The sequence below is a fragment of the Acomys minous genome (assembly GCF_964271855.1).
Source record: "Acomys minous genome assembly, chromosome: 7".
Taxonomy (NCBI): Eukaryota; Metazoa; Chordata; class Mammalia; order Rodentia; family Muridae; genus Acomys; species Acomys minous.
In genome coordinates this window covers 70831022-70891969 of record NC_140488.1, presented here as the reverse complement: position 1 = coordinate 70891969, position 60948 = coordinate 70831022, and the positions used below count along the sequence as shown (strand labels likewise).

The following is a 60948-nucleotide window of genomic DNA, read 5'->3' as shown; positions in this document are numbered from 1 at the left end:
TCTTGGCAGATGTCTCATGACTCTGGCATCTCCAGCATCTTGAGGATCTCCAACACAATCCAGTCTTCAATTTTACAACTTTGCTCAAAGACTTCTCAGGGCTCTTGCCCTGTCAGGGCCTTCATGTAGGGTTTGCTCTGCCACATACTGCCTGGCCTTAGCAGCCCTCCTTTGCCATGCAGAAAGATTCCACAATCTTTTTTTAAAAGATGTTTTTGTTTATGTATACAATGTTCTGTCTGCATGTACATTTGTATCCCAGAAGAAGGCAGCAGAATTCATGGGACTATAGTTATAGACAGTTGTGAATTGCCATGGGGTTGCTGGAAATTGAACTAAGGACATCTGAAAGAGCAGCCAGTGCTCTTAAATGGCTGAGCCATCTCTCCAGCCCAGATTCCACAATCTTTACTCCAGTATCCTTCAAGACTCTAAAGCCATGTGGACAGGGCTTAGCTGCCTGCTTGAAGTGAACCCTGTCCCTCTTTGAATCATATTTGCACAAACTTTTCTTTGTTGTTTTTTAGGAGCAGAAATTTTCTCAGATCTTTCCTTTTTGCAAATTTCAAGATTATCTGGGCAGGGTCTTGCCATGAGGGCACTTCTACTTTTATTCCTTTTTGAATCAGGCCTCTTCTTATTCAGCAGAATTTTTGGCTCCAACATTACATTTCCTGGTACCCATTTTGTTTCAAATTTTGTATTTTTGGCTTTTTGTTGTTGTTGTTGTTGTTGCAGACCTGCATATGAGTGGTTACTAATAACCATATAACAGAAGTCTCCTCTCCCAAAGAAGTTAGTACAAAACTTTTCAGTTTAGCTTCAGGCAGATTCTTAGGACCAGGGAAGAAAGAAGCCACATTCTTTGCCAAAATATCCCAAGAGCGGTCTCTAGTCCACTTGCTAATGTTGTTTCCTCTGAAACTATTGAGCTAGATTCCACAATTCACATTGTTCTCAGCACTACTGTCTTCCATGATCCTACTAGGATGGACCATTAATCCTAGCTTAGAGTGCTCAACCATTTTCTGAGTACAAAGCCAAAGTCTTTCCCATTCCTAAAATCAAACAAACAGACAAACAGAAAGAAAGAAAGAAAGAAAGAAAGAAAGAAAGAAAGAGAGAAAGAAAGAAAAGAAAAGAAAACAAACCCCAGTATCTCTTAGTCTTACCATCTCAGTTCACTCTGCTCAGGATAAAGACCACAAATAAAAGACCACCCACCAATAACCTTTATTGGAATTTAGTATTGGAAAACGAGGCAGAGGTAGGAAGACCTCAAAGATGTTCTTCATCTAAGGGTGGGGCCTTGTAAGGTTTCTCCCACTCATTTTTGCATATCAACTGCTGTTGCCATCGTACAGGTCTTATGTATGGAACCGTAATGTTGAGATTTCATGCCTAAAGCTTGCCTATCATATGTAGAAGATACTGCCTCCTGGTCTTCTGGCACTTACAGTCCTTCTGCCACTCCATTATTTTTCCTGAGCTTCAGGTGTAGGGGTTGCATTATACATGTATTAATTGTGGTGGAGCACCCCAAAGTTACTTGTTGTCTTCATTTTGACCCATTGTGGATCTCAGTAACAGTCACCATCTTCTGCAAAAAGTTGTTTTCAAAATGGTTTAATTTTATTTTGTATACATTTTAAATAAAAAATATAATTATATTACTTTTCCCTCTTCTCTTTGCTCCCTACAAACTCTCTCAAGTCCTCTCTCTTCAACTACTTCCATGTCCTCCCCACTGTCAAAATGATAACCTCTTTTTCTTTTATTATTCTTGTAACATACACATGTGTATATGTATGCAAATAAACACAAGTACAGTCCTCTGATTATTTTGTTGTTGTTTGTGTGCATATTGTTTCAGGGCTGACAACTTTGTATCAGGTAACAAATTAGGGGCTCATGCCAAGGAGAGGCTAATTCTCCTTCTCTCAGCAGTCATTAATTGCCTGTAGTTCTTTGTCTAGAGATGGGACTCCATGAATTTTCCACACTTCCTTATTAATATGTCTAGATATGGCCATTGTTTTCATCTTGTTTATACAGCCATTTCTAGGGAAAGGATTTCACTGCTGACTTCCTGGTCGTCTGGTTCTTACAATCCTTCCTGCTCTTCAGAAATGTTCCCTGAGCCATAGACGGAGGAGTGGTGATGTAGATATATCCACTGGGCCAGGGACCTCCATGATCTGTGGGTCTCTGCATTGTGTCCAATTGTGGTTTTCTGTGATGGTCTCCATTTGTTGTGAAAAATGGGCTTTTTTGAGGTAGTTTGCGATTAAGCCCACCTATTAAGAATGACTGTTCAGAGAGCCATCCATGGCTACCAGAGTCTATAAGGCTCTGTGTTTACCATGCAGGTTCTACGCTTGACTAGCCTTCTCATACTCGAGGGTCTAGTTGAACTTTCCCAAGATATGTTTAAATCTTAGACCTGGCATTAATCTATAGAGTGTATAGCCAATCAAGCACCATGTGTCTCCCAGAGTTTTTCTGTTCATGTTTCTCTAGGATTGTTTAGGCTTCTCATTAATAGACTTCAAAAATTCTTTCATGTTTTGGCTCATCAGAATGCCACACAATAATGTGTAACATATAGAGACAGCATCAAGCTAGGAGACATATCTAGCCCCTTTTGTGTGTGTGTGTGTGTGTGTGTGTGTGTGTGTGTGTGTGTGTGTATGTGCACACATTGGTGTTTTGCCTGTCTGCATGTCTGTGTGAGGGTGTCAGATCCCCTGGAACTGGAGCAACAGACAGTAGTGAGCTGTAATGTGGGTTCTGGGAATTGAACCCACATCCTCTCAAAGAGCAGCCAGCGGCTCTTAACCACTGAGCCATCTCTCCAGCCCTATACTTAGCAGCTTTCAGGAACTATGGCTACATTTGTGGGGTCTGGTCTAAAACACAAGGACTATAAAGAGTCATCTAAGGCTGATTTGGGAGACACCATGAGTTTTGGCCTAGGCTGCAAGGAATTTTCATCCTAGACCATGCTCAGCGGTTAACACTTTGTGTGACCTTGGGAAGACAATATCACCTCCCCGAGCCTCTCTGTTTCTTTAAATTCCTTTCAGATAAAACATTCTGTAACTCAGAACAGTTTAGTAGCACTGGCATTTATCCTGCTCAAGGAGACATGGCTTTAAGCAGAGAAACGAATACGCTGAGTAGAGTGTAAATTGCCTTTAGTCACTTTTCTTTTTTTCTGGTTAAATGCATGTGTTCTAAGGTAGCTCCCAGGTAGAGAGCTGTTGGAAGTCAGCCTGGTAATAAGGAATTCGGAATCCAGGAAGAAGGTGGCAAGAGACTGTTTCTAACTTTTGGTTGCAAAACAGGAGCTTCACATTGCAAGAAAAGACACATACAGAGTGGCTGGAGGGGTTTCAGAACTTTGAACCAGATGCTGAGAGAACTGTGAGCTTTGCAACATGAGGGAGAGCAGAGGGAATCTGATATGACAAGCCAGAAGCCAGAAGCCAGAAGCCAGAAAAAGCTTTCCCACTGGGACCTTGTTCCCAGCTGTCTCAAGCAGTCTTATGGGAGAGAAGAGTAACATTAAACCTGAATCAACAGGTATACTAGGGTAAGTAGGTAACTATAAGAAGAGATTTCCTGTTAACAGGGGCATTCTGCTACATTGTAGGCATTTCTGGGCTGGAGAGATGACTTGGGATAAGAGCACTTCCTTCTCTTGCACAGAACCCATGTTTTATTTCCAGTATCCATGTGGTGGTTCACAACCGATGTAACTCTAGCTCCAGGAGATCTGACATCCTCTTCTGGCCTCTATGGATACCAGGCACCACTTGGTGCATGGACAAAAGTATTTATTTCTGGTTAGTGAAAGTTGGCAAGGGATATCCAAATTGACGTTTGATTAAAAAGTAGTGCATTTGATTAAAAAGTAGTGCATAAACTCAACCTAGGCCCCTTACACATACATAATCGATGGGTACCTTGGCCATCATGTGGGTCCCCTAGGAAGGGAAGAGGGGGCTGTCTCTGACATGGACTCTGTTGCCTGCTTTTTGATCACTTACCTCTGGTGGGGCTGCCCTCCACCGGCCACAAGGGAAGAAGATACGCTCAGCCCTCATGGCACTTGATGTGCTGGTATGGGTTGGTGGAGGGGGGTCTCCCCTTATCTGAGGAGTAGGGGAGGAGTGCATGTGGGACCAGGAGAAGAGAAGAAAGGACCTACAATTAGATATAAAGGAAATATAAATAAGTAAATAAATAAATCCTCAGCACATGCTTTCAAAAGTAGTGCTTATTTGTGAGGCAGGAACTATTGAGGACTTGCTTACCCGTCTTGGCAGAGTTTGGCCATCAACTCTGCCAGCATCCAAGCTTGCCATTTTTATTCAGCAATCTGCATGTGGTAGAAATGAAGGCATTTTGCTCAGTGGCTGGCTTGCCACATTTGAAGCCATCTTCAAAAGGAGGCTCTTTGATGCTCATCATCTTCTTTAGAGGTAGGCTGGGTGTTTCCAGGAGTTAATCTGTCTCATTGTAAATGTATCTTCAAAATAATAAAAATACCTTTAAATACCATATTCTGTACGTCTCTGAGGGCTTTGAAGACTTTATTTTACCCTATAGAATCATATCTATCTGTTATACCTAGGATGTGTATTATTGTGATAAAAATAGACTAGTAATTGATATGACTATGATTTGATCAACTAACAATTAACTTGTATAACTACTTATCCTAAACAGCTTGCAATAGTACTTTTAAAATACTGGAAGTAAACCTTGTATTATAATTGAGTTGTATAGGTACAATGCCACATATTAGAGTAGAAATATATATAATGTGTGTGAAGAATAATCTTAAATTTGAATTCTATACCAATGTATCTAAAATTAAACTTATTTTGCATCTATATACAAAATTCTATGCCAATGAATTAAAAATATGGAGATGGCTTCAAACGTGGCAAACAAGCCACTGGACAAAATGTCCTCATTTCTACTACAGACAGAATTCTACCTAAAAATGGGCAAGTTTAGATGCAGACAAAGTCGGTGGCCAAACTGCCAAGACAGGTAAGTAAATCCTCAATTGTTTCTGCCTCACAAATATGTTTGTCATATATATTGGGCCAGAAGGCTGAAGATGATGCTTCAACATTATAGAGAATCTTGGGTAACTGTTCAGGCATCATACCATCTCTGTCATCTTCTCATTTGGGAAGTTGCTAACCTGCACTCCCTGAATACTCAGGTAATTAATTTTATCCCTTCTCAAGTCTCTGATGGGGTTGATGACCAGATAGTTTAGTTTTATAATTAATTAGTTATTTAGGGGTTAAGATGTTTTTAGGTCTAGATAGATGTTTTAAGTTGATAATACAAATAGCCAAAACACAATAAATCTAATATATATATATACATATATATATATGAAATTCCTGATTGCTGTAGGTAGTTTATTGTATATATGTATATATATGTATAATAAGTACATATATAAAAATATTTAATAAAAAATGTAAAAAATATATAGTGCTTATACCAAGAAGAGACTTGATACCCTATGAGCATATACAGGGGGAGGAGGTTTCGCTCAGTCACAGTCATAGGGGAGGGGAGTAAAGGGAAAATGGGAGGGAGGGAAGAATGGGAGGATACAAGGGATGGGATAACAATTGAGATGTAATATGAATAAATTAATAAAATATATTTAAATATATAGTGCATAAAGATTCATTCATCAGTGGGAATTGTATAAAGTATTTTAAGTCCTTTTTAAAATCTTGACAGTCAATAATGTTCATATTAGTGACAAATCAAGTTAGTAAAAAGGAAATTTTATTCATGAAGTCTGGAATTCCAAGTAGGGACACATATATGCTACTATTTACAAGGCTATTTCTGCCCACTGACCGTTGAACAAATGTGTAATTTTCATATTAAAGATGGTGAGATTTTATTACTGTTTGCCAAAACTGAACCATCCAGTAGAGCTCAGGGATACAGTGATTGTGCACCATGCACACTGTCCTTGTTTTAATCCTGAACAAACAAAAAATATATTTTCAACTGGGTTATGCTTACCTGTTTCTTCACAGTGTAAACTGAGTAGTTGGATCACAATTTCACAATCATTTTGAGTTTGAAGTTTGTGGATGAATGTAAAGTTAATCAGAAAGTTAGAAAGTACACCAAAAATGGGGATTACTATTTTCTTACACTTGGTGGCATGACTGCAGTTTGATCTCTGATAATGTTTAAAAGGAAATTTCTCTAAGGTTAGAAAAGGAAGACCGTTTGAAGAGTGAATCCTTCTGCAACCTCTGACCTTTAAACTTGTCTCTATGGGCCCTCAAAATGGCTCAGCAGGTAAAGGGGCTTGTCACCAACTCTCACAACAGGAGCTCAATCCCTAGAACCTATGTGGGGGTAGAAGGAGAGAACTGATTTATGAAAGTTTTCCTCCGACCTCCTCCACATGTGCATAGCATATGTGCCCCCTAGCACAAATGGTGGTGGTGATGATGATGATGATGATGATGATGATGATGATGATGGTATCCTCTAAAGGTACCTACTTCCCCCGTGGAATAATGTAAAGAGAAGTTGGGTAGATCTGGTAGAAAGCCATGAGACGTTGAGGTATGAGAAGAAGCAAGAGCTACATGAAAAGTTGGAGGAAGAAGCATAAACAAAGCAGAAAACCAGTATCAGGTCATATATAAGCCATGGTGACACAGATAGTGTCATGTGCAAATGTTTCTGATATTTTGTAAGAGAAAGCTTTTAGAAATGGATGATTTTTTTTTTGAACGGCGGTGTTTAAATAGTCTTACTTTCATGTAAAGAACACTAGTATAGGCCTGGAGGCTCTCAAGGAGTGCAAAAGTCTCTTTCTTTGGCACAGGTATGATGGGTGGGGAACTGTGTCTCTGCAAACGGGTTGGCTAAAGAGCCAGAATGATGGGAAAGGGAATTGGAGCCCTGGAATGAATTCCGGGGCTGGCAAGAACTGATGATATTTTTCCCATACTCCCAACTGTTTCTAGGAAACAAGCATTGTTTACCTTTTAGAGAGCAGGGAAAAAATGACATTTCTTTCACCGTGAAGAAAAAAAAAAAGATATCTCTGTCTGATCATCTCTAGGCTTAGGATTGTTTATTTATCAGCTGCTAGGAATCAACTGTTTTCTGCAGCCAAGTCCCAGTTCACAGGCCTATTTAATGGGAGCATGTATCATTATCTAACAGGAGACTAGTACCACCGTGCTGGTGACACCTTTGGATCCTTGGGAGAATTCCTTGTAAATTACCCCTCTCTGCTTCTCCTTCTTCCCTCTGCTTAACTCTACTCCCTTCTGATTTTGACTCCTCTTCATTTTCTTTGCCTTTTCTTGTCTCTTTCCTGATTCCCTCTTGTAATCCCCCCATGTTTCCTTCTTTTTTTTCCTTTCTCCTTCATATCTGTGTGGTTCTTTTAACTGTTATCATCCTCAGTTGGCTCAGACTCTAGGCAGTTGTACATCTAGGATACTTTTTCACCCCTGACTTAGAGAAAAGATAGATGTAAAACCAATATTAGCTCATCCTCTTAGTCTCTCAGGCGCAGAAGGATTGTTCGCCAGGACTCTGTTTTGCCTTACCTCAATATAATATAAAAATGACTCCAACCAAGGAACTTCCATATTTTCCCTTGAGAACAATCATTCTACTATTTAATACAGTTTCCTTTCCATTTTTCCTATTCTGTGGTTTAATATTTCCTTTGCTTGACTTCAAGTCATTACTCCTGGTAAGATTATCTGGGGCTCCTCTAAGTCTTCCTGCTCCCTCTCTAGTGTTTATTACCTAAATGTACTAATCACGGTCTTGTAGAATAACAATGTGAACCTTTAAAAGTTTGGTTCTATGACTACTTCTCCCAAAAGTAGTAATTATTAGGACTTTAAAATATAAAACCTTAGTCCTAAAGGGATTTAACAACTGGTAGGATCACAAAGTTCAAAAGCAGCAATTCTGAGATGCCAAACTAGATTTACTCTATGCCAACACCCATGGTCTTTCCACAACATTAAAATGGGGCTCAACATAGCTATGACAAACTTCACAAAACTATTTTTCTAGTTACTTGATCAATCTCTAGGTCTAGTTCAAGCTCACATGAGCAAATGGATTTTGGAGTACAGAAGAGTCACATGATGTGTTAGAATTCCTAGGCTGGGCGTGGTGGCACACGCCTTTAATCTCAGCACTTGGGAGGCAGAGGCAGGTGGATCACTATGAGTTGGAGGCCAGCTTGGTCTACAAAGTGAGTCCAGCACAGCCAAGGCTAACACAGAGAGACCTTGTCTCAGAAAAAAAACCAAAACCAAAACAACAACAACCCCCCAAAAGAAAGAAAGAAAGAAAGAATAACTCCTGGGATATATTTACACTTACCAAACTGGTCTGGGCATTTTATGTATAAGAAATTACTTTGTTATCTACAGCTCACAAATTGAAACATAGAAGCAAATGATACTAATACTATAATACTCAAAGTCACTCATTACTAAGTGACAGCATAAAGTGTATGTCTAAGTAGTCTGATACTAGAGTTCATGGTCTCGACTTCAATTTTATTCCTTGACGAGTGTTCAGTGTAACCTTGGTTAGTTCTTTTCTGGTCTTTACTTTCTCTCTGTATACAATGAGTAAGTTAGACTGGTACATGCTGTGTTTTGCTGAGCCCCATTGTTTCTCTGGGAAGGGAACAGAACGTTTTAAGTTTGCTCCATAATACTGAAAGCTTCATATGGGTTTCCACATGAGCTCCTTTACATATGTTACATTATCTTTCTCTCCTTTCCATCATTTTGAGCTGATTTTAGCACCATTTTCAATCTTTACTTCTCTCTCAATTGTTCCACAAACACTGAATAATCTTTTGACTCTTAAGGCCATAACATAGTTTTTAGTGAAGTAAATTGCAACATTTATTGGTCAGGGACCCCAAAACTGTTGTTGTTGTAATATACAGATTATTCTTAAGTTCAAATTTTGATTATATTTAGATATACTCAGTGCTTCTGAGTACCAATGGTGTGTTAAGTGTAGTTTAAACACGAAGCTGTATGGAGCACAGGATATTAACAAAATAATGGAACTAGAAAGAACAGAAAAGGTCACATACCAGTTGTTCTATCTTGAATTATGCTTTTTTTTCTTTTTAAGATTTACTTATTATGTATACAGTGTTCTGCCTGCCTGTTCCCCTGTGCACCAGCAGAGGGTGCCAGCTCTCATTATAGATGGCTGTGAGCCACTATGTGGTTACTGGGAATTGAACTCAGAACCTTTGGAAGAGCAGCCAGTGCTCTCAACCTCTGAGCCATTTCTCCAGCCCTGTTGAATTATGCTTAAGGTATCCATATTTTACCTTTATTTCCTTATGACTTGTGACATAAGAAGGTCCTCCTATGTGCCAGAAGACTGAATTCTTCTCCATTTGAGAAAAATTTAAGCCCCATAAAATAGTGATCAGACATTGTAGTAGCATATCCATGAACTAGAGACCATGTTTGGAGTAGCTTCCATTAGCTGTAGTTAAACTTCAAATCTTATGGAATCTTATGGGAGGAAAACAATTGACAACAGTGGCCATTATTTTAATTACAGTAAAGTAGCTTCACATAGTACATTTATGAATGAGTTATGTGTATTTTATCTAACAGTACAATATGTTCTGTATCAGATAACTCTTTTGAAAGTTACTTCATAATAAAGTAATGGTAACTTCCTCTGGGTTATGATGATATGTAGCCTGGTATGATCATTCTGGCTTACCTATCATGATATGCTCACTATAACAAAACCTTATCATTAAAGCCAGAGCCAGCATTTGGCAGGAAGCTTTAGTGCTGTATGTATAAATAAAAGATAGACCAACTGCAAAATGACTACATAGTAGTCACTTTGAGGACCTTTCTAGTCACATTCTTATATTTCTTTGATTTCCATGTGTCATTGGACCATAACATAAAAAATGTTGCATGCCTTTCTGGTTCTGTAAACAGCATATTTTGTTCTTCCAAGTGAAGAAGAAATAGGTGTCAATGGCCCCTTATACCTTAATTTTCCTAGAGAAATGTGATACTTTGCTGCTCACTCATAAAAAAAAACCTGATCATCTCTTTTATTAAACCAATTGTTTCCTTCAAAAGCAACTTCTTATCATGACTCTTTTTGAAGTTTGGGAAAGCCTTATAGAATAAAGTCGATAGTGGAGCATTCAGTCTAAGAATTTTAAGAGGCGGTCAGTTCTTTCTCAGAGTGTGAATCAGAGAAGCTATAACAGACTAAATGTCAGCCTTTTATAAACGTGATTATTTCCTAATGCTAAAATTTTCCCTCATTTGCTGCCTGCCACTTTTGCTTTGTTTTTAGTATTTTTCTTTTCACAATTATAGTGTTTCATAGTTGTTAAAGCTAACAAGAAAAAGTGATTATTTTTGCCTCCAAGATTGGCCTGAATGGAATGGAATAACAGGTTCCTTTGATGTGAATTCAAAAAAGCATACAAAAGAGAAATTACTACAAGCTATATCCTGCCATTTACAGACCTTTTCCCAGAATTAATCTCTACTCCTACTCTGGAAGTTTTGTTTTAAATAATTAGAATGGTTATTTGCTTGGCAAACTCATCAAAAGCTGCTACTGGACCCTAAAGGATTAAACAGTCTCTCCTTTCACTGATGGATACCACTCTACTTTTCATTTTCAGTGATATACTATTGGGCCAATGAAAATGGAAAAAAATGACACCATACTAAGTTTTTCTCTCAGGTTTATAGTAATAGTTGATCTCATTCAACATACAGAAGTGCACTGCCACTCTTTAAAGTTTGGCCTATGGAAATGAGAAAAATCCAGAGAAAGGATAATTTTGCAAATTATTATAAGCTAACAATTTTGGCTGGAGAACTTTAGGACATAATAACTTAGAAGGAATGCACATTTTATTTCCCCAGATCCACAATGCTTAACACATGAGTCCTCACATATATTGCCAGACTAAGTTTAGTATGGTTAACATTTATTACTGTTAAGAATTGGTTAGTTTGGGCTGGAGAGATGGCTCAGTGGTTAAGAGCACTACCTGCTCTTCCAAAAGACCCGGGTTCAATTCCCAGCACCCACATGGCAGCTCACAATTGTCTGTAACTCTAAGACCTGACACTTTCGCACTAATGCACATAGATTAAAATTAAATAAAATATTTAAGAAAAAAATCGGTTAGTTTTATTGACACATAATACATAACAACTCTTGGTATCATTTTGTCTCAGAAGTATTTTGCTTTTGAAAATTGTCTTCTACTGATGTCTTCTACTTCTGGTCTGGTGTGCTGGCTAGTTTCACTTCAACCAGACACAAGCTAGGATTGTGTGAGAGGAGCAAACCTCAACTGAGAAAATGCTTCTGTAAGATCAGGTTTTAGGCAGGCCTGTAGAGCATCTTTTAAATTAGTGACGGATGTGAGAAGGCCCAGCTCAGATCACAATGTCAGAAGGGCCATCCTGGGCCTGGTGGTCCTGGGTTCTATAAGAAAGCAGGCTGAGCAAGCCATGAGGAACAAGCCAGGAAGCTGCACCCCTCCATGGCATCTGCATCAGCTCCTGCCTCCAGGTTCCCACCAGGTTGGAGTTCCTGCCTTGGCTTCCCTCAATTGGACAGTGACTCAGGATATGTAAGTCAAATGAACCCTTTTTTCCCCAGGTTGCTTTTGATATGGTGTTTCATCATAGCAAAAGCAACCCTAAATAAGATGGAAATTGGTACCAGGATAGTAGGGTATTGCTGGGACAGATGTGACCATGTTGTTTAGGGGAGGATTGTTGAAAGGCTTCGGAACTTTGGGCTAGACAAGCCATGGAGTTTTCAAAGCTTGGTGACTCGCTCTGTGGGAGCTTGGAAGATAAGAGTGTTGAGAGAGAAGTGCAGATGATGGAGGCCTGGCTTGTGAAGTTTTAAGAAGAAGTTGGAGAGTTGTTTAAAAACTCTATTGGAGCCATTGCATATTTTGAATTAAGAATCTGTGGTTCTGGTCAGCTGGAGCTGAAGAACTGGCTATGATTAACAAGATACCAGAACCACTAAAGTGAAACTTTTGCTTTTCTGGGACAATCCATGCTGGTCAGCTGGACTTGAAAAATTAAGAGTGATTAAGAAGAGATGAGCTCATTGAGGTGAAATCTTCCAGGAAATTTCCTCAGGGTCAGAACAAAGAGGTGTGTTCAAAGGTGGCCAGTGTTGGGCCGCATGCTGGCAGCTGCACTTGCTTAAAAGTAACTCAAGTTGTACTGGTTTTAAAGGCATGAGGGGTTCATGGAGAGCAGCTGAAGTTTTTGCACTGTGTGGCAGGGATGGAGTTTCTGAGAGGCCAAGAGATGCTACTGATGAAAGTGCTGCCTAGCTGTAGTGTAAGACCCCTGCATTTTGGAGATGCCAGTACCATGGGTTGACCTCCAGGAACAACAGCATCAGTGTAATGGAACCAGCTGGGGCCCAGAAGACAAGCTGTGTGGGCAGTGGGTGGAGCCAGAGAAGTGACCCAGGCCCTTTAGAGGAGTCCAAAATGTGAGTGGATCCCAGACACTGGGCCCTGAGTTATTTACACAGTTGGCATTTCATTTGGCTTTTCTTTGTTCAGGTTCTTCCCCCTTGAAGTAAGAAAGTATTTGAGTTGTTTTGTATTTTACAGTAGCCCACAGTTGAGACATTTTGAACTTTTAAAGAAATTTTGGATTTTTAAAGAGGAATGAAGTTTTAAAAGTATTTAAATTGTAAAGACTGGGGGACTTTTAAGGTTATTTGTTTTATATTGTGATATTAATATTAACATGACATCTTGGGGACAACGAGAAAGGAAAGGTTCTAACTGAAATCTCATGTGTTTGTGTGTCAAGTAGATAAGGGGTCAGTCGTTCTTGTTAGAATTCTGTCAATTTGACACAAACTAGAGTCATCTGAGGGGAAGGAGTCTCAGCTGAGAAGATGCCTCCGTAAAGTCAGACTGTAAGCAGGCCTGTAGGACATTTTCTTAATTAGCGAATGATGTGGGAAGGCCCAGCCCATTGTGAGTGTTACCATCCCTGGGCTTATGGGCGTGGGTTCTATAGCAAAGCAGTTTGAGAAAAGCATGAGGACCAAGGCAGTAAGTAGCACCCCCTCCATGGTCTCTGCGGCAGCTCCTGCCTCCAGGGTTTAACACTCCATTTGAGTTCCTGCCTTGGATTCCCTCAATGGGCTGGTGACCTCGGATATGTAAGTCAAATACTCCTTTTTCTCCCCAAGTAGTTTTTGTTTTTTTTTCCTTTATTTTAATTAATTTATTCTTGTTACATCTCAATGGTTATCCCATCCCTTGTATCCTCCCATTCATCCCTCCCTCCCATTTTCCCCTTATTTTGATCATGGTGTTTCATCACACCAAAAGTAACCCTAACTAAGACAGCTGTGAACACAGGCAAATGGCGGGGGGTGGGGGAGCAGGGCGGGAGAGAGAGAGAATATGAGGATAGTGCCCCATTGAATATTACATGAAGAAGAAGTAATCAGAGAAATAGTAACCCCCTAAATAGGCAAAAGACCTGAGCAATTAGACTTTGGTATTTTGTCTTGTTTACTTAGTCAGAAAGAAGCAAAGACTCTGCTCAATTGTGTATTTAGGATTTTGAAGTTTAGGATGATATTTATTCCTATGCCTAGTCTTTGACAACCTCTTTGCTATAGCTGTAATGTTCACTGTTGTATTTTTCACATTTATACCAAAATATGTCCAAATGTGCTGACCATATAAACTTGGAATGTTAGAGATTTATTATGAACATTCCAGGCTTACATTTTTTCTAAGAGCTTGTTCTGTTTCTTATCAGCATTTCAGAAAAAACCCACACATGCATGCCTACATCTTCTCTAAACTAGAACCAAACAAATAATCAGACACTAAGAAAGCAGGCCAATTCACGTAGTTTTTTGATTGTCTTCCCCATGGATATTGATCAAATCAGCACAGCTGTGACAGTGTCCTAATGGAAACAACAAGGGATTTGGGGAAAACATCTTTGAATGTTGCAGGCTATATTTGGCTGTGTGGCCTTTGGAAAACTTACTTAACAGATTTGAGCCTTATTTACTTAAACCACAAAGTAACAAAATAAAACAGATTTCACAGGGCTATTGGAAGGAATTGAAATGAGATAAGCTGCAGAAGTGGCATGCCACTTAACAGCAGCTGTTCTGCACTTCGAAAAGATACCTAGTGCAGTAAGCTAGGTCACAAAAGAGACAATGCTACGAAGTTCCGTTTATATGAGGTTTTAAAGCATCAAAACTTATAAATAGGAAGTAGAATTGTGGCCATTAAGTGATGGAGCAAGGGGCAATGTGGAATCGTTCAACAATAGGCTTCTTATTTTTGGTTTTGTAGTACTGGGCATTGAACATAGAGCCTTATACATACTGAGCAAGTGTTTCTCACTAAGCTATGTTCCCAGACCAAAACCTGTGTAATAATAACAAAGGTTCAGTTTTAAAGAGGTACAGCGTACACACAATTAGTGCTACTAGATGATACTCTTAGAGTAGTTAAGGATAAACTTAATGCTGTCTTTAATGATTTTTGAAATTATTATTATTACATTGTTTCCCCAATCCCTTTCCTCTCTCTAACCCCTCCCTTGCATTTTCCCTTGTATAATGTTACCTGTATGTATATGGTCTCAGGCATGGTCACTTGGCATTGGATAGCCAGGTGGTTCTTCCCTGGGGGAGACAATTTCTCCTGGTTGCACCATTCCCCAGCGACTAGTAGTTGTTTGTGTAGGGTTGAGGCCTGAGAGTTTTCCTCCTTCCACATTAGCACGTCCATTGGTATCGTCATTGTTTAGGTATTGTTTAGGCAACCAGGCTGATGACACTTCATGGATTTAGCCTCTCTGGCATTTTTAGGAGACAAAAATCTCATATCAAACTTCCTGTTTCTCTGGCTTGGACAGTCTTTCTTATTCCTCTTCCTCAGTGATCCCTGAACCTTAGGGGTAACAACTGTGCTGTATCAGTTGGAACTGGAAACTACATGCTAGCTTGTTCTCTGGACTGTTATAAGTTGTGGTTTCCAGTAATGGTTCCCATCTGTACAAAGATGAGAGGTGAGAACTACCCTCATCTGTGGGTGTAGAGTTAAATTTTTTAGAATGTAGTTAGGGGTTATGCCGGTTTAGTAAAGTGGTGGTTATAGGTTCTCCTCAAAGGTTCATGACTTTACTAGCTCTGGGTAGTTGGCTGAGTTTGCAGTACCAGGCATGATTTCCTCCCTGTTGAAAAGGCCTTAAGACCAATTAGAGAGCTGTTGGTTAATGCCAAGGTTTGCATGCCACTATTGCACCCGAGGGGTTTTCATGCTATTCTGGTCATTGTTGTGGTTCAACAGATGGGTAGAGCTATTGATTGATGCCCTCTTAGAAACGGGCATGGTGTCTCTAGGTACCATGAAAGTTAATCCTCAGGAAGAAGGCTTTCAGATCAGATCCAGCTTAGGTCTTCTGGATCATGTGTCTGAATAACATAATTTCTTCAGCTATTGGGACTTAATTTCAACCTCTGGGAGAGAATCAAGGACAACAGCAACAGCCTATAATGTTTTGGGAGTCTCCTGCACAACCCTGACTGACAACTTAAACGCAAAATTCTCATGCCTGGTGTTGGGGTTTTTTGTTAAATAGTCTATGGCTCTTGAGAAGAGTACTGTCAGCCCAGATGGGAAGATGTAATTTAAACTGTATATGTATACATAAACTTATATGTATTTTATATCACTTTAGGTAACAATATGTTCCCTTATAATTTTTTTTACATTTTAAATTTTTATTTATTATAATATATTCATATTACATCCTGATTGTTACCCCCTCATTTGTATCTTCCCATTTCCATCCTCCTTTCCTCTTCCTTCCTATTCCCCTCCCATAGACCTCTGACAAGGGTGGGGAGGGTTCCTCTTCACCCGTCTGACCACAGCCTATCATGCAGGCAATCATTTATAATTTTTAAGATATTTTTACTGTTACATTATTCACTTCCATCCTTTTCTAAAAGTTATCTTCCTCACTCTCATTAATTAAAGACAGTCTGTGTTTTTCTGAATTTCACCTTCAACTCTCTTGTTCCAACCTATGGTCCCCTTTTACTTTGCTGAATTCTGCAATTACTCCAGGTTACATAGTCATATCTGATGACTTAGGATTGATAGATGAGAGAGAACATGCAATGCTTGTCTTTTGGGGTCTGGATTACCTCACTGAATATCATCCTTTCTAGTTCCATCTATTTACCTGCACATTTCATGATTTTACTTTTCATTACAGCTGAATAGCATTCCATAGTGTATGTGTACGGCATTTTATTATCCATTAACTGCCTGAAGGTCAATGCGTTGTTTCCATTTCCTAGCAATTGTAAACAGAACAGCAGTGACTCTGACTTAATAGGTATCTGTGGGGTAGGCTGTCAAGGTCTTTGGGCATAATGCCAAGAAGTAGTATAGCTGGGTCAGATGATGGATTTGTTTTTTAACTTTCTGAGGGTTCATCATACTGACTTCCATGGCAACCAGACCAATTAATAGTCCCACAACTGTGAAAGAAGGTTCTCTTTTCCTCACATCCTCTCTAGCATTTCTTGGTTTTTGTTTTGTTTTGTTTTTTTTTAGTTATTTTGTTGATCTTTGCCATTCTGAGTATGGTAAGATGAAATCTCAAAGTTGTTTGATTTACATTTCTCTAATTGCCAGTAAAGATGAACGTTTTTGAGACATTTCTTGGGCAGTTTTTGTTTCTTCTTTTGAAAACTCTGTTCAGATCTGTAGCTCATTTATGAATGGGTCTTTTTTTTTTTTTAGTTTGTCTTTTGAGTTCTTGGTATATCAATCCTCTGCCAGATGTATAGCTGGCAAAGATTCCCTCTCATTCTGTGTGCTTCCTCTTCACTCACTTGTTTCCTTAGCTATGCAGATGCTTTTTAGTTTTATGAGTCCCACATGTCAATTGCTGGCCTCGTTTCCTGGATAAGTGAGATCCCATGGAGAAAGTCCTCTCCTACGTCTATATTGTGTAGGGTAGTGACTGTGCTCTCTTCTGGCAGTTTCATTACTACAGGTTTCATATTTAGGATGTGGATCCATTTGGAGTTAGTTTTTGTGAAGGATGAAAGATATTGAACCTGATTCCATTCCTCTAAAAGTGTAATGTTTTCCTAGCACCATTTGTTGAAGATTCTGTTTTTTCTCTAGTGTGTTTATATATACATTTTGATTGAATATTAGATGGCCATAGTTACAGTACCCATGTTTGTGTCTTCAATTTTGTTTCATTGATCTACATGTCTGCTTTTGTGTCACTACCATATAGTTTTACTACTATGGCTCTGTAGTATATTTCTTTTTTTCAGTGTTATTTTGGATATCCAGAACATTTCCTAGTTCTATATGAATTTTAGGGTAGATTTATTCTATTTATGTGAAGAATGAAATGAGTTTTTTTTACTGGAATTGCATAGAATTCACAAATGGCTTTGGGGGAATGGCCATTTCCACATTCTACCAATCTGTGTTCTAGGATGTCTTTCTGTTTTCTATGATCTTTCTGTCTCCTTTTTCAGAGATTTAAATTTTTCATTATGGACATCTTTCACCTCTTTAGTTAGACTTATTCCTCATTATTTTTGAGGCTATTGTGATTGAGTTGTGTCAATTATATATCTCTGTCTATATGTTTGCTGTTTGTGTAAAGAAAATGTATTGATTTTTTGCAAGTTGGTTTTGTATCCTGGCACATTAATAAAACTACTGATCATTTCTAAAAGTTTTCTGGTCGAATATTTGAGATCTCTTATGTATAATATTGCAACATATTTTTCTCAATTTAGAATAATGTAGGTTCAGGTATATTGTCTCTAGTCCTACTCTCTAGTACATTTATCATAAAGGTATGTTGGATTTTACCAAAGGCATTTTCTGCATCTATTGAGATTATTATATTTTTATCTTTAAGTCTAATTTTTAAATTAAATAATGTAATTTTATTGCATTTTTTGACTTGCATCAGTTAAGCCATCACTACATCTCTGAGATATAGCCAACTTGGTCATTGTGGATAATTTTTTGATGTATGTCTGTACTCAGTTTGCTACAGCTTTGTTGTTGTTGTTGTGTCTTTTACCTGGTTTTGTTATGAGTATAATACTGGCTTCATAGAAGGAGTTTGGTAGTTCTCCTGTTTCTCTTTTTTGAATAGTTTAAGTATTGTTTGTAGATCTTCTATGAGATTCTAGTAGAATTCTTCTGGAAATTTGTCTGAGCCTGGACTTTTTTTTTGGAAGGCTTTTTATTACTTTGTTATGAGTCTGTTATGGGTCTGTTTTAGGTTGCTGATGTCTTCTTGCTTTAATTTCAGCAGTTTGGCAGAATCTAGAAATTCATCCATTAACTTTAGTTTTCCAACCTAATGGATTACAAGTTTTTAAAGTATTCCTTTATAACATTCTGAATTTCTTTGGTGTCTGTTTTAATGTCTCTCTGTTCATTTCTAATTCATTAGTTTGGATCTTCTCTTTCCATCTTTTGATTGGTTAAGCCAAAGGTCTGTGAATCTTGTTTATCTTCTCAAAGAACCAGTTCTTAGATTCATTGGTTCTTTTTGTTGTTTTCTTTGTTTCTGTTTCATTAATTTTGGCTCTTTTATTAGTTCTTGCCATTTTAGTGGGTTTGGGTTTGGCTTATTTTTGTTTTTCCAAATTTGTGAGTTACACCATTAAGTCATTTATAGTCATTGAATTGTGCTTTTTCTAATTTATTTATCGTAGGCATTTAAAGATGAAAAGTTCTCATTTAGGGCTCATTTTAATAAGTTCCTGAAGTTCTGTTGTGTTGTGTTTTTATTTTCATTTAGCTCTATGAATTTTTTTATTTCTTTTTGACCCGTCCATCATTCAATAATGAGTTGTTTAATCTCTATGAGTTATGTGTACTTACTAGGAATTTGTTTGTTGTTGGCTTTGCCTTCTATTGTGTTATGATCAGAGAGGATGCATGGAATTATTTCAATCTTTCTGAATTTGTTAATATTTGCTTTGTCTTCAGTATTTGGGTGGAATATTCTATAGGTATCTGTTAAGTCACTGTATAATTTCATTTAATTCTGCATATACGTTTAGGATAGTAATGCCTTCTTAGTTGCTTGTTCCATTGATTAGAATTCAAATAGTTTTTAAAAAATCTCTTTGAATTAGCTTTAGCTTGAAGTCTGCATTAGATATTAGGATAGTAAAGTCTGCTTGCTACCTAGTCCCATTTTATTGGAGTACTTTGTTACTATAGCTTTTTAGTATAATTTGAAATCATGTATGGTAATGCCTCCATAATTCTTCTTGTTTTTGTTTGTTTGTTTGTTTGTTTTGGCCTGGCATAGTGGCACATGACTTTTATTGCAATACTTGAGAAGTACAGGCAAGGAGATCTCTGTAGGTTCAAAGACAACCTATTCTACAAAGCAATTTCGACACCTTACTCAATACATTTATAAAATGTTCACTATATCATTGTTATTGCAGAGGATCATGGTTCCATTCCCACAAGGTAGCTCACACCCCTCTACAAGTCCAATTCCAGGAGAAATCATTCTCTCTTTTTTTGTGCTTCTAATTGAAATAGAATTGTATCACATCTCATCTCTCTTTTTTCCCAGTTTCATTCCCTTGAATCACTCTCATGCCCTCATGACTCTCATGTTGATAGCCTCTTTATATCTCTATGTATATATGTATAGATGGATGGATGTGTTTCTGTCTCTATTTCTATCTGTCTATCTATCTATCTATCATGTTAAACTTATTTTTGTTGTTTTTGCACATATGGCTTTAAGACTTTGAGTCTATTTTTGTTGTTTTTGCACATACGGCTTCAATACTGACCATTCTGCATTGAACAATCAATTAAGGAACTCATCCCTGGGAGAAGTTAAGTCTTTTCCTAACAGTAAGTAGTTGCCTATAATTCTTTGTCTAGGGCTGGGACCCTGCATACTTTCCCTCTTGCACATTAACATGTTCATTGATACCATTATTGTTCCAGTCTTTTATGTAGCCATTTCTAGGAGATACCATTTACGAGCAGACTTCCTAATAATCTGGCTCTTACAATCTTTCCACCCCTTCTTCTGAGATGTCTGAATCATAGATGCAGGAGCTGTGATGATGTAGATGCATCCATCGGGCCTGTGATCTCTGCATTGTTTAATTGATTCCTTCTCTCTCTGTTGATCTCTGCATTGTGTCCACTTGTGTGTGTGTGTGTGTGTGTGTGTGTGTGTGTGTGTGTATGTATGTGTGTGTGTGTGTATGTGTGTGTGTGTGTATGTGTGTGTGTGTGTGTGTGTGTGTGTGTGTGTGTGTGTGTGTGTATGTGATGGTCTTGATTTGCTGTAAAGAGAGGATTCTTTTATGAGAGATGGTAGTTACACTTATCTGTAGGTATAAGGATAAGATTTAAAATGCAGTAAGGAATTATGCTGGTCTAGAAAAGTGGCACTAGTAGATTCTCTTTTAAAATGTATGACCTCACTAGGCCTGGGAAGCTGGCTTGGTTTCTAGTCCCAGGCATGATTTCCTTCCTGTTGAGTGGGCCTTGAGTCCAATTAGACAGCTATTGGTTACCACTGACATGTGAGTACTACTTGCTACAGCTTTGTGCATATTTTTTCATGGTGGTAATTTTGGTGGTTCATAGGTGTTGCAACTGAGTAGGAATATTTAATTGTTTCTCTCCCTTGGCAGCTTGCCCAGTATTTTCTGGAATTATGGAAGCTAGACAGCAGGAAAGAGGCTTTCAGGTGAGACCTCAGGTCATCCAAGTCATGTGTCCAAAATATGTGGTGTTTTCAACAATAGTGGCCTACCTTCAACTTCTGATAGGCAGCAAAGGCAACACTGATAGACTATATTGTTTGAGAAGTGACTTGAACTACCCCAGCCAACCTACCAAAAGGAGTTTTCTCACATCAGGTATTGGGATTTTGTTAGTTTATGGAGGAGCTTTGTTACCCCAAATAGCCTAATTGTGTGTGTGTGTGTATCTATCTATCTACACATATATGTATATATATACTTATTACATATATTATATATGCATATTATATAATTATACATAATACATGTAAATATATATAAAAACAACATATATAATTTTTGATAAATATAGAATAATATGACTCCTTGAGGCTTTATCAAACAACCTTGGTGTTATTTGTCCACTCTTATCCTCTGCATTGACTTCCCTCTCTCCTCCCCAGTTGGAGCCCCTTTCCCAAGATTTTATTTCCCACTTCATATCAACTGCATCCTGCTTTTCCACTCTCATCCCATCCACATTTATGGTCCCTTTACATTTCTTGGTTTCTGTGGTTATTCTATATTGCAAACTCATATCTGAGCATTTGGAGTGAGGAACTGCAAATGGGAAAGCTCAAGCAGCATTTATTTGTCTTTCTTGCTCTGCCTTACCTCACTCAATACAGTCTGTTTTAGGTTCCTCTATTTACCTACAAATTTAATGATTTCATTTCTCTTTACAGATGAGTAATGTTCCATTGCATATATCTACCACATTTTCATTATTTATTATTCTGCTCAAGAAAATTTAGATTGTTTTCATTTCCAGGACATTGTGAGTAAGGCAGCTATGAATACTGCTGATCAGGTATCTATGGAGTACCATACTGAGTCCCGTGGGCATATACCCAAGCATGGTACAGTTTAGTTATATGGTGGATTTATCTGTAGGTTTTGAAAATTCTCCATACTGAGTGACTGCATCAGTGTGCATTCTCACCAATAATAGACAAATGTTCCTGTTTCCACATCATCATCAGCATTCATTGTCAGTGATTTTGTTAAGCTTTGCCATTTTTGGCTGGAGTGAGATGAAATTTCAAAGTCATTTTAATTTGTACTTACCTGATGACTAAGGATGATAAACACTTTTTGAGGTATTTCTTAACCATTTTAATTTCTTCCATTGAGAACTCTGTTTAGATCTGAAGCCCATTTTTAGGTGTGTCTTTTTAAGCATTTTAAAAAATATTTTGGCTATTAATCTTCTGTCAAATGTGTTGGTTTCTTCTTCAATTAATTGTTTTCTTAGCTGTACAGATGATTTTTTTTAATGAGGTCATAGCTATCAACTGTTGTCTTTAATTTCTTGGAAAATGTAGTCCTGTTCAAAAAGTCCTTTCCTACACCTGTATCTTATAGGATGCTGTATGTGATTTCTTTTAGCAGTTTTAGTGTTTTGGGGTTCCAAATTGAGGTTTTTGATCCACTGGATCTAATTTTTGTGCAGGGTGAGGGATAATGGTCTAACTTCAGTTTTCTGCATGTGGATATTCAATTTTTTAGCACCATTTATTGCAGATGCTATCTTTTCTCTCTAGTGTGTTTTTTGCCTCTTCACCAAATGTCAGATGGCTGTAATTATGAGTATTTGTGTTTGTGTCTTATATTTTATTCACTCAGTCTACATGCCTGTTTTTGTGCCAGTACCATATTGTTTTTGTTACTATACTTACATCTTAGTTACTGTTCTATTGCCATGAAGAGACACCGTGACCAAGGCAATTTATAAAAAAGAAAGCATTTAATTGGGAGCTTGTTAACAGCTTCAGAGAGTTAGGTTAGTTCATGACCATCATGGCAGGAAGCATGTTAGCAGGCATGGCAATGAAACAGCTAAGAGCTCACTCATGTCTTATTGGAAAGAGGGAGGCAGATACTTATGAACATTAAAATTGCCTTTCATATTTCTGTAAATAATGGCATTAGATTTTTTATTGATATTACATTGAACCTGTAGATAGCATTTGATAGGCTGTCAATTTTCACAATATTGATCTTTCTGATCTGTGGTTATGGTGTCTTCCTCAGTTTCTTTCTACAGTGTTTAAAAATTATCATTTTTAGAGGTCTTTCGTTTCTTTAGTTAGGTTTATTTCAATGTATTTTGTTTATTTTTAAGTCATTGTAAATGGAAATGTTTCCTTCATTTATTTTGAGGCATGGGAGGTGGGTAGAGCTTCACATCGAGTAGGCTGGCCTCAAACTTATGTGTATCTGAGGATGATTTTGAACTTCTGATCTTCCCGTCATTACTGTTGAGGCCTGGGATTGCAGATATCTACCACCATGCCAAGTTTTATGTAGAGTTGAAGACTTCCTTCATACTAGACAATTTACCAACTAAGCTACATTCCTAGCCTTCCTTAACTATCCCTCATTAATTTTGTTATTGGTATCTTTGTATTTAGGAATGCTAGTGATTTCCATGTGTTTTATGTCCTGCTATTTTTCTAAAAGTGTTCTCAACTCCGTGTTCTGGTCAAGGTTTTAGGTTATCTTATTATAGAACCCTATAAGCTGTATATAAGGATACTTTGACTTCTTTGACTATTTGTATTCCCTTTATTTACCTGGTATTGACATACCAAGTTAAAAATCCTAAACCAGAAAGACAAACACCAAATTGCAGCTCCGTATCTGTCATCTGGATCCAAAAGTCCTTGGTAGCCTCATTCCTCCAGCTCTATACTTGCTGCCTTTCTCAACAGGCACCCCATAGTCTTAGCATCTTTAATATCCTGGGATCTCTACTGAAACTTAGGCTTCACCTTCACAACTGCATACAATGGCCTCTCAGGGCCTATTTGCAGGTACTTTGACCCTACCACATGCTGCCTGGTCTCAACTGCTTTCCATGGCCTCCTAAATTATGTGCTACTCATGCCTTCAAATCTACTACATATGAATAATACCACCAGTCTCTACTGCCATCTTAGGATAAAGCCTATCGCCTGCCACCCAGACCTATCACCTTCTGTGTGATGACTCTGGAGAGAAACACTTTACTGGGGAGTTGTTTTTAAGGATCAGGAAATGCCTTCAGGCCAGGGTTTCTTCATTTAAATGGATTTGGGTCCTCATGAGATAAAGCCTTGGGACACCTTTCCTACCATCACAATGTGTCACCGATTTCTTTTCAGTGGTGCTGATCTCTAAGAACCACAGTTCTTTTCTTAGAACTAGAGACAAATTGTGCTCCTGTTTTGAAACTTCTTCTGCCAGATAAATTGGTCTATTATTTTTAAATGTGGCTTCACACAGGTTCTCAAAACACATATAGAATGAAAACACGTTCTTGGCCAAAATATCACACAGATGGTCCCTGGAATTATAAGGAGCTCAAAGTAGCTGGTGAAGCTCCTGACCCAAGTTCCAAAGACTTCATGAGCCAGAGTTCTACTGCCTGTGTTTTTCTAGCATTCTTACCTCCCAATGTTTCAGAAGAATGACCCATTAAGCTCTGCTTCCAGCATGCTATGACTTTTCTAGGCCTAAGTACTCTTTAATGTACAAGCTACAAAACAGTTCCAAAGGCACAAACCCACATAGTCATGTTTGAGAGCAGCAGCTGTGAGTTATAAAGAGCTATTAGCGCATCAGTCCACTTGACCCAACAAGGTGTCTAGGTGCTTCCCCTCAGTTTCTGTCATTTAAATACACATAGCTTTTAGGAAAAGGTGCTGGCATAGAAAAATAACAGATAAGCATCAAAATCCCAGAGGAGACAGCTATCGGGGACTACCAGGTGAGACCCCTCACCCAATTCCTTGCCTGTCAAGTTTCTCTGGACAAACACAGCAGTGGTGAGGTCTGTCTTGTGCCCTCTACACACCATTTCACAGGCCTCAGCTCTACTTGCAATCCCAGAGGCCAGCAGCCATCAGGAACTACCAGAAGCACCCCTCCCCCAATACCTTGCCTGCTGGGTTCTTCCATGCAAATCCATCAGCAGTGAGATTTGCCATATGTTCTCCAATGTGCCAGTTCCAAGGCCCTAGATCTACCTGCAATTCCAGAGGCCAGCAGCCATCAGGGACTACCAGCCAGGTTCCTCCAGGCAAACACAGCAGTGATGTGGTCTGCACCATGCCCTCTATGGGACAGTTGCCAGGCCCCAGCCCTACCTGCAATCCCAGAGGTCAGTAGCCAGCAGGGACACCAGAGGCATGAAGCAATCAGGGCCTAGCTGCAATCCTAGAGACCTACTACCAAAAGAAGCCATGAGGCTTTCCAGCGCCAGAGACAACCGGATGGCTAAAAGCAAGAGTAAGAACACACTCAACAAAACCCAGCGTAATATGGCACCATCAGAATCCAGCTATCATACCACATCAAGCCCTGGATATCCCAACACACCTGAAGCACAAGAAAAATGACCTTAAATCTAATATTTTGAAGATGATAGAGGCCTTTAAAGATGAAATGAATAAACCCCTCAAAGAAATTCAGGAAAACACAATAAAACAGGTGAAAGAAATGAATAAATCCTTAAAGAAATACAGGAAAATACAAGCAAACAGGACAAGGAAATGAATAAAACTGTTCAAGACATGACAATGGAAATAGAAGCAATAAAGAAAACACAAACTGAGGCAATCCTAAAGATGGAAAACCTAGGCAATAGAACACGAACTACATATGTAAGCATCACCAACAGAATACAAGAGAAGGAAGAGAGAATCGCAAGTATAGAAGATAGGATAGAAGAAAATGATACGAGTTTCTAACAGAAAACATCCAAGAAATGTGGGACACTACAAAACACCAAACCTAAGAATAATAGGAATAGAAGAAGGAGAAGATTTCCAGCTTGAAGGCCCAGAAAATATCTTCAACAAAATCCTAGAAAAAAATTTCTTTAACATAAAGAAAATGATGCCTACAAATGTATAAGAAGCTTGCAGATCACCAAATAGATTAGACCAAACAAGAAAATCCTCCCATCACATAATAATCAAAACACTAAATTAGAATACAAAGAAAGAATGTTAAAAGCTGCAAGAGCTGAGGGTCAAGTAACATGTAAAGGCAAACCTATTAGAATTATACCAGACTTTTCAACAGAGACATTAGATGTCTTGCAGACCCTAAGATACCATAGATGGCAAAACTTTCAATCACCACAGAAGGAGAAAACAGGATATTCTATGACAAAACCAAATTTAAACAATATCTTTCCAATAACCCATCCCCATAAAGGATACTAGAAGGAAAATTACAATACAAAGAGGGTAACTACACCTAAGAAAACACAACAAATAAATAATTTCACACAAGCAGAAACAAAAGAAGGGAAACACATACCCAGTACCACCACCAACATAAAAACTACAGGAATCAACAATCATTGGTAATTAATATCTCTAACCATCAATGGACTCAATTCCCCCAATCAAAAGGTACAGGATAAGAGTATATGCAAAAACAGGATCCATACAAGAAACATACCTCATCAACAAAGGTAGTCATTATCTCAGAATAAAAGGCTGGAAAAAGGTTTTTTAAGCAAATAGACCAAAGATACACTCGGGAGTAGCCATTCCAATACCTAATAAAATAGATTTTCAACCAAAATTAATCAAAAGAAAGGAAGAAGAACACTTCATACTCATCAAAGAAAAAATACACCAAGATGACATCTCAACTCTGAATATCTATGCCTCAAATGCAAAGGCACACACATTCATAAAAGAAACATTACTAAGCTTAAACCACACATCGCTCCACACACATTAATAGTGGGAGACTTTAACACCCAATTCTCATCAATCGAGACAAAACCTAAACAGAAATAATGAAAATAACAGATGTCATGAATCAAATTAACCTAACCAATATTTATAGAACTTTTCACCCAAGTACAAAAGACTATACCTTCTTCTCAGCACCTCATGGAACCTCCTCCAAAATTAACTATATAGTTGGTCACAAAGCAAACTTCAACTGACACAAGAAAACTGAAATGACCCCATGTATCTTATATCACCATGGATTAAAGCTAGATGTCAACAACAACATAAACAAAACAAAAAAAACCTACACACTCATGGAAACTGAACAACTCTCTACTCAATGGCCACTGGGTTAAGAAGAAATAAAGTAAGCAATTAAACACTTTCTAGAATTCCATGAAAATGAAGGCACAACATACCCAACTTTATGGGACACAAAAGCAGTGCTAAGAGGAAATTTCATAGCACTAAGTGACTTCATAAATAATTTGAAGATTATTCATACTAGCAACTTAATAGCACACCTGAAAGTTCTAGAAGAAAAAACACACCCAAGAGGAGTAAACAGCAGAAAATAATTAAACTCTAGGCTGAAATCAATAAATTTGAAACAAGAGAACAATACAAAATCACTAAAATGAAGAACTGGTTCTTTGAGAAAAATCAACAGATAGAAAACCCCTTAGCCAAACTAACTAAAAGGCAGAGGCAGAATTTGAATTAACAAAATCAGAAATGAAAAGGGAGCATTTCAACAGTTACTGAGGAAGCCCAATGAATCATTAGGTCTTACTTTAAAAGCCTGTGCTCCACAAAACTGGAAAATCTAAAGGAAATGGATGATTTTCTTGATATATTCCACTTACCAACGTTAAATCAAGATCAGATAAACAAGCTAAATAGTCCTATAACCACTAAAGAAATAAAAGCACGCATTAAAACCTCCCAACCAAAACACATCCAGGGACAGATGGTTTTAAAGTAGAATTATGCCAGGATTTCAAAGAAGAGCTAATACCAATACCCCTCAAACTATTCCACATGATAGAAGGAACATTGTCAAACTCATTCTATGGGGCCACAATCACACATAGACCCAACAAAGAAAGAGAATTTTAAATCAATTTCCCCTATGAATATTCATGTAAAAAACTCAATAAAATACTCAAAAACAAAATCCAAGAATGCATAATAAACATCACCCACCATGATCAAGTAAGCTTCATTCCATAGATGGAGGGGTGGTTTGACATATGAAAAATTCATCAATGTATTCCAGCATATAAACAAACTGAAAGAAAAAAATCACATGATCATATTATTAGATGCTCAAAAAGGCTTTGAGAAAATCCAGCATCCGTTCCTGTTAAAAGCATGGAAAGATCAGGGATACATGGCCCATACATAGTAAAGGCAAGCAAACAGCCAGCATCAAATCAAATGGAGAGAAACTTAAATTCCACTAAAAATGGAGACAAGATGAGTGGGGATATGCCCACTCTCCCTATCTCTTCAATATAGTACTTGAAGTTCTATCTAGGGCAATAAGATAGCCAAAGGAGATCAAGGGGTTACAAATTGGAAAGGGAGAAGTCAAAGTATCACTATTTGCAGATGATATAAAAGTGTACATAACTGACCCCAAAAATTCTACCTGAGAACACCTGTAGGTGATAAACACCTTCAGTAAAGTGGCTAGATACAAAATTAACTCAAAAATACAAACAATAAATGATGAGAAAGAAAGTAGGGAAACAGCATCCTTCACAATAGCCACAAATAATATAAAATATCTTGGTGTAACTCTAACAAAGTAAGTGAAAGACTTGTGTGACAAAAAGTCTCTCAAGAAAGAAATTGAAGAATATACCAGAAGATGGAAAAATCCCCTATGCTTCTGGATCAGCAGGGTTAACATAGTTAAAATGGATATTATTTCAAAAGCAATCTACCGATTCAATGCAATTACTGTCAAAATTCCAACACAATTCTTTACATTGAAAGAACAAATCTTAAATTCATATAGAACAAAAAACCCAGAATAGCTAAAATGATTCTGTATAATAAAAGAACTTCTGGAGGCATCATGATCCCTGATTCCAAGATGTACTATAGAGCAATAGTAATAAAAACTTCATGGTATTGGTATAAAAAGAGACAGGTTGATCAGCTGGGCATGGTGGCACATGCCTTTAATTCCAGCACTTGGGAGGCTGAGGCAGGTGGACCACTGTGAGTTAGAGGCCAGCCTGGTCTACAAAGTGAGTCCAGGACAGCCAGGATAACATAGAGAATCCCTGTCTCTAACAAAGAGAGAGAGAGAGGGAGGGAGGGAGGGAGAGAGAGAGAGAGAGAGAGAGAGAGAGAGAGAGAGAGAGAGAGAGGGAGAGAGAGAGATCAATGGAATCAAATAGAAAACCAGAAATAACTCACATACCTATGGATAATTGATTTTTGACAAAGAAGCAGAAATCATATAATGGAAAAAAGATAGCATCATCTTCAACAAATGATGCTGGTCTAGATAGATGTCTACATGTAGAAAAAATGAAAATAGATTCCCATTTATCACCCTGAACAAAACTCAAGTCCAAGTGGATCAAAGACCTCAACATAAAACAAGAAACAATTAATAGAAGAGAAAGTGGAAACCAGTATTGAACTCATTGGCACAGGAGACAACTTGCTGAACATTACACCAACAGCTCAGGCACTAAGATCAACAATTAATAAATGGGACTTCTTGAAACTGAAAAGCAACTGTAAGGCAAAGGACACTGTCAGTAGGACAAAATAGAAGCCAACAGATTAGGAAAAGATCTTCACCATCCCTGCATGTGACAGAGGGCTAATATCAAACATATATAAAGAACTCAAGAAATTAGACACCAACATACCAAATAAGCCAATTAAAAATGAGGTACAGAGGTACACAGAATTCTCAACAGAGGAATCTCTAATAGCCAAGACACACTTTTAAAAATGTTCAACGGCCTTAGTCATCAGGGAAATACAAATCAAAATGACACCTGTCAGGATGGCTATGACCAAAAACTTGAGCAAAAGTACATGCTGGCAAAGTTGTAGAGGAAGGGGAAAACTCCTCCTACATTGCTGGTGGGAGTGAAAACTTGTACAACCACTGTGAGAATCAACCTGGAGGGTTCTCTGAAAATTGAGAAATTCAGGGATAAAGATAGAGCAGAGATTGGAGGAATGGCTAACCTATGACTGGCCCAACTTAAGACCCACTCCATAGGAGAGAGCCAACCCCTGACACTGTTTCATGGTACTCTGCTATGCTTGCGGGCAGGAACCTACCGTAACTGTACTCTGAGAGGCTCCACTCAGCAACTGATGGAAACAGATGCTGAGAATCACAGCCAAACTTTAGGTGGAGCTCGGGGAGTCTTGTGGAAGAGTTGGGGGAAGGATAGAGGGATCTGGAGAAGACAAGACCTCCACAAGAAGACTATCAGAGCCAACTAACCTAGGCCCATGGGGTCTCACAGAGACTAAAGTACCAACAAAAGAGCAAAAGCACAGATTAGACCTAGGCCCCCTACAAATATGTAGCTGGTGGGAAACCTGAGCTTCATGAGGGTCACCTAGCAAGTGGGGCGGGGGCTGTTTTTGACATCGACTCTGTTGCCTGCTTTAGGATCACTTTCCCCTAGTTGGGATGCCTGGCCTGGCCTCAGTGGCAAAGAATGCGATTAGTCCTGCTGAGACCTGATGTGCTGGAATGGGTTGGTAGTGAGGGCTCTCCTCTCCTGAGAAGGGGAGAAGTGAATGGGGAAAGAGAGTGGGACAAGGAGGAGGGAGGGAGCCACGGTCATGATGTAAAGTGAATAAATAAATTAATTAATTAATGAGAAAAACAAAACAAACAAAAGAGAAAGAGGCATAAGAATTCTCTTCTGGCATCTATGGCTTCCAGTAAGGACGTTCTTGGAACTGCTACTGTGGGGTGGAGGCTCCTCCTTTGCTTGACCAGCTTCTGTCTCTTTTTCACCTCATTCATTATCGTGTATCATCTCTTTATTTTTCATTGGATTTTCTTTTTATTCCTTAATTATTAATATATTTATATTTTATAAGTTTTTCCAATGATTCTCACATTTTAACAGCATAAAAATCAACCTGCAAAGCTGAATGTGGTGGCACACCCTTTCTATCTCAGTCTTTGACAGGCAGAGGCAGGTGGATCCCTATGAGTTCAAGGCCAGCCTGGTCTATATAGAGAGTTCCAAGGATACACAGTGAGACCCTTTCTCAAACAATAACAAACAAACAAAATCACCTGTAAAATTTTTCTCAATTGCAGATACATACTCAACAGGTTTGGTCTGAGAATAGCCACTTTTAACTCAAATAACAATCCCTTTTTTTTTTTTTTTGGTTTTTTCGAGACAGGGTTTCTCTGTGTAGCCTTGGCTGTCCTGGACTCACTTTGTAGACCAGGCTGGCCTCAAACTCACAGTGATCTGCCTGCCTCTGCCTCCCGAGTGCTGGGATTAAAGGCTTGCACCACCATGATGACAGACCACACTTTAAGTCAATTCTTTGGATAATGACTAATTTTTGCATATTTCATGAGCTTGAAGTAACAGTTAATATTCAGTATCACATTTCACACTCTCCAGGAATACTTTCTACATTTTTTAGGGGTTGAAAACTTGCTAGCTCAGGGAGGCAGAGAAAACACCCAGCTGACATTCCCACTCAGCTCATGTCCTAAAGGAAAAATAAAAAAAAGCTTAGTAGCTCAGCTGATAGCCCAACCTTCCACATTTCTTTATCTCTCCCATCTGTTCACATCAAGTTCCTCCTATTCTCATCCTATCTGCAGCTGACAATGTTATGGTCTGATTATCAAATAATTGAAATTATTTTTAGGGTTTATTGTGCTTGATTTTTGGTTTTGCTGTTTAAAATTTTGTATTAGTTTGTTGAAAGTTTTGTAAAATGTGTTTGATCATAATCATCATCCTTTCCCCGACTCTTCCAAGAGTCATGCCCTTCCCTACCCACACAATTTTAAAACATCCCTTAAGATAAAATTTTGCTGACCAAAAATTATTGAAGGCATGGTTCCTTCCTTTCCAGTAGCTACACCACACTCCTAGAGAAAACTCCCTCCCTCCTCCCTTCCCTTCTCCCCCCCTCTCTCTGCAAGCTAACAGGGCAATGCTCTTCAACTAGGGGTACGATTTTATGCTCAACTCCCAACTAAATGTGGTAGTTACTCAATGGCATATCATTCAACTGTTAGCAAAGCAAAATTATGAAATTCACAGGTAAATTTATGGATCTGGAAACAATCATCCTGAGTGCCTTAACCCAGACAGAAAGGTAGATAAACATCTCAGGTCTACTCTCATTTTTGGATGTTAGCTTTGAATATATGTGTTCTATTTGGAATACCCACAGAGGTTAAGAATTTAGTAAGGGACTATAGCGTAGAAAGGACCATCAAGGGAGGAGACATAGAACACAGTAATATAAAGGGTTAAAGGAGAATAATGGAACAAGAATAGTTAAATTTGGGTGGTAAATGATAGGGGAGAGAAAAAGGGTAAGGGAAGGGATAAGCAATACTAAAGGCCTCTTGAAAAAGCCATACAGCAACCAACTACCACAAAACTTCATAAAATATATGAAGCATATATGAGATATATATGAAAAGGTGGTTTAATGGAGTAACTCTATGACAGGGCATAATACCCCAATTAGACACCCCATACTAACAAATGTAAACCTCAGCACCAGGAATGGATTCCCTCTTTTTGAGTTGTTGGACAATGTAGTCATTTAGACCCACAAATATTGCAGACAAATGTCAGTATTCCTCACTACCTGCTAGTGCTTGATGCTAAGACCATGTGGTTGAAGATTACACACACTTGAATCACAGAACATGGCAACATCAAGCTGTTACTTACCTGCAAGCTACAACAATGACTAGCCTAACAAGATAGAGTCAGTGGTGCAAGAGTGGCACGAACACTATTGCAGTAACAACCTCTTTCTGAGTGGCTTAAAGGCCCAACTCCAAGAGATAGAGCACATACCTGGCACTATTGAAATGCCCAAGAACCTGGGGCTCAATAAGACATAGGCCCTATTGAGAGAACCCAATACTATTATTCTACTAATTGCACATAGTATTATAACTACCCCTTACCTAGGTGGTGGTTGCTCACGTCTTTAATTCCAGCAGGCAGGCAGATCTCTATGAGTTCAGGGCCATCCTGGTCTATAGAGAGAGTTCCAGAACAGCCAGGGCTACAAAGAAACCCTGTCTTAAAAAAAAAAATAAAAACAAACAAAACTATTCCTAGTGACTTATTGCTATATCTATTGATTAGAATGTCTTTCAACCCTCATCAGAGAACATTCTTCTTGCAATACATAGCAATTAATATGGAGACCCAATTGGTTAGCATATAGAGAATTAATATGTAACTAGTCCTACTTCCTGCCTACCATTGATTATTTTTTAGATTTTCTATTCATGCCAGGCATTTCCCTTTTTACTAGCATAACCCATTTGAGTATTGGAAATTTTTCATCTGTGAATAAGCAATCAAATCTTTCAGTAGGTGAGACTCAAATTTTAAAAATTGTACACACACAAAACCAACATCAATTCAGTGCCTAATGGCTTCCAAATTTCATGTAACTATGAATCCTTCTGTTACTAAATCCTACGGTTACTAAGGTTATAAAATTAAATTAAGTCAAAAATAACATTGCTTTTATTTGCAACAGTAGGATTGTCTTCATGTTCTCTGCTCTTTAGTATAAACTTACTGTACGGCCAAGTCAATTCAGATCAATCACCCTTACCCTAATTCCATTTTTCCCATTGGTGCAGCAGAGCATTGCCCAATTTCTCATTACATAAGCATATTACTTTCACAACTCTGAATCCCCCACTTCTTTCTGTCACTGTGCTCCAGTCTAAACTTTATAAACTAGACAAGGTAAATAGTCTTCTCTACCTCCAACATAGTTATTCTGGACTTTGTATGGTGCAATAAGCAAAAAATAGGTTAAAGACCCTGTATTTCATCACAATTAACTGGTACTGAAGGCTACAGATAAAAATATTTGAGAACCTGTATAGAAAAGAAAATAACCCAGACTTATATAGAATAGGCAAAACTTTGTGGACGATTTAATATTCAAGCCGTGCTTTTAAAAAGGTGGCCCTGGACAAAATTGAAAGTTGAAAATCCCAGAAAAGACCATCTTATGTAGTAGACCAAACAGCTGAAATAATGACATGGAGGCAAGAAAACAGATTATGTCCATGAGGGCCAATATCTTCAGTCCTGACAGGTGAATCTAGAGAGGTGCAAAGAGGCTATATTACACCATAAGTCAAGCCTGATAGCACATACCTGCCACGCCAGCACCTAGGAGATTTAGAAAGGACGATTATGAGTTTCAAGCCAGCCTGGGGCACTGTCTCAAACAGAGTATTGGGGAAGCTATATCCTGGAGAATCTTGTTTACCACTCTAAGGGTTGAAAATATTTTGTAGAAAACCAGGGAGCATTAGAAAAAAAGGAGTGAAGTGGAAAGATTAGTGATTTTTAAACTTTAACATAAAAATCATGGAAATTACACACACACACACACACACACACACACACACACACACACACACACACACACACTAACCAGTAAAAAAAAATGGCTATGCATCTCAACAAATTTCTAAACTGCTAAAAGAACCATTCTGAAGCTGTGGAGCCTCATATCGGATTTTACACTTTTGCTATCAAATGTATTTTTATTTACTTATCCACCCCTTGAATTCCATGACATATCCAGGACTAGAAAAACAGTCAGCTTTATGTCCTCTTTCATGACTCATGTCTATCACCTGCTCTGCTGCTTTGTTTGGTATATTGTCCTGACTAATGATGAATATGGGAGAACCTGGTCCACTCTGGGCAGTGATACTGTGGGCAGGTGCTCCTGGGTTGTATAAGAAATGAAAGAGCAGTGGGGTACATGGTATAGTTTGGAGGGAGGAAAGGGAGGGAGAAATGTAATTATATTATTTCTCTTTTTTCCTCTCCCCACCCCACACTGAGTGTGTGTGTGTGTGTGTGTTTGTGTGTGTGTGTTTGTGTGTGTGTAGTTTTAAAAAGCATGCTGAGAAAACCATGCGGAGTGTCCCAGTAAGCAGCTTCCTCCATGACCTCTGCTTCAGTTCATGCCCCCAGGTTCTTCTCGTGAGTCATGGCCTAACTTCCTTTCCTGGTAAACTGTGAACTGTAAATTGTAAGCTAGACTAAAACTCTTCCTCCCCAAACAGCTTTTGGTCATAGTGTTTTATCACAGCAATACAAAGCAAATTAACATACCTGCACTCGGTGTTATCATCTATGTTTAGCCGCCTCTTGTTCTCTTTTCTACATGGTATACTGTACCCATGCATATATTTGCTTACAGACATAGGAGATGCACTTTTTTCTTTCTAGATTGAGTAACCTTGCTTAATATTATACATGCTAAATCTATCTGGTTTTCCTGGAAATTTTGTGATTACATTCTTCTTTACATCTGGATAGTTTTCATATATACCAATTTTTCATTATCTAGTCATCTGTTGGTGTTTATGTTTTAGCAGGGAATAAGAAAACAACCATTTTTTCTGAATATATATTGCTATATTGCCCTGGGTGGTCTGAAAATCCTGGTCTCAAGTAAGGTTCTTGTATCAGTCTCCATAAAAACTAGAGCTAAAGTCGTGCCGTATTTTTCTCAGCTAATAATTCTTCATTAGTATAATTTGAGATGATATGGAAAGTAGTTTTGCTTAGGGATTCTCTTGAGTTCTGTCATATCTACTGCCATGTTACAGGACAAAGGTAACAATTTGGGAAAGGAATAAGAAGAATAATTTTAATATTAATTAGCTTATTGAGAGTTTTCCATAGTCTACAAGTTTTTCCTTTTTTTTTCCCCCAAGACGGGGTTTCTCTGTGTAGTCTTGACTGTCCTGGACTCCCTTTGTAGACCAGGCTGGCCTCAAACTAACAGCGATCCGCCTGCCTCTGCCTCCCAAGTGCTGGGATTAAAGGCGTGCACCACCACTGCCCGGCCTCTACAAGTTTTTCTAATTGTTTTGTAAATGTATAGTTACTGTTACTGTTATCCATGTTTTATTAGTTATCGTTCTGTTGCTGTGATAAGACAAAGTGACCAAGACAACTTATAGAAGGAAGAGTTGATTTTGGAATTACAGTAGTTCCAGAGGGGTCCATGATTGTGAAGCAGAGACAGTCAACAAAGAGCAGGCATGGTGACACAGATCAGAAGCTGGGAGTTCATATGTAGAACCATAAGTACAAAGCAGAGGAGAGAGAGAGAGAGAGAGAGAGAGAGAGAGAGAGAGAGAGAGAGAGAGAGAGAGAGAGAGAGAGAGAGCTGGAAATAGCATAAGTCTATTCCAGTAAGGTCATATTTCCTGAGACTCCCCAACAGTGTCAACAACTGGGGAACAAGTGTTCATATGCCTAATACTGTGGGGAAATTTTTTTCATTCAAACTAACCTTACAGGACAAACAGAAGTTTAATGAATTTTAACTGTTAGCCCTGGACCAAGTAAGCAATAGAGCTTGGATTCTAACCAAGGCATCATGACACCAAGGTCTGTGCTCTAAGGTATTATACCACTTGACTCTTGATAGGAAGCTATTGAATTGGAGCATTTAAAAAGACGCCTTAAGCCAACTCAACTGCATTTTGATAAATGATGGAAATGAGTGTCTGAAGATGCTTAAGTTCATGCATCTCCTAAGGAAAAGTGCCTGGCCAGGACATACACCTCCTCAACCTCAGCTCAGTGTCCATTGCCCTATGTTTCTCTTTCAGCACAAGTGGAGCTCGTATGTCTCCTCAGTACTAAGGCTTGAGGTTTTGGGGGGAGGTGTTCATTTGTTGTTTTTAAGTCTTTGTGTCAGGATCTCTTATATCCCAGTTTGGGCTCCAACTTGCTATGTAGCTAAGGTTGTCCTTGAAGCCCTGACCCTTCTGCAGTTTGGTTCCTGAGATTATAGGTTTGAGTTACCACACTCAGCTTAGAGCTAGTGGTGGGTTTTGTTTGTTTGTTTGTTTGTTTGTTGTTGTTCAATAAGATAAATAAATTTAAAATACCTAGAGCCTAAATCACATAGTAATTAAAAATTCCACGTGTGTGTGTGTGTGTGTGTGTGTGTGTGTCTGTCTCTCTCTCTCTGTGTGTGTGTGTGTGTGTGTGTGTGTGTGTGTGTGTGTCTAGAGATACAGATAAAAAGGCCCAACCTGTGAGGAATGAATCCCTACAGACAGGGGGTTCCCCTCATCAGCCCCAGGTGCATTTCCTCTTGTCTTACCCCTTGAGGCTAAAGCTGTTCCAAGCATGTGACTCCTGTTCTCGGCAAAGTCTGAAGCAGCCGCTGTTTGCTTTGGAGCACAACTGCAGGTGTTAAGCTCAATCCATCTTAAAGGCCATAAATTTTAAAAGCCAGAATTCCTGGAACAGTTGCCTATTCCAGCTCATTCTCTTGTATGAATATTGCAAAATGCTACCACAGTTCTTGATAGATAAGGAGCCAGGAATTCTCTTAGACCTCTTGTCCTCTGCTAGCACTTAGATAATGTTTTAATCTTCTTACCACAGTTGTCATTCTCAACTTTTAAAAGTTTAAAATTAATTAGAGTCATTCCAAAAAGGTTTGCCTTAGCAGCGGGGGAAAAAAAAAGACTTTGTCCTAAGAGGTTCTAACTATGTGATCCCCTTCAAATTTTGATCAACACCAAGTAATTTAAACTATTTGTGAAATTTTTTAAGATATGGCTTCACCAAAAAGAGACAAACGGTATATACTCACTTATATCAAAACACTAGTCCAAGGGATACGTCCCATGAAAAACTTTACTTACCAAGAAAGTGGGTCAGAGGAGAGGACATCCTATTGAGACTTTAGGCGAGAGTAGCATGGAAGAACGGGGAAATTGAAGGATCCACAGAGTCCTGGAAACCTACAAGAAGAACTTTATGACAGGCAGATCTGGGTCCTGGTGTCCTCCTCAAACTAAGGCACCAGCCAAGGAGAATATAGGCAGTAAACTTCGAACCCCTACCAAGACCTAGCCGACGAACATGATATTCTGCACCGTTGAGTGAAGAGTGAGATCTGACTCTCACATGAACTCTGGTGCCCCTTTTCTGACCACATCCCCTGGATGGGGAGGCCTGGCGGCACCCAGAGGAAGGATAGCAAGTTACCAAGAAGAGACTCGATATTCTAAAAGCATATATAGGGGGAGGAGGTCTCCCTCAATCACAGACATAGGGGAGGGGAGAAGGGAGGAAGTGGGAGGGAGGGAAGAATGGGAGGAAACAAAGGAAGGGCTAACAATCAAGATGTAATATGAATAAATTAATTAAAAAATATATGTCTTCACGTCCTGGTACAATCTGAGTTAAAAACCATTACTCACATTTGCTCCTGTGACTCTAATTATGGCATCCAAGTTTTACAACTCTAGGTTTGTGGTGTATGTGTTGAGGAGAGACAGTCCAGGAATTTGGAGTCACGGATACACATTGATGGATATAAGAAAACTTAGAAATTTTCTCTTTCTGAATTTCACACTTAAGAGTCTAGCAGGGTGTGGTGGTGCATACCTTTAATCCCAGCACTTGGGAGGCAGAGGCACGTGGATCAATGTGAGTTCGAGGCCAGCCTGGTCTACAATGTGAGTCTAGGACAGCCAAGGAAACACAGAGAGACCCTGTCTCAAAAAACAGAGAGAGAGGGGGGGTCTAAGTATAGGCTAGTGAGATGGCTCAGCAGGTAAAGGTGCTTGTTGCCAAATCTGATGACCTGAGTTTGAGTCTCAGAACCCATGTGGTATAAAGAATCAACTCCCATAAATTTCATCTGATTTCCACATGAGCATGGGTAGCCTACATGCAAATAAATGCATATGACATTTAAAATTAATGAAGCTCATCTGCTTTTCATTTATTTTTTTTTTCTCTGGCATGGCTTTAATATGTTCACCTAGGACAATTAGATAGCCTCAGTATGGGTACAAGCAAAAAAAATTGCCAGTCTTTCCATCTTGGCCACATACTCTCCTATGTACTAGGCTCTTTAAGGAATTTTTCCATCATCTAAGAAAGTCTGCTGTACTAGTTTTATATATAAATAATGAAATATTTCAGTAGGAAATGACAGAAGCTGAAAATATTCAGGCAATATATATATGTGAAAATGATGTGATGTTTTACCCTTACTTCAAATGAACCTGAAGTTTCCAAACAGGAAAGCTCGAAGTCACGTGGGACAGTGTTTCTTCTCACACTTTAAAATGTATCCTAGCCGAAGTGCCTGATGATGATGATGATGATGATGATGTACTTACAGATATAAGAACAACCTTTACTTAATTGTATAAAGCCATAAATGTACATAAATTACCTTTTAAAAATGTATCCTAGCCATCTGGGAGTCTTGTTTCTAGCTACTCAAAGTGTGACCCCTGCGTCAGAGCTTTAGCATCATTTGGGAGACTTCTGGTACTGCAGCAGGTCAATTCCCACACCAGACCTGTTAACACATAATCTCTAAACCTGTACCAATAGTTTCCAATGCCTAGTATTAAAATGAATATTCCCATCAAGTGGGTACTTGTTAGAAAGTTGTATATTTATTGTATCAAAATCTCTGGAGTTGTGGCTCAACAATCTGTACATTAAGAATACTTCCAAACAACCCACATTAGTTTCCATGCCGAGAAGGACTGTGGGACACCCAAGCAGCTTTGGGCTGAGATCTCTCTCTACCTGTTCCTCACTGGTCTGGCCCATCTGGGACACTGAGAGCGAACAAGCAGAGGTGAGTTGGGCATGGGCCACAACCCACATTAGCTGCCATCCCGAGAAGGACTGTGAGATTTATAATTTGTAGAAAAGGATGAGAAATAAAACACCAGTAAACAAATTATTCAATATAAGCCTTAGAGTTTACTGAGTAAGAACAGATTATTGAAGAAGGGAAAGATTCAGAAAGTTAACATTTGGCCCCATCAGCCAAGTAGTAGGAAAAAGAATTCTAAGCATAATGCTTAACATAAATTTTGATCATTAGCTTTATGAGACTTAAAATCTCTAAGTAAACAAGTCTCTGGCCATGTCTTTAATGGATTATCCAAGTTAGATTAGCTGATGTGTGAAGATCTACCCTAAATGTGGGTGACATCATGTTATGGGATGGGACCCAAGGCTAAGTAAAAAGGAGAAATTCAACTGGGCATTCATTTCTCTGCTTTCTTACTGTGTAGACAATGTGAACAGCTGCCTCCTGCTCCTGCTGAAATACCTTCTCTGCCGTAAAATATTATAGTCACTAGGGTTGAAAACCAAATAAAGCCTTCCTCTCTCAGGTTAACGTATATTTTGTTACATCAACAAGAAAAGATGCTGACACAGTATAATATGCAAGTGTATGGAAAGGTTAAAAAATGCATACTGATTTAAGAAAATACACATACTTTGATATGACAATATTGTAACGCCTCATGGTGACCGCATCCTCACTTATCTAACAACTGGAGTGCCCACACTATGCTGTTTTCAAGAGTAGACTAGTAGGCAGTTGTTCCCCCTGCCCTCTAGCCCTCACCTCAGGATTTTAAAAGCAAATATCAGTAAGAGTAGGTTTGGAAAGGCAGCCTTCTCTTCCAGTTGGATTTTCTCCTTTGCATTTTGGGAAGTCACCAATAAGCTAGGGAATGGGATGCTACTATTTGCCATTGTTTCTTTTCATGTTTTTCAGTGCTAAGGACCAAATCCAAAGTCCCAAGAATGCTAGTCAAGCTCTGTGTGATTGAACTGCATCCCCAGCCCTTATTCCCTTTCAATTTTATTTCTATGGGACTTGAAGGCTCACTTGTAGGGCATGGAATAATGTGCCTGTTATTATGTAGCCTTGAAAGTTGCTAACTTAACAAAATCCTTCTTTACTGCTGCTAGGAGTATGTGTAGTTTCCTAGTCCACTATTGGCCACCCTTCTCTTTTCTGTTCTCCTAGAGCTGGCGGATTTGGCATTGTGTCGTGCCTCTGCTTTCTTCTTATTTCTCAGGCTGCTCCCCGGGTTTTTTTTTGCAGATACTCGTCACTTTGAAAATCAGAGGTGTCTCAGAAATGTCTGAGGTCAGACCAATTCGTTGACGCCTCTCTTTCCTGCTTGGTGAAGTGAACCATTACCTGGCTTTGGATTTTGGCTTCCCTTTTAGTCTCTGGTTTTCCATCACACTATTCCAGATTTCTCAGCTTCCTTCAGTCTGATCTCCATCCTGTATGACTACTGCCACATCTTGGCTTCATTGTGGGCTCCTCCCTGCCCTGACTTCTGCTATAAGATGCATCAAGATGTTGACCTCTGGATTATTGACTTCTGCTTGTCATTCATTGGGCATATCACACTAGTGTCTCTCCCCGGTCATTGCCACTGATGATACTACTCAGGTAATTGTTAAGATCTCAGTAGGTGACAAGCTCTCCTCCAGGCCCCCTGGATCATGCATATGACCATCCAGACGCCTTTTATCTTAGTTGTTTTGATTTACACCTACAGGGAGGGGTTTTTACCACTTTCCATGACTCTGTTCCCAGGAGTTTCCCCTCCAGGTGGGAATCAATAGGTATTTATTATCTGTTGTCTCTCCACTTAATTGTAGGTCGGAGTCAGCATACTGAAGAAGATGAGAAGGCTCTTTATTGACTGCCTAGATTATGAGTTTCTTTGAGATAACAGGAGAGTTAGGAAAAAGGAACTCAATTCATGTTGATAGCCTGCAATTTCTAGCCACAGTCTTTGTCCTCAGATTGCCTTTGAGAGTTTGTGTTCTTTCTCTTCTAGCTAAGATAGTGTGTATAAGCAAGTCGTTCTCATAGCCTACCAACTAGTATGGTTTTAGGGGCAATCAGTAATGTATCCTCGCTGTACCCCTCAGGTAGACTGAGTCCTGAACGCATTCTCCCTTGGGTTGTTTCCTTCGAAATTCCAATGAGTATAGCTCAGAATGTGAAACCCAGGACTTAAGGCATTGACATGGATGGGTAAATCCCTAGAAGTGAGGCTTTTCCTCAAAACAGAGTTCGAGCATGTAATGAAAGAAAACTCAAGGGCCCCGGGAACCTGAAATGGAGAAAAGAGAAAACTAGATACATAAAAATTAGACCTAGAACATTGCTAACATCTTTTCTTCCCTTATAAATAGGAAAACTGAAGCTCAAACTGGTACCACATTTAAATTATTATACAAGTTCTACAAGGGAGATATTATCTTCTTAAATGTTAACAAAGTCTCAGAAGACATTACACAGCTAATAAATGGTGGAACCAAGATTCAAACAAATATCTGTTTAATATAAAGCACATGTCCTTGACTATTGAATCATCCTCCACCTAGAGATACAGTTCTTAGGAAAGGCTTCCCAGAAGAGGAGAGATTTGAAATGGGTCTTAACGACTTATTGGCTTTGAACAGATGGAACCAAAGAAACAGAAGGCATTTCAGTGATAAAAGCAGCATGGAAAGATAAAGAAGCAAATGTGACCATGCAGCATTTGGAGAGCAGCACAAAGATCATTCTCACTCAAAGAGAATCAATCTACTTTGAGTATTTGTACAGTCAGGGTCCAGAAATACAGATTGGATTTAGAATCAAAGAATTTGTACTATAAGCCACCCCATCTTTGTCTCTATCTTCTCCCTTTGCTCCTGTATCCAGCTGTTCTCCAATTTTGTTACCTGCTACGGTTTCCTACAAGGGTTTATGTGTTTGTATCATGATCCACAGTGTGGGGATAAGTGAGATTATGGAAGCTTCAAAAAGTTGATCCTAGTGGGAAGTTCTTAAGTCATTGGGAGTGTCGCCTTTCTAAGAAAATGCTGATCTCCCAGAGTGACAATGAGTCGCTTAACCTTTGAATCATACTTTGGCTTTCTGTCCAGTATGTGATCTTTTCTTGCTCCTGCATGTACTCATTCCAACCTTACTGTCAACATAACTGAGCTAATACAAGTTCTATGCACTCGAACCTCCAGAACTATGGCTAAATAAACCTTTATAAAGTTGCCTGGCCTTGGGCATTAATTATTAGAATGAAAATGAACTTATGCACCTCTCTGGTGACTAGAAATCACCTGTGGAAAGAACTCAAGAACTCTCTGTGTCCGAGATGGAGAGCTGTCTCAGTGGTAAAGAGCATAATGCCCTTGTAGAGGACCAAGTTTGGTTCCTAGCACCTGACTGTACAGTTCTTCCATTTGATCCATCCCCTCTTCTAAATTCCACAGTCACCAGGTACACACGTGGTTCATGTACATGCACACAGGTAAAGCGTTCATACATATAATGAAATTCATTGTTAACAAATTAAAGAAACTTTTGTTCAACACATGACTAATTCTTGATCTACCTTCCAGTGCCTACATAATGTAAGTTTAGTCTTATTATTTGTTGTCTGGTAATTCACTACCTACCAACTAGAAATATCTATCATTCTAAACTAGGAAATGGAGACACAAGGAGGGGATGAATATCAGTCTATTTCTGCTTATACTTTTAACAAATTTGAAATATATCACTTCCCTTACCTACAAGTCACTAGGTCATGCCTCACTGTCAACCTATTTTGTACTTTAACTAGAACTAAATGCCTTGAATTTTTGACTGGTTACTTAATAGGGATTACTTTATCAAATTTGTTGGGACCAGCTTCAAGAATAAGCTCTTACATGATATACTTAGTGGACTAGTGTGGTGGGTTAAACAAGAATATCCTCTATAGTTTCAAGTCTTTGAACACTTGGTCCCTAATTGGTGGTGCTGTTTGGGAAAGTTTTAGAAGTATGGCCTTGTTGTATGCCTCCCCACTGTGATACTGATGGACTCTATCTATCTATCTATCTATCTATCTATCTATCTATCATAAGCTATCTATCATCTATCTATCTATGTATTTGTTTGTTTGTTTAATATTTTATGGTCTGATCCCAGCATCCTCCCCTCCTCTTCTCCCAGTCCTGCTCTCATGCCCCCTCCTCCATTCCCCCTCCTTTTTCTCAGAGAAGGAGTATCAACCCACCCAGATGCCTCAAGTCACAGCAAGACTAAGAGTATCCTCTTCCCACTGAGGCATGACAAGGCAGTAGCAGATAACAGAGTCACAGACAGCCGCTATTGCCATTGTTGGGGGCCTGCATGTTGACCCCCATACCTGCTATGTATGTGTAGGGGGCCTAGGTCCAGTCTATGCATGCTCTTTGGCTGGTGCTTCAGTCTCTGTAAGCCCCTGTGGGTCTAGGCTAGTTGTCTTGGCATATCTTCTTATGGTGTCCTTGACTCCTCTGGTTCCCTCTATCCTCCCTCGCTCTCTTCCACAGCACTCCCCTATGTTCATGTCCTTTTTTAGTATGTGGCTCAGTAAGTTTCATTAGGTTTATTTACAGAAGCATGAATACCTTACCACTGGCTTAACCATTGAATGAAATATCTTTCTCGTCTATAGTCACCATTAACTACATAAATCTTCAGGGTTGAATAAGGAACCATGAGCCATGACAAGATATTGATTAGCCTAATTTGTGCAGGCCTTGTGTAGGCAATCACAACCTCTATGAGATTAAAAGTACAACAGATATTACATTAAATTAGAAAAATGTAAAAGAAATGGAGGAGTTTCTTCCATACCATCAAAGTTAAACCAAGAAGAGGCGAAGAATTTAAGCTGGCTCAGCGGTTAAGAGCATTGTCTGCTCTTCCAGAGGTCCTGAGGCCAATTTATAGAAACCACATCTATACTGAAATCTGATGCTCTCTTCTGGCATGCACGTGTACATTCAGATAGAGCATTCATACATAAAATAAATATTTATTTTGAAAAAAGGACTTAAACAGAACTATAACAAATAAGAAAATTAAAACAATACTAAAAAGCCTTCTGTATGAAAACAAAAGAGCCTGGATTCAGATGGATTCATAGCAGAATTCTACCAGACATTCAAAGATCAACAATACTTCTTAAATTAAAAAAAAGTATGAATCCCTTCAATAAAGCCAATATTACTCTAATAACAAAAACCAGGTAAAGACTCAACAATAAAAAATAGAAAACTAGGAGTCTCAGCTAGAGTTGCCCGCACATCTTCTCAGAAGCCTACCCTCTCTCAGGTCTCTAGCTTGTCTCAGAGATGCTCACCCCCATCAGTTTCCCTTTTCTCTCACAGCCTTTTCACCTCTGACCCCTGCTCTCCTCACACCTGATCCCCACCCTTGTCCCTCTCCCCACACCCTCTCGCATTCAGTTCCCTTTCTTCATCCACATCCAGTGTCTATTCTATTTTCCTTCTGAGTGAGATCCAAGCATCCTCCATTGGGCTTTCCTTGTTACTTAGCTTCTTTGGGTCTGTGGATTGTAGCATGGTTATCCTGTACTGTATGGCTAACATCCACTTATATGTGAGTATCTTTCTGGGTCTGGGTTACCTCACTCAGGACAATGTTTTGCCTGCAATTTTCAAGATTTCTCTCTCTCTCTCTCTCTCTCTCTCTCTCTCTCTCTCTCTCTCTCTCTCTCTCTGTCTCTCTCTCTCTCTCTTTTGTGGATGGTGAATGGAGGAAAACTCAACAACAACTTTATTTCTGTAGATATCTACATGTAGAATAATAAAATTTGATCCCTATCACTCCCCAAACAAAACAATTATTTCCAAATGTTAGACTCAAGTGTTAGACTGGAAACTATGAAACTACTGGAGAATAAAGTAGAGAGCATGCTTAAAGATACAGGCACATGTAAGGACTTTACTCATTCAGTAATTAAGTCCAGTAATCTACAAGTAGAATCTTCTGAAATGAGAAAGTTTCTCTTCTAGAAAGGAAACCTGGGTAGGAATGGGAGGAAATCTTTGTCCACTGTACCTCTGACAGAAGAGCAGTGTCTAGAATATATTTAAAAACTTAAACTAAATATAAAGAAAGAAAACAATCACATTTTTAAAAGGTCCAGGTAAATCTTGGCTATTCATACTACCTCAAGCTGCAGGGAAAGCCTTCCCTGCCAAGAGCAGATACTTTATTTGTATACTTTATATACTTTGTAAACCCTCAAGGCATGCTAATGGCTAGGTCCAGGCTTGAGGTGCTCCCTTGTCTAGACCCTAGCCCTGGACTTCCCTAATGGTTCTAACAGCTGTTTCCAACCCCAAGTAAGGAGAATGGCATGGCCTTACCCTACAGGAAAGAATCCCATCAATCCCTAAACTTGCCCCCAAATCAGGCCCCATAATCCCTCTAATCTCAGGCCACCCTGGAAAGCTCCACTGCCACCCAAGAAATCCTATGTAAACCGTGTGTTCTCTGCCACTTCTCACCTGAGCAGAGGTGGCCACCCTCCCAGGGTTTTCCCTCCCAATAAATCTCTTGTTTGAAGTTTGTTGTATGGTAAGACTTTGGTATGCCTTGGCTCCCAACTACCAGGATACCTTTCTATCCAAGCTGTAACACAGTAATTAAATCAAATTCTCAAAGGAGAATAGCAAATGACAAATAAATATTTCTAAAATCTCCAACATCCTTAGCCATCTTGGAATTAAAATTAAAACTGCTTTGATATTTCATCTAATTCTAGCTAGAATGGATATTATAAAGAAAACAAAATACTATAAATGCTTGTGTATTTTTGGTGGGAAAGCAATCCTTATTCCCTTCTGGTGGTAGTATAAGCTGGTTCATGGCCTATGGGAAACTGTGCGGAGGTTCCTCATAAAGTTAGAGATAGAACTGTCCTATGAAGCAGCTATATCACTCCTGGGAATATACCCAAAGGACTCTGTACTCTACAACAAAAATACCTGCAGGTCCATGTTCACTGTTGCTATATTTACCATAATGAGGAGGTAGAACCAGCCTAGTTGTCCATCAGAGGTACTAGGTTCTAGTTGGAAAATCTACTATTGTTTTATTCAACAACCATGAGATCAATGCCTCCTAAATATACATATTTATATGATGAAGGAAGATCTTCACAGTTGGCAGGAATTTGTGAAGTATACATGATCATACATTTTACTTAGAAGGAAAGATGTCCAGATATAAATTATATATTGATTCATTGATTCATTGGCTATAGCCAATGGTTTGTATAGATGATCAGGAACTCAGAAGAAGCATGGTTGGAAAATTAATGAGAAAGATATTTATGACAGATGTGTGTAGCTAGATCTTTCCAGAGGGGAAAAAGTTTGTGAGCATACCTGTGTCTTTCATAAATTCTCACCCAAAGCTGAAAGGAAGAGTCCAGTAATCAAATTGACATGATACCCCCTTTCTGTAGGTTTCTACATGGACTTCAACTCACCAAGTCTGACCTAGTATGTGATTTGAATGAGAACCATCACTCTAGCCTAGAATCAGGTATTTGAATGATTGGCCCCCAGTTGGTGACACTATTTAGAGAGGTTTAGGAGGTACAGACTTGCTAGAGAAAGCATGCCACTGGAGTTAGGCTCTGAGAATTCATAGCCTTGCCCTATTTCAAGCTTGCTGTCTTTGATTCATGTTCACTATTGAGAATATGATCTCTCAGCTTCATCCTCCTGCTCTTTGCTGCCATGCTTCTGTTGCCATGATAGGCTCTTATCCCTCTGGAACCATAAACCAAAAATAGTCTCTTACATAAGTTGCTTTTGGTCATGCATTTTATCACAGCAACAGAAAAAATAATGAATAAACTTTGCAACTGCTGCTCCAGAGTGCCCAGACTGTCTATTTCAGAAAACAACACTGAACCTCCAATATGCCATGATTGCCTCAGGTGACCAGCCTATGACTTTGTGGAAGGCTGGCTACATTGGGCCACTTCCATTATAGAAAGTTCAGTGCTCTGTCCTTATGAGAATATATATTTATTTTGGATATGAATTTGCCTGTCTTGCATATAATTCTTCTGTCAAAATTACTACCCATGGACCTTCAGAGTGCCTTACTGACAGTCACAGTATTCCACAGAGCATTGTTTCTGAACATGAACTTAATTCAATATAAAAGAAGTGCAGCATTAGAGCTCATGTTCATGGAATCCAGTCTATTCGTGTTCTCCATCACCCCGAAGCAGCTAGCTTGATAGGGTGCCAGAATTATTTTCATTAAAATGAAAATATTTAAAAAATAAAAATATAATTATATCATTTGTGCATTTCCCTTTGTTCCTACAACCTCTCCCAGAAACCCCTACTCCTTCTCAAATTCATAGCCACTAATTATTATTGTTAAATGTTTATATACATGCCTAGATATATGACTACAACCTGCTGATGTACATTTAGTGTTGCTTCTATATGTGTTTTCAGGGATGACCATCAGTATTGGATAATCTATTAGGTGACTCCTTTCACAGGAAGATTGATTCTTCTTGTCTCGGCAGTCTTTAATTGCCTGTACTTCTTCACGTAGGGGTACGTGCCCCATGAGATTTACCCCTTCCACCTAAGCATATCCACTCCTGTTGACATTGTTCAGGTCTTATTTGGACAGCCATATTGTTTAGGTGTCATGGATATGTCTTCCATGTCATTTTTAAAGACCTTTTATTGGTTATTTGTGAATTTTACATCATGCACCCCAATCTCATTCATTGCCCCCTCCCCTCATACCAGCAGTCCACCCTTGCAACCTCTTTCCCAACAGAGAAAAAAAATCTCATTGTAGAAGTTGTAGTGTCACAGTGTGTCCCGCAGTATACCCTTTTGTCCACACTTCTTTGTTTGCAAATGTTCATTGCAATGACTCGGTCTGGTATGAGGCCTCTGGCTTCTGCTACTCTACTGATACTGGAACCTTGCTAAGACTCCTCTCAGATATCTTCTTGTTGTTCTGTGTCATGAAGATCCTGTGGTTTTGGATCTGTAAGACAGGCCCCTTCGCCGGGTGTGGTGGCGCACGCCTTTAATCCCAGCACTCAGGAGGCAGAGGCAGGCGGATCACTGTGAGTTCGAGGCCAGCCTGGTCTACAAAGTGACTCCAGGACAGCCAAGGCTACACAGAGAAACCTTGTCTCAAAAAACAAAAAAACAAACAACAACAACAACAAAAAAGACAGGCCCCTTCATGCACTTCAGCAGTTCATTAATGAGGTAAATGTTGGATGGGCCAAATCAAAGCCCTGGATCCAGGCCTGAGAGGTATCTGAACTGGTCCTCCCTCCCACTCTTATTCCCTCAGAGTTGGCTCACCAGTGACCCATACTACCAGAGTCAGATCTACCCTACTGCCCAGGTGAGGTGCAGGGCATGCTTTCCTGAGTGTTATAGTCAGTGAGGGACCTGGCCATTTCTCCCACTTTCATGACCTGGGGGACAGCTCCCCTGCCTGCCACAGATGGGGAAGGACAAGGGAGGGAGGAGAGCATCTCTCCTTCTTTAGCACCACCACCCAGCAGACAAGAGACAAGGCCAACTCTCCTATACTCACACCCTTGGGGCTGGATTACCTGTAAGCCCCACATTCAGGGCCAAATCTACTGTTCTGCTGAAAATTGCAGCAGGTGAGGGGCAGGGTCTACTCTCCCATTCTGATGATAGCAAGGCCAGCTTTCCTTCCTGCTTTGAGGGGGAGCTGTCATCTCTCCCTTACTCATGTCACTTTATGGCAGACAAGTGCCAGAGCCAGCTCTTCCACATTCATGCCCTCAGGCCAGCTCGCCGGCACCCTCCTGCCAGCAGGGTCAGCTCTACTATACTGCCTAGGCAAGGTAAGGCTCACCTCCTGAGTGCTGCAGCTGGTGAAGGGCAGGACCAACTCTCCTGCTCTCATGACTCCAGGGTCAGGTCTCCCAACTACAGCAGGTAGTGAAGGGATTGGGGAGGAGACTATGTCTTCTGTGTCCATGCCACCACTAGGGAAGTGAGTGGTAGGTCCAAGTCTCCCATGCTCGTATCCTCGGGCAGGGGCCGGGGCCAGCTCACCTACAACTCCTGCAATGTATGGAACCCACTCTGTGGAGTAGTGAAGCTGGCTAAGGGCAGTGTCAACTCTCCTGCTCTTATGCCCCCAGGGCCAGCTATCCCACAATGCCCAGGTGAGGGGTGGAACTAGTTCTGTAGCTATACAGATATCCACATGTCCCCAGGCAGCAGCCCAGACCAGGGATGTCTGCCTGGCCTTTGGTGGTAACAGACCCCTGCTGCTGCAGGCCAGGGATGCAGATGTGGACCCTGGTGGCAGCATAGGCCAGGACCTCACCATGGTCCCAGGTGGCATCACGGGCTAGTCACATTAGGCTGTTCCTCACTACCCTTGAGGCTTCAGTTCTGCCTCTCTTCATTATGGCCACATCTTTCTGTTTCTCTTTCTCCTTCATTTCTCCACCACTTATTTGTTCCTCTTAGTGGTTCCCAGGATCTCTGAGTGTCTGGGAGTGTCTCAGGAGTGGTCTTAAGAGTGCTATGCCCCACTCAAGTATTATGGCACCCGGCAGGGGTAATCTCAGGCACAGTTTGTCCCCTCCTCCCCAGGTCTACATGCTGCCTGCCTAGTGGTTGTCTCAGGCTGCCTCTCTGTCCAGGGCCCATGATGCCAGTCTGGTAGTCATCTTGGACTTGCTGCTCTCCAGGCCCCAGGTGAGGGTTGTCTGTCTTGGACTCACTCCCGCCTGGGCCCTCAGTCTCAGGTGCAATTCTTCTAGTCTCTAATTTGCTACTTGCTCCCAGCCCTGGGAGCCATCAGGGCCTGTGTGGGTGCCAGAATGGTGGTCGTCTCAGGCTAGCTGTTTTCAGGGAACGTTAGGCTACTAATAATTCAGATGTTCATAGGTCAGAACACTGAGTGTAGACATAGCATCTCTCTTCTCTGTCACCTATTGATGCACACGAGACACAGCAGCCACACCTGCAATGCCTCTTGGGGCAGATTCCCTGTCATTTCTTAAGAGACACAATCTCAGAACTGACTTTCTGGTCCTCTGACTCTTAAAATCCTTCCACCACCTCTCTATCATGTCTTCCCCGAGTCTTATGTGTGGACGTTGTCCTGTAGATGTATAATTTCAGGCTGGGTACCACCATGATCAGTTGTTCTCTGCATTTTGGTCAGTTGTGGATTTCTGTAATGGCCTCTGCTTGTAAAAAAGAAGTGATTCTGATGAGGAGTAAGCTACAGTTATATGTGAGTATAAGGATAAATGTTTAGAATGCAGTTAGAAATTATGCTATTTGGTAAAGTGTTGATTATAGGATCTTCACTTAAATATATATATATATATATGTATATAATACACTTATATGCATTATATGCAATTTTAATTAATAAAAATAATACGGTTATTTATGTATTTTTCAAATATCCTTGTTACTTATTTTCTTCCTCCTTCCCTTTCTATGTATTTACCTCATTCTTCTTCCAGTTAAAGCTCCTCCCAACGTCTTTTCCATTTCCCACTTCATATCACTCATATCTTATTATTTCCTTTTTAGTGCTCCTGCAGCTGCAGAATGACTTTTTAAGGACACAACTACAGCACAAATTGGGTGGCAATAACCTAGAACGCTATGGCCATTTCAGCATCTAATATAGGATTCAGGGGATACCAATAGAATGGCTCCACTCACCATCATCCTTGCTAACCAACTAGCAAAATGTTTGCATTCTATTCCCATGATGTTATGCTCTGCTGCCTATAAGTCTTGGTTCCAGAATGGAGAGCACTTCTTCCAGAAACCCCAAGAAGCATCACTTTGGACTGCAAGCTAAGATTTCTCCTTGACCACATTAGACTGATGGTGCATATAAGCCAACAGACTAAGAAAAGAATAATAATGTTAGAAGAGGTGATTGGTCCAGAGTGCCAAGGATAAACCAGACCACTTCTCTAGAATGGAGATAAGGATGAGTATGTCTAGAGTGTAAGAGATCCTTTAAGGCATCTCTTGATATTACAGTGTTCTGTGATTAAGGTTGGTGGAAAACTACCTAGCCCTGACCTACCTAAATGTGCTGCTACTACCGTTCTTTGCTTACATCAGAATTCAAGTCCTTTTATTTCTGTTCAGTGTGAACCCAATATAGCAACTCTCCAGGAATCTTCCAGGTTTTTCAGTGTAAGATGGGTACTTTCAGGACGTCTAGCTTCATGGACCAAACAACTACCCGATTCTCAGCTTTTCCAGCATGTTCATGACTTAGTTACCAGGCTGCCCAGTCCCTATTGGCTGTAAGCTAGTCTTGTAAATTGTAAATGGTTACAATGTAAGCCCTTTTAACAGAATACATACATTCAGTCAGTTCTGTTTCTCTTGGGAACCCTGTCTAATATATCTCCTACCTAAAACTTGACCAAATAGTGTTCTCTAAACCTGTCTGTGCATCAGAATCCCCAGGGAACCTTCTAAGACCCAAGTCTAGGAGATCTGAACCCAAAGCTTAGAGCTGGAAACTAATAGTTTCTCTTTCATTAAGCTTACTCCATGATTTTAGTAAACTGTCCAGGTAGAGAACAAAACCTTCTGAGGTGCACAAATGCTAACTCCTCTGTGAACTCTTTTTTATCTTCATTACTAGGGGTTTTTTTTTCATTACTGAGGATTGCACATGATAGACAAATGCTTTTTGTTGAGCTATGTCTCCCAGATCCTCTGTGAATGCTTACCAGATTCCTGAAGACATGAATCTGGTCTCTTCCATATGACTAAAGAACACTGTGTACTCACTTTCATTGTTTGTAACATGCTGTTCTGTAATCCTTCCTTCTATGTACCCCTCTTCCAATTTACCATTCATTCCTTGAAGACAGTGACTCTATCTTTAATCCCTGAATCCCTGTGTCTTAAAACAATATATGCTACATCCTTCTTAACTGACTGATAAGTAAACTATTTCAGAAGAACACATCAAGTATGTGGAGACAGAGTTGTTGGAATTAATCATCCTCACTTACAGGCAGTGAGTACCTCCTTTGCTTTTAACACCACTGGTTTGTAAGTATCTCAAACTTAACATAGTCAAAAGAGGACCTGACAAATTTCTCCAGGAACTACATCCTTTTTAGCCTTTTCAATCTGTTTTTGTGATAATTTCACAAGCTCATAGCTTCAAACAAAATTAATTCATTACTATAATTCATTTTCCTCTCTATTTCATCCACCTCTATCTGATGTTCTCAATGAAATCAGTGCTTCCTTTAGGATCCAGACTCCCTTACCAACAGAAAGAGAAGTAGAAAGGGAAGTTAAGGAAGCACTTGTCAAAGGCTTCGTTTTTTACCGAGACCCACAACTGGACAATGTGCAGAGTGAGACTTTGGAACATTCAGTCCTAAATGGGATGTTTTCTCCAACCCCTCTCCTCAAAGCTCAGGAATCTATGCAGAAGAGGAGACAGAAAGATTGTAAGAGCAGTGTCCTTCAGACACAACAGGACTCATGCACATTTGAACTCACTGAGACTGTGGCAGCACACACAAGTCCTGCACAGGTTCAAGCCAGACAGGTTCCAGCACTGAAACGGGGGCAGTGGATAGGACTCTCACCTCTAACCAAGAAGCTATCTGCAGTTGGTACCTGCTTGCAAAGGAAAACTTAAGTCTTCTAGTGGAATCTCACTGGGTATATTAATCACACTTTAGGGTAAGACCCAAGCCCAGCCCAGGACTAATTGCCCAACACAAAATGAATTCAGTGACGTTTTGGTAGACCTTTTTGTCCCATTTGCTTTACTTGGGTGCTTTCTTTCTTTCTTTCTTTCTTTTGTTTTGTTTTGTTTTGTTTTGTTTTGGGTTTTTTTGTTTGTTTGTTTTTCAAGACAGAGTTTCTCTGTGTAGCCTTGACTGTCTTGGATTTGCCTTTGTAGACTAGGCTGGCCTAGAACTCACAGCGATCCACCTGCCTCTGCCTCCCAAGTGCTAAGATTATAAGTGTACATCACCACTGACCCACCTGGGTGCTTTCTTTTCTTTCATTCTTTCTTTCTTTTTTTTTGTCTCATTGGTCTTTTACTTGTGTATTTGGTTTTCATTTTGGTGGTTTAGAGAGGTGTGTTGCTTGTTTTTGTTTATTTTTGGTTTTGTCTGTTTGTTTTTAAAGATTTATTTATTTATCATTTATATAGTATTCAGCCCGCATGTGTGCCTACACAGCAGAAGAGGGCACCAGATCTCATTATAGATGGTTATGAGCCACCTTGTGGTTGCTTGGAATTGAACTCAAGACCTTTGGAAGAACTGACAGTGCTCTTAAACTCTGAGCCATCTCTCCAGCCCCTTGCTTTTGTTTTTGTTTTAAAGAGAGGGAAAAAATAACAAAGTTGTGTGACTAGGGGCGTGGGGAGGATCTGGAAGAAATTGAAGGATGATCAAAACATATTGTGTAAATTTTTTTCTTTTAAAAAAAATCTTCATTTTTGGTTCATCAGTATACTTCTAATGGAAGAGAAAGAAAAGTAGAAATAAGAATTTCTGGGCTCTAGGGCCGGGCGTGGTGGCGCACGCCTTTAATCCCAGCACTCGGGAGGCAGAGGCAGGCGGATCGCTGAGTTCGAGGCCAGTCTGGTCTACAAAGTGAGTCCAGGACAGCCAAGGCTAACACAGAGAGACTCTGTCTCGAAAAACCAAAAAAAAAAAAAAAAAAAAAAAAAAAAGAGTTTCTGGGCTCTAAGCTATACATAATAAGGTGAGCTAGTGGGCAGAACACAAAACAAATCCAATTTTATTCATTTCCAATTCTGTTTATTTTAATACAATGTAATATAAACTAACCATTTTGTAGACTTTATTATAGTTTAATGACAGTAAATCTACAATGTTAATTGAATACCAAGCATAAAAACATTTTTATCACCTATACCCCTGTACCTTTAAATTCTTATGCCCAATTTTATGCTCCCTACATCCTGTAGCAATTGCCAGTTTTCTTTCTACTTCTAAGGATTTAAATGTTTTGGACACTTAATAGAAATAAAATAATACATGTGGCACTTTCTCTTCTTTCACTCAACATAACATTTTCAAATTCCATAGACATTTTAGAAACTCAAGACTTCAATGTTTACAGCTAACAATCTACTATACGAATAGTTGAATTGTTTCTTGCTTTTATGTGCTATAAACTTGTACGCAGGTTTTTGTTTGATTGATTGTTTTCAATTATTTGGGGATAGATATGCCAACAAATGGAATTGCTGAGTCATATGATAATTATATGTTTAACTTGTGAGGAACAAGCATACTGTTTTCTCCAGCAGTTGCACCATTTCACATTCCCACCAGCAAAGTACAAGAGTTTCAATTTCACCATATCCTCACCAGCATTTATTTTCCCTTCATCATTATAGTCACCCTAGTGAGTGTGACATAGTATCTCATTGTGGTTTTCATTAGTCTTTTCCTGACAACTAATAATGTTGAATATTTTTCAAGTGTTTATTGGTCACTCACATATTTTCTTTAGAGAAATGTCTTATTAAAATTCTTTGTCAATTATAATAGGATTGTTTTGGTATTGTAAAAGTTCTTCACTTATCCTGGACATTATAACCATATGTAACATATAACCTTAAAATATTTCCAAGTACTCTGTTTTCTTGATACTGCCATTGATCCACAGATTTTAAATTATCAAATATATTGTATTGCTTGTGCTAATGATGTTAGAGCTAACAAACATTGCCAAATATGAGGCAATGTTGCTTCACCACTATATTTTCTTTTCTTTTTTTTTAATAGAAAATAGGTCTCTCTCTCCTCCCTCTTTCTTTCTTTCTTTCCTTCTTTCTTTCTTTTTTTCTTTCTTTTTTTCTGAGGCAGGGTTTTTCTGTAGCCTTGGCTGTCCTGGACTAACTCTGTAGACCAGGCTGTCCTCGAACTCACAGAGATCTGCCTGCTTCTGCCTCTCAAGTGCTAGGATTACAGGTGTGCATGAATGAAAATAGACTTTTCATATGATATATTCTTAGTATGGTTTCCCCTGACTCATTTCTTTTTAGATCCTCCCCACTTTCTCACTCACCCAAATCTACATGCTTTTTTTCTTTCTCATTGGAAAACAAACAGGCATCTATAACAACAACAACAAGATAAAATAAATAACAAATGAATCAGAATGTGACAAAACAAGCAGGATACAGACACATTCACATTTAGAAATCCCATAAAAACACAAAATTGGAAATAATAGTACATTAAGCAAAGGACTTGTAAGGTGAAAAAGAATGCCCAGAAAAAGCATTGTAAAATGACAAAACCTCCCAAAATATCATTTTGTGTTGATCATCTACAGTTGGGTATGGGACCTGCCCTTTACATGTGCTTTGTATACCCAATGAGATTCCATTGGAGAAAACTAATTTTTTTTTCTTTGTGAGAAGTTGGAAATAGCTTCTGGGATAGGATGAGAGATCATGTCCACTTCCCTTCTCAACCCTGAGACCCCCATCTGGCTTAGACCTGTGCATGCTGCCACAGTCTATGTGAGTTCATGTGAGTTCATATGAGCATTAGTCGTCTTGTGTCTAGAAGGGCTTCTTTCCTTGGTGTCTCCCATCCCCATTGGCTCTTAACAATCTTTTCATCCCCTTTTCTACAGAGATCCATGAACCCTGAGGGGGAGGGATTTGATGGATGTTTCCCATTTAGGATTGAGTGTTACAAGATCTCTCATTCTCTGCACATTGTCCAGTTGTGGGTCTGTGTATTTGTACCCATCTACTATAGGAGGCAGCTTCTTTGATGATGGATGAGCAAGGTACTGATCTATGAGTATAGCAAAGTGTTGATAGGAGACATTTTAATGCTATGTTCCTTTATCAGAACAGTAGTATTTGGTTTTCCCATAGGCCCATGGCCTATCTAGTCCCAGGTTCTTGACCACCTGAGCAAATCATGCATGGGTTCCATCTCATGTAGTGGTTCTTACTCCAAAAGATAGTTGTTAGTTACTCCCAAAACTTTTGTGTCACTACTCTACCAGCATATCTTGAAGGCAGGTCATCATTGCAGATCAAAAGATTTGTAGCTGCGTTGGTGTTTATCTTTCTTCTCTGGTAACATCTCTAGTACCTTCAAGTTCTGTGAACACTAGTCAGAGAGGTAAAGGCTTTAGGTAGGCACCAGCTTGAATTTTCCATGTTTAGTAAGTATGTAAATATTATTTTCAGCAATAAGTTCTTACCATTAGTTTGCAAAAAGTCACCAATAGCCTTGGCAATAGCCTGGGTTGATCAGGGATTTCTATGGAACCCCCCTGGCCAACAACTTGATTAGATGTAACCCATTCCTGGCACTGGAGGTTCTATTTGGTAGGAAGAGATGTCAAGCTGGGGCTTTGTCTCTCCTGTTATTTGGTGATCCATTTAGATTTCTTTCATAAAATGTTTCTCCTTTTTTTTTTCAAGACAGGGTTTCTCTGTGTAGCCTTGACTATCCTGGACTTGCTTTGTAGACCAGGCTGGCCTCGAACTCACAGCGATCCACCTGTCTCCGCCTCCTGAGTGCTGGGATTAAAGGTGTGCACCACCACACCCAGCTGTAAAATGTTTCTACTTTTAAAAACTTCTACTGTATTTGGTCTCCATATGATGGCTCAAATTGTCCTTAGTTTAGTTGTCCTTATACCCCTCTTCCCTCCCATCCTCATTTGATTATGCAGCCCCACTTTTTCCACTTCTCCAGTCTATCCATGACTATCTTATTCTATTTCTCCTTCCCAGGAAAATTCTTCCCTCCTCCCCTAGTCATTTACTCTATAGATATCTCTGTGATTAAATGAATTATAGCATACTTATCAAAGACTTAACAGCTAATAGGCACATATAAGTAAATACAGATTGTTTTTTGCTGCCTGGTTCCATCACTCAAAATGATTTTTTTCTTTTTTCTTTAATTAATTAATTAATTAATTCCCAACTGTATCCCTCTCCCTCCTCTTCTTCTGGTTCAACCCTCCCACCCTCTTTCCCCATCCCCTAACTCTGTTCCTCAGAGAAAGGGAGCCTCCTCAGCTCATCAAGTCACATTAGGATTGAGCATGGCTGCTTCCCCTGTGTCCTGGTGAGGCAGCACCACCAGACGAAAGTGATCAAAAAGCAGGCAACTTAGTCCATGTCAGAGACATCCTATTCTCCCCTTACTAGGGGGACCATATGAAGCCTGAGTTGGCCATTGGCTATATCTGTGTAGGGAACTAGGTCCGGTCCATGACTGGTCCTTGGTTGGTGCTTCAGTTTCAGAAAGCTCCTCTGGGCCCTGGTTAGTTGGCTCTGTTGGTCTTCTTGTAGAGCGCCTGTCACCTCCAGGTCTTTCTATCCTTCCCCCCCACTTTTCCATAAGATATCCTATACTTTTCCCAATGTTTGGCTGTGAGTTTGAACATCTGTTTTGATCCACTGCTGGGTGGAGCATCCGGGGGACAACTATGCTAGGGTCCTGTCTGCAAGCATAACAGAATATCAGGGGTTGAGGGCTGGAGAGATGACTTAGCGCTTAAGAGCACTGCCTGCTCTTCCAAAGGTCCTGAGTTCAATTCCCAGCAACCACATGGTAGCTCACAACCATCTATAATGAGATCTGGTGCCGCCTTCTGGCCTATAGGTGTATATGCATAATAAATAAATAAATCTTTAAAAAAAAGAATATCAGGGGTTGGCTCTCTCCCATGGAGTGGGTCTCAGGTTGGGCCAAGCATTGGTTGGACATTCCCTCAATCTCTCTTCTATCTTTAACACTGCATATATTGTAGACAGGGTGAATTTTGAGTCAATGTTATTGTGGGTGGATTCCCCTCCCTCCACTAGGAGTCCTGCCTAGTTAGGGGGTGTCCTCTTCAGTCTCCATGACCCCTGTAGGAGTCTTAGCTAGAATCACCCCCATTTTCTCCCAGAAACCTGCCCTGCTTTAGGTCTCCAGCTGTCACAGAGATGCCATTACCCATGGTTTCTCTTTTCTCTGCAGGCTTTCTCTCTTCCTGACCCAACCCTCTCCAGGTCTGTTCTCCACCCTTATTTCTCTCTATGCTCCCTCTCCTACCTTGTTCCCTCTCTTTGACTACTTCCACTATCTGTCCTATTTCCTCTTCTGAGTGAAATTTAAGCATCCCACCTTGGGTCCTCCTCAATTGAATCAAAACAAAGACCCAGAAATAAACCCACATGCCTATGGATACTTGATTTTTGACAAAGGAACCAAAACCATACAATGGAAAAAAAAAAACCCAGCATCTTCAACAAATGGTGCTGACATAAGTGGATTTCTACATGTAGAAAAATGCAAATAGATCCATATTTATCACTCTTCACAAAATTCAAGTCCAAGTGGATCAAAGACCTCAACATAAAACCAGATACACTAAATCTATTAGAACAGAAAGTAGGGAAGAGCCTTGAATTCATTGGCACAGGAGACAACTTCCTGAACAGAACACCAGCATCTCAGGCAGTAAGATCAACAATTAATAAATGGGACCTTTTGAAACTGAATAGCTTCTGTAAGGCAAAGGACACTGTCAATAGAATGAAAAGGCAGTCTACAGGTTGAGAAAAGATCTTCACCAACCCTACATCTGACAAAAGGCTAATATCCAAAATATATAAAGAACTCAAAACATTAAATACCAACAAATCAGATAATCCAATTAAAAAATGGGTGCAGAGCTAAACAGAGAATTCTCAACAGAGGAATATCAAATGGCCAAGAAACACCTAAAGAAATGTTCAATGTCCTTAGTCATCAGGGAAATGGAAATCAAAATGACTCTGAGATTCGATCTTACACTTTTCAAAATGGCTAAGTTCAAAAACTCAAGTGACAGGACATGCTGGCAAGGATGTGGAGAAAGGGGAACACTCCTTCATTGCTGGTGGGAGCTCAAACTTGTATAACTGCTTTGGAAATTAATCTGGCACTTTCCCAGAAAACTGGAAATAGTGCTACCTCAAGACCCAAAAGATGCTTCACCATACCACAAGGACACTTGCTCAGCTATATTCACAGCAGCTTTATTTGTAATAGCTAGATGCTGGAAACAACCTAGATGTCCCTCAACTGAAGAATGGATAAAGAAACTGTGATACATTTATACAATGGAATAGCACTCAGCTATTTTTTTTTAGCACTCAGCTATTAACAACAAGGAAATTGTGAAATTTTCAGACAAATGGATAGAACTGGAGACTATCATCCTGAGTGAGATAACCCAAACCCAGAATGACATACATGGTGTGTACTCATCCATAAGTGGATGTTAGCTATATAGTACAGTGTAACCATAATATAATCCACAGATCCAGAGAAGATAAACAGAATGATTTTTTCTAGCACTATCCATTTAACTGTGATCCCAAGAAATTTTTTCCTGAGACAGAATTTCTCTATGTAGCCCTGGCTGTCCTGATACTCATTTTGTAGACCAGGCTTACCTCAAACTCATGAGTGCTGAGATTAAAGGCATGTGCCACTACCCCCGGCTATTTTCTTAGCAGTTGAGTAATATTCCACTTTGCAAATATATCACATTTTTCTTTCTTTCTTTATCCATTGACACTCATCTAGGTTCTTTTCAATTCTGACTATTGTGACTAGAGCAGCAATGAACATGTTTGAGCAACTATCTCTGTAGCAGAATGTAGTGTCCTTTGGGTATATGTTCAAGAGTGGTATAGCTGAGTATTGAGGTATATCTATTCCCATCTTTCTGAGGAACAGCCACACTGATTTCCATAGTGGCTACACAAGTTTGCACTTCCACCAGCACTGGAGGAGTGTTCTCCTTAGTCCACATCCTCACCAGCATGGGCTGTCCCTTGTTTTATTAATATTAGCAACTCTGACAGGTGTGAGATGAAATATCAAAGTAGTTTTGATTGGCATTTCCCCGGTGACTAAAGATATTGAACTGTTCTCAGCTATTCATGGTTCCTCTTTTGAGAAGTCTCTGTTTAGATCTGTATATCATTTTGTAATTAGACTGTTTGGCTCATTGATGTGTAGTTTCTTGTGTTCTTTATATATTGTAGATATTAGACCGACCTCTGTCAGATGTATAGTTGGTAAAAATCTTTTCCCATTTTATATGATGCCATTTTGTCCAAATGATTGTGTTCTTTGTCCTTATGAAACTTTTCATTTTCATGGGGTCCTATTTATTAAGTGTTGTTCTTATTAGATAATCTTAAA

General features: G+C 39.4%; 1 long non-coding RNA gene across 1 annotated transcript; it reads right to left on the bottom strand.

Annotated features, from left to right (window-relative positions):
• Positions 1-4039: 4039 nt before the first annotated feature.
• LOC311602172 lies at positions 4040-27990 on the bottom strand. The gene is made up of 4 exons (XR_014780701.1): positions 27915-27990; positions 14738-14969; positions 4320-4534; positions 4040-4209 (listed from the first exon to the last, which is right to left on the bottom strand). It is a non-coding gene; the product is annotated as an uncharacterized lncRNA (long non-coding RNA).
• Positions 27991-60948: the final 32958 nt, after the last annotated feature.